Consider the following 60,281-nt stretch of genomic DNA (forward strand, 5'->3'; position numbering starts at 1 on the left):
TCTCTCTCTTTCTATCTCTCTCTGTACATCTCTCTCGCTCTCTCTCTCTCTCTCTCTCCTTCCTGGGCTAGTTGACAGGCGACGTCTGGGGGTGTCGGAGGCTCACAGTTAGCTAGGGCGTTAGCCACATGCACACGGCAGCTCTGCTGCCCATCAATTCTACTGTATCTCTCTGGTAACCGGGGGCTTCTTGTCTTCACCCCCTCCTCACGCCTCCTGCTTTCATTTCAGGCTCTTTGGAGGTAGAGGAATGCAAATCTGCAACCATGATGGAAGGTAAGATGATTTGATTTTTTAGATTTTATTCTTATGCTGTCCCCTTTTCTGTTGTTATTCAGGGTAATCCCCCTTCATGTCCTTGTCCAACAGCGCTTCATCCACTGGCAAGCGTGTGTGTCTTTGGGAGGTTCAAATGTCATAAGCTGCCCTGCTATTTTGAGTGCATACATTCTGGTGACTTGCATGTTATTCTTAGGAAAAGGGCACAGCCACTGAATGTCTACCACAGAGGCACAATGGCGAGGCTAATTGAACCGTGTGTACCTTTTGTGAGTGTGTGTGCGTGTGTGTATGTATGAGTACCCCCCCCCACCCCCCTTTTTCCCGCTTCCCATGGTAAAGGATTATTTGGATTTATTGTGCAGGAGGGCTTATGTGCCCAGCTGGCTCACTTGTATAAATTCTCTTTGTATGGTGTTCCCTGAAACACATGCACTGACACACGCATACACACTCACGGCACCGTATGACTCTGACTGCTGTGTATCTGCTCACACTACATTGCCATTTTTACCCGGCACTCGCATGTGGATTGTACATCTGTACCGGTGGGTGCGTACGTACATTCCCACCCACCCATAGCTGGACTGATCCACCTCTGTTGGGTTGAGCGTAGTGAGGAAGAAGAGAACTGATGATTGTTTTAGTTTCATGTCCCTTTAATTGATGACATCATCCGGGGGGAAGGCCAGTGATTGAGGGATGAATCCCTACAGCTCTGCAGCTGGCACACGGAAGCCTCCCTCCATCCGACTGTTTCATATGATGTATCTTATTTCTTATCTTTAAAGTGGTTCAGTGGTCCTCTGTGAACGACCACTTGCCATTTGTTTGACCAGAACAACCTAAATATGTTGACTCTTACTAAATCAACCTTGGATTATGTAAGCTCCCATAGCCCGCGATGATACACAGGCAACGCTTTGAGGCAGTGAACATAGGGAAATATGTGTAGGTCATTATTGCTTACAATATTTACCCTCTGCAGTTTCGTACGTTTCCTTGAAGTGGATAGTTTTTGTCCATGCTCCAAAACAGCTTCACGATGTCACTCAAGCATTTTTTTTATTCCGGTGCATTTAGCAAATTAACTCCATGCCAGTGTGTCTGCTGCTGAGGAAGAATCACATTAGCTCAATCTCATTTGGTTGTGTGTGTGTGTGTGTGTGTGTGTGTGTGTGTATGTGTGTGTCTTTCTATTGGTGTTTTTTGGAAAGGAATGATGTTACTGCTGCCCAGTCATGTGTTGTGGGCTGTTAGCGATCTCACACCAGAGGATGTTGTATCATGTCATAGTAACATAGTATCATGTCATCAAGGTAGGAGTGGATTTGAAGGGCAGGCTGGAACCTATATATTAATTATGAGGTGACAGTTCTCAGATTGTACGTTTCTAACGGAGTACAATGTATAATTCAGATTACTAATCCATTTTTGTTTATTTCAAATGCTGAGCCTATACTGGCCTGAAGCAATGTGCATGTTTCTGTAAAGATGTCATGGAGGGTGATGTGATGTTGTGTTTTCTGGACAACATCTCCAAGTTTTACAGTATTTGCTGTAATGATGTCATTACTACCATGCCAGCTAGTGGAGGAGTGTATAGACCATCTCACAAGTCTCATTATTATTTTCTTGTTGGTTGGAGACAATGACTTGAAGCATTCTTCATGTCTGTTCCCATTGTTAACTGCCCAAGCATGCTAAATAAAGGTCTGTGATCACTGACCTGCTATGTGAAGTCAGAGATCTGTATTTAAATTGAATGAATTACATTTTGATCAGCTAAAGGGGCTGATGTTTTTATAACAGTGTATTACTCCTATGCTACTATATGATGAAGAAGGCAACAGTCTGCCTCACAGTCTGTAACAAGTTGTAGTGATCGCAACCATAACAGCCTCACTGTTCGTCACAAACACGTCATTGTACAAACTATAAACTGCTCAGTAGGTTATAATTTAGATGATCACTGACACATGAGGCTACACCCTTTCTGCCAAGCTGTATTTGTAGTAAGGAGCCACCATATGCACAATAATGTCTAATATGCTCATGCTGACTCTGCAGGTACAGATGCACCATAGATAAATATGAATAAAGGATCTCACAGGGTGATCATAAAAGATAACACTATAGTCAGTATTTAATGATTAACCCCAAGTGATTCAGTGTTTTCCCTTTGGTATTTGGTTTATGACTCAGTATTTGTCTTGATGGCAAAGTTTAGCTGTACAGAGATGATCAGTAATACTGATAGTGATCTGGTCTCACAATTGTGTTGATTGGTAATCTAGATACAGTGTGGTTTTATTATTATATAACAAAAACAGTACTGTCACAGAACATATTGAACAATAAGTAACTTTTTCAGTGTCAAGAATTCTCCAACTTCACTTCAACAGTAAGAAGCTGATCGGCTGCTCCCCCCTCCCCTCCACTGCAAGTGTGCTGTCCTGTCATTCACTGCGTTTGTCACGAGCCAAGTTGTTGGGTAACAGTTCAGAAGAAAAAAATAGACCTTCTGCAAACCGCTTGCCGTCCATTAGCATGGCTAGCACAGGCTTAGCATGGACTGTGTGAGGGCAGGATTACAGTCAGGTGTTAAAATTGGATGCTAATCCTGGTCAGCTCTGCTTTTTAAAGCCCCATTTCATGGCCAGCATGGCTGTCCCTGGGTAACGCACAGGGAAGTAGACATGGGGTCATTTCCTAATTTTAGTTCAAATGGAGAGAGGCAGTATGAATACTAGTGATGACAACCCCCTTCCCTCTAGACACACTATAGTGAATACAAACGGGGATGTTGTGCTGAACTGTGACCTCCAGATAATGATCACAATAAGGCAAATTCCATACAGTAAATCTGAAAATAAAACATCAGAATTTTTTGTTTTCTGTGCTGTGTTTTTCTTTTTCTTTGAAAGCCCCCCCCCCCCCCCATCATTTACTTAATGATCAACCAGCACTTACCATGATCATTTGCTATGAATGCAGGGTTTACTGCAAGTGGGACTACTGCATCTGGGGTTGTGCACAGTGTGTACATCATTACTAGAAATATGTCCTTTTATGTAACAAATCTCCAGTATGGATTTCTCTACTCATGAGATCCTGCTCTTGTGTGGTGGTTGTTTCACCAGTAATTTACTCTCCTCATGGTAATCACACTGGTGCAGGATGGGATTTCTGATGCCATTTGACTTTGAGTGTAGGAGCTACATGGAGGAGGCACAGATATTATCAAGACAACAGTGAAGTTTTAATAGATTACATTTCTAAATGTATAAGAGTGTCTTATAAACTGAAATAAGGTGACAGTGACCACGCTTTCTTAATGTCCAGTAATGCTTTAGTGACCCTCTGGCATTTGATCTAGCACTGAAGCAACAAGCTTAAACTTCCCTTTGCACACAAATACAAGATCTAACTGTAACAGGGGGACTGCCTGCCATGACATTATCTCGTGCTCCCTATAAGCCTAAACATTTTGCATTTTGGACATTACCTCTTGTTATACCTTCAGGCCAAATTAAACACTATGTGCACAAAAAAACCCTCATTAATATAATTAGCTGTGCACACTGATGCTCCCAATGGGGAAAACTCTTTTGATTTTAATGATCCCATGGTATTTCTTGTAGCACCATCATGAGGAGGAAGTTAACATCGTAGTCCCGGCAGTGACAAAGCTCTAAATTAGTATTTATTTAGTATGTTGTTGCAGAGTTTTGTTGACTCCATCCAAAAGTTTCGTTGGCTGTAATGAGCACTGCAGCCTCTCGCAGGCCACTCGCAGGGTTTCAGATTTGTAGTCTTGTTAATCCTAGTTAGTAGCAGTAGGAATCAGACTGTCACAGGGAGGCCCAGTACTTAGAGCTTGCGTGGCTGAAACTTGGATAAACCCTTGACTGGAATGCTGAGAGGACACAAGGCCATATGGTGAACTTCACTTCTTTTCTTTAACGGTCTATTACCTGACTTGATATGAAACGTGATGATTATTTGCTTATTTGATACAATTTAATTGTATTGGTATGATTATAAGTTCTTACTAAAAATCAATTGGGTTCTAAATTCCCTGTCTATCTGGGTCAGCTCATGGCATACACGCATGCAGGGTCATATCCACTGACTCACCTTGTCAACATAAAAGATCATCTCATTTAAACGAGGTGTGTGTGTGTGTGTGTGCGTGTGTGTGTGTGTGTGTGTGCGTGTGTGCGTGTGTGCGTGCGTGCGTGCGTGCGTGCGTGCGCGCGCGTGCGTTATAGGTCCAGTGTCAGCACTTGGACTACAGTTTAACATTAACCCATCACCATTATCAACTTCTTTTGCTTAAGGCCTGCTGGCTTTAGCAAAAAAGAAAATAGGGTTGGGGTTCATAGTCATATCTTCCAATGTATCTGTTACAAAGTCATGATTTGCATCAGGGGGATGTTCTTGTCTGCAACACAAACTCACTCAAATATTTCAAACATCTGAAATGTTGTCAAAGTCATTCTACTTTGTTGGAATGTGGAGGTAATCTTTAGTTCAGGCAGATCATACAAAAACATGCAACTGTTCTAGCCTTCCATTGTCTTTGTGTTCCCTCAAAAACATTACCCTATGACTTGGAGAAGCCTTGGAGAAAGATCAGTGATGTCAAATAGTCACATCTCTGCTCTGACTCAGGACCCTGCTGCCATATGGTTTCCTGGGTAACAACTACGAGGCTGACTCATGTCTGTTTTGGTAATGAGCTGGTCAGAGGCTCCCAAGTGCACATTTTCATTGATTTGTGAATAAATAGGTTTTTGGTGGGTTGATGTGGGCACAAAAGCCTGAAGAATGTTGCACCAGGTCTGTACATGTTTGTGAAGACATTGTTGATGGTATTTGTTTCCTCGTGAAGACCTCTGTGCAAGGATAGTACGCTGCTCCCGTTGCAGACCCAAATGAGTAATTTAATGTCTTGCCATTGGCCCAAACACATAACTCATGTGGGCTGATGCGTTGCACAAAGCCCTTAGTGGCCTAGCAGAAATCTCAGGCTGGAATGAAACAGAGCAGAGCGCCGTCTGTGAATATGAAAGGCTTCTCCTGGTATTGGTTTTAATCTGGTTCTCCATAGACACAGCCATGCACAGTCTACCAGTCAGACCACAAATTTGTATCATAAAACATTTTAATATACTGGTGGTTTCACGGTATATCATTATATTTATTTAGTTTTGCCTGACTTGGCCTTTGTATGGGTTTATATTGGCTTACTCTACCATCAGGAGTACATATATAAAACATTTTAATGCCATCATGTATTGAAGGCTTTGATTACTATAGAGAGGCGAAGTTCCCTTTCCTTTTTCGTTGGACCACCATGGGACCTAATTTTGGAAAAAAATATGAACCTCAAGTCAACTTCAGCGAATAACTTCTTGATCCCGTTTGAATTGTGCCACGGAGTACACATTTAATGTTAGTCAATTTAAACAATGCTCGTTCTTTCACATCGCGGCTGATGAAAAGAGTAACGTTACATTTATGGATGGAATATAGCTAAGCTACCTAGCAAGCTAAACTACCTAGCAAGCCAAGGTAACGGCAGTGTTGGGGACACACATTGTGTGAGACAAGTTCACGGAGTAATGATACAAGGACAAATCTATGACAAACTGCGAGTTTCTTGACTTGCAAAATTATCTTTTAATTTGACAAACATATGTGTAATTCATGACACAATTCAAACGGGGTCCAAAAAATATTTGTCTATCGCCATTGCCTAGTTTTTCTGAAATTGGGTCACAAGGGGGGCACCGGAAGGGGTGGGACTTTGCCTCCTGCTAGGGTTTACTTAGCTTCACAATATTATACAATATATAAAGAAATAAGAATGCAAAAGCTTCCAAACAGACACAGCTCTCTGTCTTGGGCACAATTTCTGGCGCATCTCTCGTCTCTTTTTCTTCATCCTCCATTTCTCTTTTCTGTTTTGTATAAGCGGTAGCAATGGAGGCTCTCCCAGCTGTAAACAGACTCTTATGCTACTAGTTGGCAGCTTTAACATTACCCAGTATGCTGTTGGGCAGTTTAAATTTGTAAATGCACAATTATTAGTGTTACAAATTGTTTACTTGTCACAAATTGTGTGCCATGGTGTTTTTGAAGAGAGCTAGTTGTGGGTTATCAATTGTTGTGTTATGAAGTTATAACCAAGGGTGAGAAGGGTGCAAAGGGTTCGCGGTCCTCTCTCGATACACTCATTCTGTATATTTGTGGAAATTCCTTCAATGGAACACAGTCAAAGTGGCATGTTGCTGCTTTAATAACATGTGATTGTAGTACATGTGTGTGTCAGGTTGTAATAAACGTTAATGGCCCTGAGGCAATTCTTTACAGACAGTAGTCCAAACAAATACACACAATACATCAAACACAACACAGCGCAAGATCCATATCGCCGACCCTGTCACCATAAAACATGGAAAAACAAGATGCAATGAGTGACATGATATCCAGAGTTCTAGCTTGTTTAAAAAACAAATAACAGATGGAACAAAGGACAGTGTGTATTAGCGCTACCTTTGGGGAGATTAAACCTTCGCCTGGTGGATCATCTAGAATTCCCACATGTAAAAGACGTTTGGGGTTCTAAACAGTAGTCTTTGCCTTTTGAGGTGACCCTCAATACTAGCAGGTGCTGATGGTTGGTACGGATAGCACCAGTTGGTGAAAACAGAGCTTCAACAGAGTTTGTTCCTATTTTGAAGACTAAGACTGCCAAACCATTGACATATAATATAAAATATAATAATGAAATGCCTTCATGATTTTCAGCTGTGTACAAACTAATGTGAGATGTGTTGATTGAAATCTGAATAAAGAATAGAGCGGTGATAGACGAGCCTACTTCTGATGTTAGTTCGTATTACGGAGTGAAGTGAGAAGGCTGAGTCGCTGGCGTTTCCTACTAACATAAGTCTGTGCACAGATGTTAACGCCAACATCAGACAATGCTCCTATGAAAAACGTGTGCAAACAGACATGTTCAGTCATCAAAGTGCATGTTTTTGTGTGTCTTCTATGTTGAATATGTCACAATAGAATGCGTCCGTTGTGACTCTGCTTGACAATAAGTTTTAAGAGACCCAAATGAACTTTCGCACAACAAAGACATGCAGGGACAGACAGGAGAGGAGAAGACAAAGGGAAAGCCATCAAAATCCATCTGCTCGGTCTTGTTAACGGTCCTCCTAACACCATATTCATTCATGGACACAGAAGCACAACAACATCCTCACAACAGCCCTCCAAATCCCATCTTTTGCTTTTTGTGGACACACACACGCACACACACAGATAAGCTTATGTAATGATGCCCAAGATTCAAAGCCAGATAAACAGACATGTTTGTGTAATCTAGTGGCAGCTGGGGGAAGATGAGGTAAAAAAAGGACTGTTTGAACTGTATTTGTGCGTTTGGAAGGATCATACTGTAATGGTGTAGAGGAATTAAAAATGAAAAGCACTGTATAGTAAATCTGTACACCGCACGTTGTTCGGCAGATCATATTCCTTGATTAAATAATGTTTACATAAAATATTTTTCCATGCGGCAGTTGCTTCATATCATCCCATTGGCGCCTACTGGTTTATTTAAATTGAAATGTTACACATAGCACAATAACAACAAACTGAAGGTAGCACAGAGTGTTAACTAACAGACTAGGGATGCTTTTCTCATCCTGACAGGGCCTACGCAGAGATTAGAGGAGCCTGCTGTCAAAACAGTTGGTGATTTGCTGTCAAAGATGTGTGGTCTAATTTAATCTGTGGCTCTAGTTTTAACGTTAAAGACGGACTTGTCTTGCGGCTGTTTGACTGATTCATCATCTGTGTGCCCTTTCACACACACCACAAGAATGAATTCAGGTCATAGCCTAGATCCTCTGTGAGCCTAACTTTGGGTATTACAAGGTCTCCCTGTCTTTCTCCCCAAGTCCTGAGGCACACGCACATTAAAAGAATACTGCTTTCATAAAAGTGTCTTGAACAGAGTTCATAGCAGTGCAACAAGGAGAGCAATGTACAGTACCCAATTAGAGGAGCCAGACAAAGAGAGAGAGAGCGACACAGAGAAAGACGCTGACACAAGCTGGGAGAAAGAAAGGAAGAGCGAAGAATCCCCTAGAAAGCCATTGGCAGGAAGAAGCAGATAAACAAAATGAGGAGGGGTGGAGATAGAAAGGGAGATGAAGTGAGTTAAAATGTCCAAGGAGGATAGCGTGAGAGAGGAAGAGATACACAGAGAGCAGCAATGTGTGTCAGAGCCCCGGAGTGAGAGGCCAGGACAGTACAATCATGTATTTTGTCGAGTCACTTCCTCGATTGTGACATTTTTGGAGTTTGATCCTCTCATGTGGTGGGAAGGGGGATTAATAAATGATTAAAGGGGGCTGCGTAGACTTGGAGTCCTACATTTATTTTAGTTTTGTTATGATTTTATTGTGTCTGGATTTGAATCTACGTTCAAAATGGCAGCCTTAGGCACATCCTCATCTCTGTTACCGGTCTTGTGTGTACAGGTAAACAAAATCAACTGCTTGGGGATGGTTTACTAAATGCACTGTTTTGCTGAAACCAAGTTGTGTCGTGCTGTTCAGGTACATGTATGATGCCACATAGATCCATTTTACCATCACACAGCGTCTCTTGTCTACGTCTGCTGTTCCCACCATCTTCTGCCTCATGTCACCCTTTTCCACCTGAGTACCTTTATTTCCTAAAAGTTCCTTCGCTGTATTCATCCCCTGAGTTTTTCTTATGTCCCGTCCTTTTGTCCTTTCCTGCACCTTGTCCTGCAGCACTTTCTTTTACATTATGGAAGGAGGCGTGGATAGACGCGGTGGCAGGGAAACCCCCGAGGGATGTTGAATTTATTTGGCCATATAATATTAATGTGCTTCACTGCCTAATGTATTCAGCTCCCAAGATGATTGTTAGTGCTTGGCTCAATCTCATTCAACTCTACTTGATGAATGAAGTAACATGAATATCTTATTAATATGGATTACATTTGTGTGGTCATTTTCTTCTTTATTTGTGTGATTAAAAATCAGAACACATGATCATCTTTGCACTGATGAGATGCCTTGTTGTGCCTTTTTAGAGTACCCACTTACACACAAACAATGTTTTGTTGTATTTAATTAATTTTATTTAGGTAAGTGATTGCACGAAATTAAATGATCTGAATCTAGATTTTTTAAGTTAATTCAGTTGATTTATATTCCTAATTTTGACTATTTTGAGTAAAGTTTACTCATGTTCAATATACTAAAATTCATTATTACTATTAACCTTTTTTTGTTCATCAAATCAATTTAATGGTTTAATTTCTACAAACCAAAATTAGGTTTTATTTAATTAAACCTTTTTAGCTATTACTAGTATCTTAGCTTTCAATAAATTCCATGTTTACACAAATTAAGCAAACTAATAATTTTCAAAATCACTTTTACAACTTTATCTCAATTCTTTTACGTTTTGAACTTACGTACACATAGGTTTCCACTACATCTCAGAGGTAAATATTGTACTTTTCACTCTGTTTGTCTATCTTAAGTTAATATTCAGATGACATTTTTTCATCCCTTTTCTGTCCCGCAGATGATGTTGAATGTTTGTGATGAACTGAAGGATGTTCCTTTATGTGTTGAAAAAATCCTTCTAATTCTTAAGCTAAATAAACTCTTTTGGATCAGCTGGAAAATACATCATCACAACGCTGAAAACAGGGCTGTTTATATTTTTAGAGATACGTGGTTCTCACAGGACAGCGACACTACATCCATCTGATGATCTTATAGAATAGGATGCGTTGCTGTAGATTAAAGGAGTTGAAAACATCGACAGCAGTAAGATGCAATATACGCATTAATGCAGCAGTACTATTAATCCAGACACATGTATGATAGTAAAACACTGACAGGGAACATTTTACTGCACAATCAATACTTGTACTTACTATAAGTACATTTTGATGCGAATACTTGGTGATAACATTTTACTTAAGTAAGGCTTTGAATGCAGGACATTTACTTACAGACCCATTGCTATAAAAAAAAAAACATGCACCAGTACCATAGCTGCAAGACAGCGAACATGTACATCAAAAGGATGCATTGAGTGAAAACAATACCCAGAGTCTATCAAAAACAAGCACGTATGTCCAGGGTTCACACTAGAGTTAATACTACAGCCCAACACTCTTTCTTCAGCTTGCAACATCTCCTCAAGCTGCATTTCACATCATAGTAAATGTTCTATGTCACCCCCAAACCAGAAATAATAATGCAGCTTAACAAGAAATCCACCCGTCCACCACTGACTTTGGTCTTTGCTCCAAGTACTTTGGGGAGAAAGCAAGAGTACTTTCTGAATGAATTCACGTGTATACTGCAGAGGTGATTCCTGGCCTCATTGTAACGAGCTCGGGCTACAGATCCAATGTTGTCGAGAACGATTACTCCTTCAGCATTAAATTCAATGCCACCATAATGTCCAGCCCTCGTTGTTGATGATGTGTATACGCATGGTGGATATCTTCAGTCTCTTGTCTCAGTCTTGTATACTGAAAGAGATTTTGAGGAAAAAGAAAACGTGTTCATGTAATATATTTAATTACACACAGACGACAGTCGAGTACGAGGTTAAATCAGCATTGTTTTCGTTATTTAAAACCAGACATTTTCTATATCTATTCAACAGTTGTGAACTGAGTTCTTGGTGCTGTCGCAATGACTTGTAGTAACTATTAGTGACATTAGGATCTGAAAACATTTATTGTAATACAAGACAGTACATGTGGCTGTAAAATAGTTACACTGACTTACCATATACTTCCGAATGAGATGCCCATCATCTACCTTAAGTTAGATGCTAAGAAGTCGGCAGCTTTTTTAGGGTTGACAGCACTTGTTGTCTGTGAAGCAATTAAAAACTTTTATTTTGATGTAACTTATAATGTAGGGCGGTGCATCTCGTATTAAGGAGAGTAACTAGCTGCTACCATAAGTTGAAGACATACTTACAGAAACGGTAGCTGGTTCGGCCGTAACATAAACATTATTATAGACACCCACAATTTCAACAAGGTCTGCTTACATGACCCCACTACTTATTGTTATTCTCATAAAGCACAATCTGGTTACTTTCACTTTATTGAAAGCCGCTTCTGGTGAACATTGGCAAAAGACTTACAGAAAGTAACGTTAAGTTGCCGCTGCTCTGCCTGCCACTCAGCGTCATTGTGTTGACTGAAAACATTTAGCTTTGTCTAACCCTACCATACTGACATGCTACTGCACAACTAAGCTAGCTGTTGTAACATTAGCTAAAGTAGCAAACACACAATTGATAACGTTAACTAAATAGTTGTTGGTTATAAAGTGCTTGATTACCGATAACAGACGTGTGGATAGACAGCAGTGCAGGAGCTTCTAACGGAAATCCCTCAGGGTGAGAAGAAATCCCCGTCGTGAATTGTAGCACATATGTCTGCCCATGTGCAGACAGCGCAGTGTGTGGAAATGAAATCGTACATATTTTTTGTAATTACTTCTAACTGAATGGAACCTGTTTTAAACTAGCATTTTAAACAATTTTAAAATGTATTAAAAAAGATACGTAGGATTCAATTACTCATTAAAATCTATGAAACAATAATAAACATGTACAATTTAAATGGGGGCAGAATCATTTTTGTCAGTTTACTCTCAACTTGCTTCATCGACTTCAATTAGTGATTTCCTTAGTTTCCATAATAGCTTTCACCAAGCCCCAGGGAAACCACACGACTTATTCTACAATGGGTTACGTGTGAAAATACTGTAAGGCAGAATTAGAAGAGTACAAAATACTGATATTTGATAAATTGATTATCATTTCCCCGTTTCTCAAACCATAACAAGTCTTGTCTACGTTGCATTTCTATGTGAAGAAAATAGCATCTCATCTTTTTATTTGAACTCAATTTCATCCTAGATTTTGACTAAAGAAAGAAATCTTTGGTCTTTGTTTCTGGAAACATTAAAACCTGCAGGGATATTTATAAGTATTTTCAACCTGGCCATCTGTAGGAGTAAGAAAGACGTAGTGGGTAGAACAAAACAGGCCATGAAATACAAGAGGCTTCAGTTTTCATGTCCCTTCATAACTTCCTTCCCCCTTCCATTTCATAAATATTATCTTTCAGCACTAGTTTTAATAGGGAATTTGGCGTTGTATTTTTCCATGTGTGTGAGACAAATCCCCTCTTTGCCATATCTGTGGATGTGTCTGGATCTAGCACTCTGTTCTGTGTGTGTTTGTACTGTATGGCTACTAGCCAGACCAGTGCAAACAGATGTCAGTTCAAATCAGCAGAGGATGCACTTGCACAGTGACGCAGAGACCCAGCTACAGGAAGAGATTAGCAGCGTTTGGATTGATGCTGGTTGGGTAGAGAGATGTTGTCATGAGGGAGGGATTGAAATGTTGCAGAGAGAGAGAGAGACAAAAAGAGAGATGTAGAGAGGTATTAAGGGAAAGAGAAATGTGATTCGTGAAAGAGGGATGCACTGAGTGTTTTGAGGATGTGATTAAAGAGAGGAGTGCAGCATTTGTAGAAGTCTCTCGCCAGCTGTGCGTGGCATGTTTTCGGGCTCGCGCTGTTTGCATGGACAGTTTCTGTTTGTGTTAGTGTGCGGCTTTACGTGTCTGTACTCCGTGTACATTAGGCTGCAGGCCTGGTTAACATGCAGGCTTGTGTGAAACAGCTAAAGAAAAATCCCTCTGTATTCTTGTCTGCTAGAGTATTCTAATACTTTGGAAGTCGACGTGTTAACGTGCACCAATTAGTGTGACTGTGTTAGGTTCATGTTAAGGTCATTGTTATTGACCTTTAAGACATCACTAGACGATCACTGGTCCTCTACCTACAGTATGTAACTTTTATCTTGGAGTATTAAGCAGTCATTTTGAGCATGTGTGCATATGGGTCGTGGGTGACAAGTTTGTTGTCCCTGACTCTGCTCTGTCTCAGAAACAGTAAATGAAACGCTGGTGAGTACTATGCCGTTTTGATTTTATTTAGTTTTTAATTGATTGCAAAGTGAATTGATGGCTATTCTGGCGGTTAGATTCTGGCCAATAAATTGGCTCAGCTAAGATATTGATCAATATTATACAGATATGTCGGTGTATGTTGTGTAAGTTTAATTTGAATGTGACCACAATTATCAGGGTTTACTTCTGCACACAACACATTTATGTTTACAGAAATGCATTGTGTCCATAAAGGTGTGCATGTTTGTGTTTGTGTGTGTGTGTGTGAGAGATCATACATTAAGCTATCAGATGGTTGACTCAAAGCAGATAGGATTTCATGAGCAGACATCAGACCTTCCACCGAATAGAGGAGCCATTGATTTTCACCATATCAGCAGGGAGAGAGGCTGAGGGGGAGAGAAAAGGGAGGCAGGGAGACATGGGAGTTAGAGGTACAGAGGGAAAACTGCACATCAGTGAAACTAAACCACACGGCACAAAGCACCTGTCATCTGTGGTCCCACTGTAAGACACTGCTGAGAACTGAACTGTGTCTATAGTGGAAGATGGCCACAAAGGATTTTTCATATTCCCAACAGGGGAGGATAGAGAGGAAGTCTTCTTTTCTGGACTTTTGTCCTGAAAACTTTGCTCTTATGGGGGGTGCACTTTGTAATCCCTGCTGCACCTCAGCTGTGGTGTTTTTGGTCTTTGACATACAGTGTTAGTTTGTCTGAGCAGTAATTGTTTTCACAGCTTGCATCCTCAGAGGAGTTCCTCCACTTTCACCCCCAGACTGTTCGTCTAACCTGTCATGATTCCAATTACTTGCATTTTGTGTGTGGTTGTATAATAATTAAGCACTGTCATAAACAAAAGGCTCAAACTGATTAATTTCTACTACGTGATAAGTGGAAGAATTAATTCCGTCTGCCTGGAAGTATTGATAGGAGTAAAAAGAAAAATGCTAAACGTCAGCTGTAAGTGCAGCCTTCAAGTGACTCAATAATGTCAGTGTTTTTAAGTGTCCCCCCCCCAGTTGAGGGTAAACCACCTCATAGCCATGCTGTGACATGTGACGTCAACAGACAGAGTGGATCGTGTAGTGTGATATGAAATTAGGGATGCCTTCTAATTTGTTGTCTTTGTACACAGTGAGTGCTGCAGGAATGCAGGTTTTTGGTTAGATGACTGAAAAAAGGAGCGCTGTTAACAGAAGCTTAAGAGATTTTTTGCTTGAAAAATGATATAAGTGGTGTTAATTTGTTTACGTTTAAGTATCATAAACATGTGTTTGCCAGAGAGCTTATGTTCTTCAATACCCCCAAATCCAATAGAAAAATCCCATTGGCTTGTTGTTGGGGGAACCAATGGGATGCTAACTTCTGGGGTCGATTTCCCAAAAATAACTCATCCCTGCAACGCTCCATTGATGATCTTTATTCTGTTTCATCAGATAGTTGCATTGTTTTAAAAGAGCAAAGCAGCTTACTGTTCAAACGGCACGAACGGATGAACGACAACCGTATATTCTCTCTATATCTTTACATAGCATATTTGCTTAGTTGTTTGCAGCTATATTAATGTTCTGAATGTCATATATATATATATATATATGTAGGACCTTTGTAGACAGATTGGAGAGGTGACAGACTGATGAAGGAACAAACAACAATAGACTAAAGACGAGACAGATTGACATCAATGTGCATTTCAAAATACATCAGTTTACACAGCACTGTTTACTCAGGTTGGACAATTACCAAAATAACCTGGAACCAACCTATAAACCAAAATTATTTGACACTGTGGTGCCTTGCCAGACAGTACAGGAGAAAATAACAGTAAGAGAGGAGGGAGAAATAAATAAAAATGGATGTGAACCGTAATGAAGATTGTTTGCAGTGTTTCTCATTACACCACAGACTGTTCACTCCTGCCAACTGTAAACCATGTTCTCAGAGATTCAGTACTTCATTGACCTTATTGTTCAGGGACTGAGTTGGATTCATATTTGGTCATTGGGTATAATTTCTACAACAAATGGGCTAGCACCATGTGAGTAGAGTGCAATTCATCCAAATTAAAAAGGGAGATTGGAAGGAAAGGAAGTTACTCTCCTCTCTTTACCACAGTGTTGACCACTCTCCACAGGGGGTGAGGGCAATGCAGGAATAAGAATCCCTTCCTGTGTCATTTCTCATGAATTGAGCTTGGGCTTTCTAAAGACAGACCTTTAGACATCAGAAGAACGTGTCGTCTTTAAAGTTGTTTGACGTTGATTTGCATTTAACACAAATACATGATGTTTGACAAGCTTTTCGCAACCCATGCTGAAGGCTCCCCCCCCCTTGAATAACAAGGTCATAAGGCTGTTCTGCAAATAGTCTTATTTGCTGACGAAAATGAAGATTGTTGTCAGCACAAGTTTTGTGTTTGTATAAAGTATCCTCCTAATGTCTTAAAGCAACATCAGCATCTCTTTAGCTCCTTTTGCTGTATTACATCCCTGGATGATTACAATATGTATTTGTATCCTGATCTTATTTTAGTAAACTAATCCATGTTGCTCTCTATATAACATCCTGTCTAAACTGATTTGTGTGAGATGTTTACTTTACTGGCTGAAGTTTCTTATAGTGCCTCAAAGCTATCATCTATTTCGTTCCTCAATAAAATATTTAGAAAGCATGCGTTCTGCCTCATTTCTTTGACCTAAAATTCAAACTCTTCCAAAACATCAGCAATACGACAGGGTGTTGCAGATTCTTTTTAATCACAGTGTGAGCCAGAGAGGGAGTGGGCAGCAGTGTGTAATCCAGCTGTTCTAATCCCTTATACTGTCCCATTGGAGCACGTCAATGGAGTTCTGCAGCTTCTGTGCCATTATTGTGTGTGTGTGTGTGTGTGTGTGTGTGTGTGTGTGTGTGTGTGTGTGTGTGTGTGTGTGTGTGTGTGTGTGTGTGTGTGTGTGTGTGTGTGTGTGTGTGTGTGTGTGTGTGTGTGCATGCGACTGCTTCAGTACAGCTGCTTGAAATACAGTAGAGTCACAAGAGCCTCCATTTTGCACTACTTTGGTGCAGCAGTTGTAGCAGGATTCTCCTGCAATGGCCCCCTTTTGTTGTATTAGAAGTACCAGCGTGTTACATAACATGCAGTCACGAGGAACAATGTCTTTTTTTCAGTACCTTTTGCACCGTGCGACACGTGTACACAAGGTTAGCAGCACATACTGGCAAAGATATGTTGTCCCAATTGAGACGTATAGAAATGTGCAGAGCAGGTGCTGCACAATCTGTAAGCTTCACTAAATGAAGGGAAATATGTGTTTAAACGTTTGTATTCTTTTACCATTTGTCGTTGTCTTGAACCTATTTCTGTGGCTTTTTGCATGTTCCTATACTGTCGAAAATGGCAGGATAAGGATGAGAGAAAAACAGTTCATGAGTCATAATTTAAAGTTATGCCTTTGCAAATGCTGCACGTGGTGTGTTGACACAGCCAGACATAACATATTGAGATTATATCTTCAGGAGCTGACTGTATCTGCCTACACCATGAGGGTAGATACAGCCTGTAGCTTTTGTCAACCTGCAGGTTATGTAAGATTTTCCATAACACCAGATCGCTGGCTATAATAGTGACCCTGGAATTGATGGTGTGTTCTCTCAAAGTGGTTCCAGATCTTGTGGTTCATCGTGTTTCTCCACATCCCCGCTCTCTTTCTGCCTCTCATCCTCTGAGTGTCTCTCCCACTTTCGCTACCCCTCCTCTCCTTTTAGAGACAAACAGCGCTCCACCTTTTGATGATGTCAGTGATTCTTTATTTGAGGGCTGTGACTGTGAGAAGATGGAGTCAGAGGTTTTTAATAAGCCCATAGATAGAACCATACACAACCATTGACAGCCGGGACATTCCTTTGGCAACCAAAAGCTGACCAAACCTATAATCTGGGTGTGAAAAGGGAAGGGGTGGAGCCAGTGGCCTGCCTTAACCAAAATGAACTGAGATTAGATTTTTGGGAGGGAATAAGGCTGATGTAATCCACAGGAATTTGGGCCAGGGTTAGTTTTTTTTTTTGGGATCCTACCTCAATGAGAGAAACACGAGATGGAGGCGAAGATAGAACATTTGTTGCTGATCTCATCCATTTTTACGTAAGGCTGGTCACTTCCTTGCAGCGTTGACACTGTTTTATGTTTCCTTCTCTCATTCCCTCCTTTTTCTCTCCTCATTTTCATAATTGTTTTTTTCTTCAAACAAAGTAATTTCCTGTGCTCCCCCGAGGCACATGGAAGCAGGACGTGACCAAGCTGCATCTGAGCTTCTGATACATATCAATTTTCTGTCAAGCCTCATCTGGACAAGACCACACACACAAACAAATGTGGAAACTTTTCATTTTCATAATCTGACTGCCAATCTATCTGTCTCCTCTGTGCCTGTGTTTTGTTATTCAAATGTCTTTCTCACTAGCAAACAGAGCATAGTTGTAGCAGAATGGTATAGCTGGTATGTTCAATGAAAGATGTCTGAGAAAGCAGTGCCCAGAGGAAAGTGTTGCCGGAGTCTGTCCACATCCCTCTGCTATGTCTCTCTCAGTTACAGCCTCATTCATCTTTTTTTAGTTGTAATCCTGCTGTTCTCTCGCCCCTTTTTCTCTCGAAGTACAAGGACTTTGTGTTGAACTAACCCACACAAAGCATCCAGGGAGCCGGAAAATGAATAAACCTGTGAAGCAATTGGAAAGTTGCTGGAAAGATCCCCGGTAGTAGCAGCACCAGTTGTTGAGGATCCCTTGAACATATTGTATCTCCTAATATAAACACCTAAAGGTGCTACATTTGGAATTCAGAGCATATTTATGATTGAGGGATTGTCTCCTCGTGGCTCTCAACATGGCTACTGCTGAGCTGGTGGCTTACAGCTAACAGTGCTAAAAAAAGTGTGTCTCTAGAGACTCGGAAGTGCTCAGTCTATCTGCTCTTTGCAGAGTATTGCAGCAGTGCTGACCTATGAGGAACTTTAGTGAATGGGCTTGTCTCATAACGGGACTTGTGGGAGGAGAGGCAGTTAATTAAATAAACTCTGCCTTCCCATCACTTTCATGTGCATACATATAGACAGGTAAACACATCGAGTAGAAGAATAAAGGGAACAGGAAAGCAGGAATCAAAAAGGGCAGGTTGGAGAGACTTAAGTGAAAAGGTTGCTAAACTCCTTTGCAACATGTGTGATTTGATAGCAGTATTAATGAATGATTAGTTCATCCCTCTGTTATAAATCAATTCTCAGCTCCAGTTTTTGCAAGAGTTTATCAGGTGTACTCAGAGCCATTTACTGGATTGGTTACTTGGTACATTGGCTGACAGAAAAGGCATTTGGCATTGAGAAGGCTGCCCGTACAGTACACTGGCAAGACTTATTCCCAGGACTATATCTACCAAGTCACACACGCATACACCTACTTTATGGAACTTTAATATAAAGCTGTGCTGGGGGTCATTCAGGAAATGTTCAATGGGTGTAATTTAGAGTGGAAGCAGAGTTGTGTAGCAGAACCTACTGCTTCACTATTGTAAAATCTGTCAAGTCGCACCATGACGGACAAGTTTTACAATCAGAGCAGTGAAGGTGGGCAAATAATACACAAACTGCAGTATTTACTGGTTGATCCATTCGTAGAGTGGATGGAGACTGATGCATAATACTGATGTAATTGATTCAACAAGTTGCAGCTTTTCTCTACTTGATAACATTTATCGATGTTGGTAAGTAATTTCGGTGTTTGATATTTGATGCTAATTATGCTCCGTAAATGGCACAATATCTCCATAGGATTGCTTGGTGTCTCTTGTTCTCCCCAATGTGTGTTTTAATCTGTATGCTGTTGTTAATGTGGCCAGCGACGTACTTCACTGGGGCTTCATAGTGTTTTGTGACAAAACTCACCAATAAGCTTGTATGAACACACACAAGCTCTTTGCGTTTACCTTATTCTACTCTTTTTACTACAGTAGTGGTGACGCCTCAGAAAAGTCGTTGGTTCAGGTAGTTTCTGCATTCAGCACATTCCCCAAAGGATGAGTTCAGTGTCCCTCTGACGTTTCATCTTGCCAAACTACCCAGGCCCGATACACATATTGCCATTGCCCCAGGTCAGTGTGGGTTTTCGCCGGATTCCTCCCACAGTCCATAAACATGCAGCTTAGGATAATTGATGACTCTAAATTGCCTTAGGTGTGAATGTGAATGGTTGTCAATCTCTATGTGTCGGCCCTGTGATAGTCTGGCGACCTGTCGAAGGTGCCTTCGCCCAATGTCAGCTGGGATCCCCCCTCCCGCGACCCTGAATAGGATGAGCGGTTATGGATAATGGATGGATAGATACTGCCATTGCACATTCATGTTAAGTCTTCTTCGTCATGACAACATGCCCAAATATGTCACCAGGACAAAGATGCTCTCAAGGAGATACAGGAGAACACATTATGGCCTATCCTTCTGAACCTATAGACCATCCACCCTCAGGACAAACTTGAAATTTTGCCCAACACTTTCAGACTGCAAGATGTAAGAAACATCCTTGTATTATTTATTGAAAGTGTGTGAACAGCCACTCGGGGCTCTGTTTAGTAGCTGTTTATTCTTAATCATTATTCGCCAGTCTGCTCTGTAAAATTGATTCATCAGTGACTCATATCAAATGTGGGCTTGTGTTTGCTTCGTGTGTAGGCGTCGGTGTGTGTGTGTGTGTGTGTGTGTGTGTGTGTGTGTGTGTGTGTGTGTGTGTTTGTGTGTGAGAGAGAGAGTGAAATGTTTTCTCACCACAGATCCTCCATCTCCTTCTCTATACAATAGAGAGTTCATTCTCAGTGCAAACACAGATCTCAGATTTGAAAAAAAGAATCCATCCTCTTATCTGTGAATCACACTTCATTGTACACCCACACTGTATTTTGGCTTTTGGCTCATTTACTTTGAATCACTGCATTTGATATTAAAATGGGGAAAAATCTCACTTGAGTAATTTTATATATTTAGCATATCTGCTTTTCCACAGTCTTGCATTGCATTCTGTGAATCAACCCGTAGTGTTTAATACTTCAGAATCCGATTTATTTGAAAAGTACATTGTGCATAATCAAGGAATTTGATTCAGTTTTTTGCATCTTGATCTACTGCACAGAAATAACAGCTATAGGGACAAGGATAACAGAGCTGGACAAATACAGGTAAATACTAGACATATCAAAGATAATCTACACAAGTAGTGGAAAAATAGGTTTTTACATCAATATTATGTAAATATATGCACCAAAGACCAAAATACGTCTATATACAGGTTAGGTGCTCTGACAGTTGCAAATTATACAAATAGTGCAAAGAAATACATGCTTAATGGGTATACATAGACTGGATGATTATGTACAGTATATACATGTAAAGATAACTACATACTGTCATAGATGATATTAAGAAAAAATCTTCTTAATAATCACATGAATTGCCAAACAATACAGAAAGAGCCTGGAAATAATGGGCAGAACAATTCCAAAACAAAAATACATATGGGTACTTTTATATTAGTCTTAACTTCTTATGTCTAAGATCCCAGCTGGAATCACCCTTTTATCTGTGGCTTGATCTGTAAAAAAAACTATCCTTCCCTTACTGAATGTTCAACTTTGTTGGCCAGTTTATTTCAGCTCTCCACCATCCTTTGATAGTTAGTTGGTAGTGTACATGTGGCTTATGTGATCCTCTGGGCTGTCAGCAGATGTGAGCAGCTTTATATGAACCAGTATTATGGTGGTATATTTTGAGGGTTGTTAATCCAAAACTTTAGTGTTATATGTTACCGAAAACACCATGGAGTTACATTCTGGGCCATTGATTGTCAGTGAGATCAGCAGTATTAGCAAATTTTGTGTGGTTTACTGTTAGCACTCAGCAGTCTGAGTTGTGCTGTAGTTGTAGTTGCATCTCCTTACTTTACCATATACTGTACTGTCCTCTATGCAGCGATCTAGTCCCTTTTAATGTAGATTATATTGTGCACTTGACCCTAGAAAACTACATCCAGGAGTCTCTTGATCGATATGTGATTATAACTAAGCCAGGCTGAATCATAGTTTATGGCGTTTTGCCAGTTACACCTACAATCTATGGGCATATCTATGGGTTACACTCATTGTCTTTTTGATTCCCCACAGTTCATTTTGTTTGTACGCCCTCTGCCGTTTTGGAGAATAATGCAGCGCATAGAGTGTAAAGGTGTTCATGCTCGGAGCTCGCGTGTCGTCTGCCGAGGCTCCTGCTAGGGAGCAAAGCTTAAGCCAGAGAACTTGAAGGGACCTACAGCATAAAAAAGACACATTTAAATTGAATTTGCTTGAAGGTCAACAGTTAACTTTTAGGTGAATTTGGAGCGACAGTCCATCTTATTTATGCAATGAATGAATTGTAGCAGTCTTGCGTTTTGTGTGATGAGAAAGGTTTGGTATGAGGCAAGAAAACTTTTCTGTCAAATTATCTTTTGAAGGCTGATCTTTAGCCAGTCTCGCACCTTACTGGTAACCATCAAAGTATTATTATGTTGGATTGTGCAAAAAAGGGTTGTGTATTTATTTAGTAAGTGCATTTCTGAATACTCAAAATCGTTGCCATTTTAGTATTGTGCATCTTTGTGGAAACTCATGAAGAATAAGGGACAGCAGGTCCGTTTAGCGAGCACACAGCATGCTGGTGATAGAGGCCAGTCTGTATTTGGGAGAAGTCACATACATGACTAATGGCCTTATTTCTCTACAGCGTCTGTGGAGAATGGCTGCTGCTCTATACAAAGTAATAAACGTTACTCCAAACCTAAGCCAATGTGCAGGTAACAGTGGCTATAAAATGCAGCATGCATGAAAAAAAAAGCCTTTCTCGCCTTGCCATTTTCATCTTCCTATGGTTATGCATCTGGCAAATGGCATTTCTGCGTACTGTCATATTAATGCAGATGAAAGAAGGGAGGATTTTTACTTTTTGTTTTCGCCCCTCAGTGGTGATCTGTTTTGATAGGAGGACATGACTGAAATAGCTGGGGACTTGTCTCCAGGGGAGAGTTGGAGGCCCAATAGGGTTTTTTGACAACTTTAGTCTGACAACATACACTTTTTTCCCGGAGACACTTGAAGGAGCTTGTATTCCAAAAAAAACTGTTGCCCACCAACAATATGCAACCATCAAATTGTGGTTCCGTTAGTGTAAAGTTTAGACGTTTCAAACTACTTTTTAGTTGATTTAGAAAACATTACACTATAAATAGCAAAACATTGATCTATGGGTGTTTTTAAAAGCGCTTGGAGCAATACTGCCTGCTGGTTCTCAAGAGCCTAAATTTGTGATTTGCTAATGCTCTGAGAAATATGCCTAAACTTTCACAGCGTGTATCTTTAATTCAATCTTGCAAACTGTCACGCATTGAACACATTGCTTCATTATGAATCACTTCATCTAGTAAGAAATAACGATTCATTTGATGTCTATATGTGACGAGTTTTAGGAAATCATAGCAGTATCAAACTGTGACATGAGGGGGAGCGCTTTGAGCACCAGCTGGAGGCGGAGAGGGCACTTGGTTCCCATATCTGCCTCTCTGATCTATGAAAATCTTGTGTCAATAAATGGACGTACTGTTTGAAAAAACGTCTTCTCCTTGTGTCTGTGTGCCAAATATCCATGTTAAAAGCCACTTTGTTGGCTTGGCAGCAGGGTCATTTGCCACACAGGCCTTGGTGGATGCTATTTGGAGCTGGGGGATGGGAACCGTGAGTGCTGGCTGTTTATAGAGCCAGAAGTGAGGGTGGGTGAGATGAAACACAATGATGGGGGGGTGGAACAAGAGAGTGCGGCATATAATCTTACGGCAAATGCTATAATATGGGGCATTACTGTGAAGCAGCAATACAATCATTTAGTGATTGTGGGACAATTCTGGTATTAAATGAATAGTTAAAGTCAGTTATCAATCGCAAAAGCCAAATATTGAGTGGTTCCTGCTAGGCTTGCAACTATAAGTTATTGTCATTATTGATTAATCTGCCAATGAATTTTTTTGATTTTAGAAGATTAATTGCGTGGTGTTAATCATAAAACTGTGAAATATACCAAACTCACTTTGCCAAAGCCCAAACTCACTTATTCAAATAGCTTTTTCCTCCAATCAACAATCAAAATAAGCAAATGGTTGCGTTCACTGTTACAGAAAATGTAGAAAACAAAGATTCTCTTTGAAAAATTGTGGTTTGTGTATTTTGCTATTATTGTTTAAAAATGACTGAATTAATCAATAATTAAAATTGTTGCAGAACAACCATTTTTAAACTGACTTATCTATTTTAGTCAGGAAAAAAAACAGGCAATTTGAAATTGTCAGATTGGGCTCTGTGCATCTGTGGTGGCAGCTTTTACTATTTCCATTTCCATTATCTAATTTCCATTAGATAATTAATCAAATATATATTAGTCCACAGTTCATTAAAAAACAAAACAAGCTTAAATAGATGAAATTGTAGGTATATAATGCACAGATTCATGCATCATCTTCATTCTGGCATTTTCAACAGTCTTTTGTTCATCTCTGCACTGCCGGCACGCTGCTATATGGTTTCTGGCCCTGACCCACTTTCCTTAGAGGATGGTGACATCACTTGATGAAACATCTCTCTCTTTTTTTCCCCCAAAGGGTGCATCTGTGCAACAAAACAGACGTGTACCATCTAATTCGTTGCGTGTGTGTTTGTGTATGCGATGGGTACGTTGTTACAGTTGATGGCTCACAGTGCAGCCACCTGGACGGTACAGTCAAGGCCTAATTTTAGCATCCACAAGCACAAACGCAAACTGACACCCTCTCTTTGTCTTTCCTCTGCCAGACTGACACAGGCTGTTTCACTGAAACACACAGTGAGGCTGAAGGTAATGGCGGTCCATGGCCTAGCTTTCTGTTTGTGCTGCCAGGTTCTGTCAAATTCATCCTCCATATTTAGCTTAGGGACAGGAAGGGTCGAGAAGTGGTGACTAGGATAGAAAATGTAGGTGGGAGAGGTTGACTAAATGACTTTCTTCCTTCCTGTGCCAGTAGAGTGTTGTGACTCCCATTGCCTTGTGTGTGTTACAATTCCATGAAACTGTGTTTGTGTTTATGAAATCAGTTGACATCTCTCTACATGAATGAAATCGTAGCTTCATATTTAAAGGCTTATTGTGAGTGTGTCTCACAGTAGCTGCTGTATAGAAGCATGTTTTTTTTGTCTGTACATCCTGAGTAAATAATAACGTTATCCGTCGTCCTCTGCTCTGCCTCTTTTTTAACGATAAACTTTAGTTTTTGAGACGCAGGTCTCCAAAAACAGTGCATAACATAAGATGGAGGCTGCATTCACATAGCTGCACATCACGTGTGTCCTCATGAAATTAGAGCATTTTTCTGTCTCAGCATCGTTGCAGCATTGGGAGGTCATTGTTAGTGTATCTGCCAGTCCTGAGCAGCTTTTCTCTGCTCACCTGCCTCCTCCTCCTCCTGCCTCTCAAGGCCAGCAGGATTGATGAGTCATTCCGACAAAAAAGCCTTTTAAACCTTGTGTTTGCAATATGCCTATCTAACTCTCTGTTTGTCGACAGGATGTCAGTATGCCTGTCTCAGTGCGTGCTGCCTCCTTGTCTACTTACTGTAATGTTTCTTACACTGTCTGCATTTTTTTTTTTTTTTTTATGTCTGCTTGTTTATGTGCCCGCCAGCCTTCGTCCTGTTCTACTAATTACTTGTCTCCCTGTCTGCATGCCTGCCAGTGGATCCACATGCTTCTCCTTGAGCTTAGTCAACAGCTTGACTCAATACCCATAACAACCCAACGCACCGTCTTCACACTTTTAATTCTCTCATGGCGTTCTCCCACCTGAGCGTGCTCTGACATGCATACTAAACGGGATAATAAACGCATTTTCATCCACTTTTAGAGTGAAATATAGATTATACAGGCACTGAATTAGATTTAGAAAGTGTGTTTAGCTCTCTTAGATTCACTTGTAGTATCGCAACAAATGAGATTTTACAATCAGAATCACAAAATGTGGAAGTTAATCTGATGCTTTCATACCTAACAGTATTTTAAAGCCATGAACATCAGAATTTTTATCAAAATGGGTGTGTGATGCACGTTTTTGTGCGTATTTGTCGAGAGCAAGGTGTCCCTTCCAGTTTAGTTCTCTGACTCTGAGGCTAATGTAGCTTATAGGCTAATGCACCGGCTACCCCTGGCAGAAGCGGACATAGGCAAGCCCACACTAAAATCACAATCACACAATAGGTGCAGTGCACAGACGCAAGCGCAGCTCTTAGTTTAAGACTTGACTGATTTAAAGCAATAGGAAAACAACATAAGTTGATTCATTCGAGAGATGCTGCAGGAAGTTTAACTTGAGACTTGAGATTTTAGATTAGTTTACCTCGAAAGTCAAATCTTTATATGGGATTGCCGTGTTCAATTTAGTTTTTGGTTTCTCAGAGATTTCCCTGAGATAACCAACTGCTGCTTTGTTCATCAATGGATCTATAAGCACAGAATTAACCACCAAACACAGATGGACATGCTACACTATAGGACATCTAAAGGTCTTATTTGAGTTTCATGGATGACAGATGACCTAGACAGGCCTAGGTTAAAGAGTTAAGTATTTCTTTAAAAGCGTTGTAATCAGAGGAGTGCAGTATACGTTATTTTTCTCTGGCTTGGAATGAGCTCTTGTGGACTTTTTAATAATAGTAGAAGGTATTCTGTAATTGCTGTGTTTCAAAGTGGACCTTTTTATTGAAGGCAGTGTTAGCGCCAACCTCTTTCTGTAGGTTGAAGGGTGGACCTCGCTGAGTTATAAAAATAACACACAGTGCTGCTTTGGGTGGTGTTCCTCCTGTTGTGAGTTTGTTTTCACTTCTTGGGACCTTTTCTAAAGTTAGCTTCCCTCTCCTCCAAGATTATCCTGAACTCTTTTAAGAGACCACATACACATTATTTTGGTTAGAAAAATAACCTTTTTTTCTTCCAGAGTCGGTGTACTGTTGCTCTTCAGTTGTCATGTATTTATTATTATTTTCTTAGGTTTGGCAGTGTCCTGTCTTGTTTTGCTTTATGTCCTTTGGCTTGTCCTAGAATCACATTACTGTGTCTTGAGAAGAGACCACTAATTATGTTAGCACTTGTGCTAGCATCCCTCTGAACGGAAGCCATTAAGTCATTACCAGTGTGTGCCACTCGCTGTGTTCTTTCCTCCTCAGTTAATTAACCCCTGCCATACACATTCGTGTAATCTTTTACATCGTCATCCACTCAGATTTGGGTGCTGCTGTACTTTAAACATGGGATTGTAATTTATTACATACATTTATTATATTATTTTGATGCATAATAAATATATATATATATATATATATATATATTATGGGAGAAAAAGAAGACAATGTAAACAAAAGATAAAAGCCAATACAAATTGTAAATAGTAAAATAAAGTGAAATAATAATGCAGGTTTTAATCTCAACTAATGCAGAACGCATACTTTCTGTAGACAGGGCACAGCTGCCATGTGAACACTGTCCCGTCTGAACAAAATACTCTTTCATTAGTACATCTATAAAGCTGTCAGCACTTGCTTGGGGGCAATGCTGGATTTACAGGAGAGGGAAACATGACCCGAAGAAGACAAAAAAAAGAAGAGAGGTTCCGTAGAGGGGCAAGAAATCTAGAAAGCTATTCATTGAAGGCTGAAGATCAAGCTAAGCCTGAAACAAAATGTCAATGGAAAAAAAAAATGTAATGCGCTGCCATTTGTGCAAGTTGCTTTAATGGATGGATGAAGAACCAGATACCAGGTAGCACTAGCAAGGAAAAGTTTGCGCTTCTGAATGGCATCAAAATAAATAACTGTAACTGAAGTGATGAAACTTCGTTTGCTTTGCAGAACAGCTGTTGAAGGAACAATTAAAGCTCCCGTCCCATAGGCCGAGAAAGTACACTGTGTCCTCATACTGCGACTTCCGACAGATGCCTCACCAAGATCAGTCAAGCCACATAATGAAAGAACAAATCTTTCGTCTGGCTTCACAGAAATGGAACCTTCAGTACATTGGGGATCTTGATCTCGGTTATCGGGAGGAGGTGTCTGTACGTGAGCACAAGTGTGCACATTTAATTTGTGTCTGTAAAATCGATCAGAATGACCAAACAACACATACTTACTCGCATACTTCACAGTTCAAGCACCCTCGCCACAAGTGTATTGTTCTTAAAAAGATACGGCGAACAAGTATTGCTCCTTGTTTTGCATCGCCTTGCTCAAGGCCACATTTGTTCTTCATTTTATTATTGATATTTCAAAGTGTCCATCTTGTGAGACATGTTGCACTGACATATCACTATAGGAAATTGTGTCAACCTAAAGATAAAACGTAGATAGTGATCTTGAATATTCTTGTTTCTCGAGGTGTTTGCATGTCTCTGCATATGCTTTAAAAATAGCTGCAGGGACATGTGAGTCTACCTTATAGGGACACTCCTTTGTATTTGTATGAATGTTTGTATGTATGCGAGTGCTTTTCCTCTGAAGTTGGACTTTTATTTGAGCTGTGACAATAACCGTCTACAGGATGCAAGATGGAATAAGTGAGCAGGTTCAATGAGACGATAGTTCCGGGTGAGACTCCTCATGGGCAGCAGGCCACTCTGGATCGACTTGCCACTTTATCTGCAGCCATGCTGATCCAAATATTAAAGTAGTAAAGAAAATGAATGAATTGATGACATTTGTCTTTAATTCATGAGTGAAGTCAGTGGTGTTGAATTTGAGAACCAGACAGATTAGGAACAGGATCATGATACCTTGTGTGCAAGACGTAGCATCAGGTTCCTGCTCTGAGGCTCAGTGTGTACCTGCATGTGGTATGAGGAAGAGATCGGTCATGAGATGATGTGGTGAGTTCACGACCAGACGAGGACGAGGAAGAATGAGAGTCGAGGAATTATCAGAAAAGAAATGGAGGGGGACAACTGGGCTTTCATATGGGGTAAGAATAACCAGGAGCATTTGGGTTGTTTGGGATAATTTTACAGTACGATTGATCAGATCAAACTAAATCTCTGTTAAAGCTGGAATTAGGTCTTTAGGAGAAATGTATCATATAAGACTGTACTATAGTGCCATCATGTAGTTCAATACAATGGCATTTGAGTTGATTTTTTGATAAACCATTTGCTGTAAACCACTGTTGTCAATGCAGTCTAGGGTACAACACTGATAGAGCTGTGAAACATGAGCTTTGGAGTTGTTGTTGAAAAAGACAATTTGGCAAGCAAGTACACACAAACCATATCTGTACATCTGTGCTGAACACTACATAGTTTGTTGACTTAAGGCTAAAGCACACTTACTTGTTGCTTTAACAACACAGTCATCATTTGTAGTGTTGGTCAGTGAGCAGCTCCATTGGAGCAGCTGTTGATCCGTTGCCTTGGTGAGCCTTGTTGAGTCTGTACATAAGGGATCTCCCACGCTTTCTGTACCATTATTGATTGAAGTTTTGTATATTATCAGCTATAACGGGTTCCTCTGTGCTCATCGGCTCGCTTCAGCTATTCTTGTTAAATTCTAGGCTCATTGATTTTCACAGTGCTAATGACTTTTTTCATTTCAAAAAGACACCTTGAGGATTGCAAGGCTGTCTGTCCATTTGCGATGACCATGAACACATTTTCAGATTGGAAAGACAGTGTGTGCCTTCACGCGATGCAGCCAGTCACTCAATAATACATAAAAACATGGTCTTTAATCTCCCGGATGATAGATGCAGCACAGCTGACCCCATCTACCCTTTAACCCACCCACAGACACTGCCTTTTAGTTATGCCTTTGGTGTCTCTTTGTGCAATAATTCACCCTTTTTCTCTTCTTTTGCTCAGGATTGAAAAAACGTACCAGGAAGGCCTTTGGGATACGGAAGAAAGAGAAAGACAATGACTCAACGTAAGTCCTCATCCCTCTTCCTGGTGTCCGGAAAAATATAAACAGAAACATCTAAATTAAAATGTATTCTCAGGAGAAAAAAAATGTATATATAGTGGAAGGTGTTGCAGGTAGAGCAGAATGCAAAAAATACAATAAGTATGAACAAATACAGGATTAGTATTAAGTACAGGTGTAGTCAAATAACAGTTGATCAGAGCTCATTCCATACATACAGTACATACACACAACGAGCATATAATATCCAGTGCTTGTGACATTGCTTGTTTGCACACAGCCAATGTTATTTCTGTTAAATCATGGCAGAAATGTTCTGAAATTATGCAAATACAGCAGGATCAAAATAAGACTTAATTGATCAGTTAGATCACTTATCAAGTATTTGGTCAGCTTGCAGAATCTCTGTGATCGTGATAGTTTTCCAGGGATGTTTAGCCAATTTGTAACTGTGCATGAGACGCTTTCTTTGTGTGCTGTGACATATGAGTGAATGAATGTGTGGGTATGGTAGCGTGCCGTGAAAAGGTTTCCCCTGAATACCCCTTTTAAATATTTTGGCTTGAATAATTAGCAAAGCACTTGATTTGAAATGAAGAGCTCACACGTTAAGTGAATTTCATGCTGTCCTTTCTTCTCTCTGCTTCTTTAAATCCTCACAGGGGGTCCCCAGACAGAGACAGCGGTGTAAGTAACCGAAAATATTTAATAACAGCCAATTATTTCATTTGTAAATTACTATTCACTCTACATGTGTGTAACTAGAGGAAATCAAGACTGGTGATTTTGAGTTCATTATTTATTTTCTGTGTTCTTTTTACTTGCCAGGAACCCCAAGAGGTTGAATCGGTACTGACCTCTAATCCCTAGTCCTTTTTGGATTAGTCTCTAGAATAGTTAGTATGTAGTCTAGAGCTTAGACTGGTTATAGACATCACACTACGTTCTTCAACTCATCAGTCAGCCTCCAGTGTTGCTGTTTCAGCTATAGTTTCATTAGCAGTCTCTCTGAGGAGGCTTTGAGGGGGAAAAAGGGGCAACAGGATATCCCCCTTAGTCCTTTGGAGAAGCTTGAAGAGATTTAAATCTTGAAATATTATCCAGCACTGTTGGACGATTAGCAGCATGTTGGGATAATAACAATAATCATCATCATTATCCAATCATTAGTGACCAAGCGGAGAAAACAGAGAACAAATAAGGGCCTGTGAGAGGACAGTAGCTAACATAGAAACACATCCAGCGGTAGAGCAGAATATACTGTACCTTCACTGTCTGATGGGATTTTAATCAAAGTGTCTCTCTCCTCTCAGTCTCAGAAGAAGACCAACGGGGCCCCTAATGGCTTCTACGGAGATATCGACTGGGACAGATATGTGAGTGATAGGATTATTATTTGATCTTGATTTTTAAACAGTGATTCAGCTTTGTCGCCACTAACTACTGCCCTGTTTTCATCTGCATTGAATGAGTGTATAGTATTGATCCATTTCATTGAAAAATGTGTGTGCTATTGACACATTTGTGATCAAAGCATTTTAAAAGTGGTTACAATGAAGTTAACTTTTATCATTTGTAACCATATATTGCTTGCATTTGAGATCCAGATTAGGACTTTGTCAATATGCATTTCGTGATATTGCGTTAAACAGAAAACCTCACATTTGAGTGGACGTTTCAGTACATTTTATCAAGATTCTACTTGAACCAACAGCTTTTTGTCTGTGAGCATTGTATTGGCATACAACAAATATCACAGTCATGTGTTACTGATAACATCAGACAAACATTTAAAGATATTCACACACAGTCACTATTTGTGTTTCAGAACTCTCCTGAGGTGGATGATGAAGGCTACAGCCTCAGACCTGAGGAGGAGTCCGAAGAGGGAGATATCCTCTGCACTGCTTGATTTGTCATTTGACAGGATTCATGTCTTATTTTTCTCTGCTAAGTTGCCTCGGCTCACCAAAAACGGATTGCTTCCAAATCCAGTAAAGGATTTGTTAAATTGGTGCACACTGAAAGGAGATCAGTTTGTATGTGATGTCATTCTCAGGGGAATGTATTTAATTCCCTCTCAAAGTCTTCCAAATCAGTGCAAAAACAATCTATATAATCAAATATCCCTGTTTCTAACAGGAACTTAATCCTGTTGCTAGGCATGCACCACATTTTGAGTTTTGCAAATCCCGGCCAACATTAATTTAAGGTTGGAAACGTTGCTTTCCTTGACGCTGCACTACCGCCTACCATCAAAAAGCCCCACTTCTTTTCCTCGGATGAGTCGGAAGGAGAGGAGGACCACAGGAAAAAATTCAAAGTCAAGATCAAGCCGCTGAAGTCCGATCGCGTAGCGTCTGTGCCCTCGGTCGACGAGCTCAAAGCCTCCATAGGCAACATAGCCCTGTCCCCGTCTCCTATGGTGAGTAGCTCTGACGTCACTGCCCTCCCATTGCTGGCTTTCATTAACGGACGGCTGTCTATTAGATGGTTATAATGTGCATGGGTGAATCACTCCTGCTTCTCATCGTCATCTTCTTCAATTGCCTTGGCTTTTAACATATAGAGAGATTTAGTGAGATATTTCTGTGCACAGATATGGCCGTGCATGTGTGTGTTGTTCACCGTTTTTATTTTTTTACCAGGAGGATGCTGCATGATGTTGTGTGTGCTGCCATCTTTCTCTACAATATTTCTCCTGCTTTATCGCACTGTTTTGTTTTAGCTTAGGACAGGAACTCTTAATGGGTCACAACTTCCATTTTATTTAGATATATTTGAAAATGAAACATTTATTGGGTTTGTTTTAATGAGCCAGTATGCAACAGCGCCTGATATCTCTGGTTTGAACCCTACACTGAACCCACAATCCACGTCTCTGTAATGAGCGAGGTCAGCTAATGTATATGATGGTTTGAATTGGTGCATTTATGAAGCTTGCGATAATTTCAGTGACCTCAGTGTTTTCCCATTTGGTCCGGTGTTGTTTAACACTAGACGGCCGCCCCGCCACGACAGAAACCACAGAAACAGCAAGCTAGGTGTGAAGTTCTTGTTTGAGGTGAAGCAGCTCATTGAGTCCAAATTCAAGCAAACATTCCCTTCACACAGCCTGTACTCAACGGAGGGACTCCAAAACAGGCCTCCCCAGCCTACCCATAATTCCTTTCTTCTTCAGCGAGGACAGTTGGCTTGAGTGTCCGTTGTGAATAATTCACATAGGAAAGTGGGCACAATGCACCTGTGTGTCGGTGTGCTGTATAGTGAGATTGCTTGTGGTCATTTGAGCTTCTGGATTTAATAATTTAATCCAGCCTCCGTGTGTTTACCCACTGGCTCTGTTAACCTGATCAGGTGTTGATAATGGTTAGATAGATAATGGTTGTGTTCATGTGTGTATGTAGTAGATGGGAGACATTGGTTGTTGTTTTTCCTCACAATAGATGGAGATAATTTGCGATCAACAGAATATGAATTGAAAATAATTTTTGCAATGGATTAATTGTTAAAATTATTTATTAGGAAAAATGAACTACCAATGGAAAGTGTTAGTTTCAGCTTCTTAAATTTGAGAATGTGCTGCTTTCCTCAGTTTTCTATCGTTGTAAATTGGATCTTTTAATTTGAGAGTGTTGGATGAACAAAACAAGCACTTTGAAAAATTACCTTGGGCTCAACGAAACTCTTATGGCCATTTTTCACCAGTTCTTCCTGGCATTTTATCGAGTTAAGGATTAGTCAGAAAAATAATCAACAGATCAATTGATAATGAAAACAAATAGTTTGTTACAGCCCTGTTAATATGTTTGGTTTTAGGGCTGATATGTACTGTAGTTACTTAATCCTGGTGTGTTTTTTTCTAAGCCCAGGACAAGCTGAAACAATCTGAAATAAGTTTCAATTAACATCCAAAAATCCTGACATTGTAATTTCTGGCCTGTACTTGTTATTACGCAACTGCCACCTTCACCTCTACCAGTTCAAATTAGCATCACGTTTGCCGAGGCAGAGCTTTTCCCTCTCAAATAAATTACATGAGTAACACAGTCGCTCCCAGTCCCTGGCAACTCTGGGTAACCTTGGCTATGGACTGACAATAACATGGTCTCATGAAAAGAGAAAGAGGGGCCAAATGTTAGCAGGCCTCCAAAAGCAAACACTGCTTCTTTCCAGTTCTTCCTTTTCCTCTTCCGACTCACACATCCATTTGAATAGTCATTGAGATTCCCTCGACTAATGCCTGAGACTCTACATGTTAATGCTCTTGCTCTTCATGTTGGTTTTCCACATATTAATACAAGCTCTTACCCCAGCTTTGTAAAAACCTGGAACACATACCAAGTTTCTCACACAGATACTTGGTTTTGAATTTAGCGGCCTGCATGAGCTTAATTTCTGTGTTCGTATTTGGCACATTCTGCATGAATTATGCATCTGTTCATCAGCTTGTGAGAGGGACACGATGATGCAGGTTCAGAGCTTATTTCACATAAAACCTCGGTGTTCACATCATGTTAGGAGGAGTAGTGGGGGAAGTGGAGGTATGAAGGGAGCCATAGCACTACTCCAGCTTTATTTGTCTGTGTTAGTGGTGACTGCCTACATTGTGCACAGATGCTTTGCTGTGCTTTGCCAGAATTAATACACCCCCCCCCCCCTCCCTCTAGTCTTCTAACTATTCCACCCCTCCCTTCTTTTTATTTTTCTCTTGTCTCTCGTTCTTTTGCTGCCTCTAATGATGCTAACCTCTGTAGAGGAGTCCGGTAAGCCTTAGCTATTCATGCTGTTGTGTTCATAGGTTTTTTTCCCCGACTCAGCTCTGTGTTGCTGAGAATAGGCTTCCTAGAAATGGCTAGTGTATAATAATTATAGGATGTATTATTAGCCCAGCATGTATCGGGCAATGTTATGTGCTTTCTCTGTTGGTGTGAGTGTATATATATTTACGCAGAATACTGTATGTGCATGTTTGCGACTGCTCAAGCATTTTTGTGGCACATGCTGATTTGTTTGCTTTGGTACTTACTTGGAGTACAACTGTGCTGTCTTTTAAGTTGTTTCCGCTGACTAAGACCTCTTAAATCTGATTTTAATTGGTTCTTGAGCTTCTAGTTCTCAGTCCAAATGAACCACTGCAAGCAGTAGAGGAGGCGAGAGAAAGGTCAGAAATGGAGTTAAGATGTTAGAGAATTAAAAAATAAGCGGCATCGCATATCATTCCTCCGTTGTGTCTCTACTGGCATTTAAACTAGGAGAGCTTAATTAAGAAGACAAACGTCTTACTTTTATAATGAGTATCTCGTGTGACATTAATGTAGCCGGTCACTGTGCAGTCAGGTCTACACCTCACTTAACAGCTCAGCTGACTCCCTGTCCAGATATCATCTGCCTCAGTAACACAACTTTTCATTTCTCTAGCACCAAAAGAAAAGGTGTCAATATTGAATTTCAAAAATGAAACAAAAATCTTGTTCTTCTGATTCTTTTACATTTTCTGATTTCAAATACATCACACAATTGTTTTGAGTGGTTCATTTTAAACGTCGGCATTATCTACAACATACACAACTATTTGTGTGTTACAGACCAGAGCTTTGTCCCTGACGGAGGCTAAAAGGTCACAGCGTGTGGCTGAACTTCCTGTTTACATACAGCAGGGAGACGACGATTGGTTCAGCTTATGACAAACAGTGTTGTGCTGTGTCCCAATGAAATGAATCCCTTCCACCAGCATGTCCCACCCCCTTGTTGCATCACGTTAATCACTCATGGCTCACTGCACAACTGGAACAAGCACAGAGTGAGGGATGGAGGGGAGATGGAGGCTTGATGCGAGACGGAGGTGACGAAGGCAGATGGAAGCAAAAATTAAAGAGGCCAGGGGGGGGGGGGGGGGGGCAGACGGGAGACTAGAGGGAAAAATGAAAGGAAACTAATAAGGATATGATGGCAAAAATGACATTGTTTTTAACAAAAATGATCAAATAAAGAGATGGTATAAAGATAACAACTAGGGGAGGAAGAGAGGGAAGTGATTTAACCAGCTTCACAAGCTTTCTGGATGTTGGATCACTGATGAAGGCATTAACACAAGCACACAGATCAGTATAAGTCCTCCTCGGCTGTATCATAATACCCACTTGCCTTACTGTCTTGGAATTATTGAACTATCTGCATTTATGTTCAAAAATCCTTAAACCACACGAGGCTGCACAAGCAATTTCCCACAAAATCTAAGACAGATGAGCACATCTCCCTGTTATCAGGAGGATAACATGTCTTTATGGACATGTTATCATCATTTGATCCCCAAATCTGACCGACCAGTCCAAAATTGTTCTTGTCCTTAGGTATAGGATTTCTGCTTTACTGATTTGTCACTCTCTGACCAGGTGTCTCTTCTCTCTTCCTTTTTGCTGGTCACAGAGACGTAGCCCGGTAAGTGTCCTTTTCTTTCCGGCTTCAGGCTAAAAAATGTGTCACATGCTTCTTGTACCCTTTTGCTCTTCACCTTGTCCTCCGGAGTCGGTTGAATAAGACAGAAAATGCGTAGGTGGGTTCATTGGCTGAGGCGACGGGTCAAAACTGTTTGCTAATTTGTTTTGGCATTAATATTTAAACATATAAATATATAATATTATTTCCCAGATTCTCCAGATCGCTAGTGTGCTTGTTTTTCATCTTGAATGGCTTCATGCTTGGTCTCTGTAGTGGGAGAACATTTGCACTTTTGACAGCTGGACCCTTTGATGTCTTACTTCAGTCACTCCCCATCGTCGTGTGTTCTCATCTCAACTGCTACCGTCTCCTCCCCTCTCGCTCTCCTTCCTTCCTTCCCTCTCTCTCTCCTTCTTTCCTTCCTTCCCTCTCTCTCTCCTTTCGTCCTTCCTTCCTTCCCTTTCTCTCTCCACATCTGTCCTCTGCCTTTCTTGGCCTCTTGTGTCCCTCATATGGTGAATTCATACAAATGCTCACATAGACACGGGTGTCAAAGCTGGAGAGGCAATATTATTTTGCTGTTGCCCCTTCAACAACAAAACTCATTCCTCTTTTAACTTTATCAAACCTTCTCTAGTACCAGGGCTAGGCTGCTCTCAAAAGCATGTTTTGAAAGCTTTCCAATATTTTTTGGGGGGCTTTGACACCTCAAACCACTGCTCAGAGCACAGTGAGGTTGATGAAGAAGCAGTTGGCATTTTCTAAAGTGACACTAACAATGTTATTGACTTTTGGAGTTATTTATTGGAGTTTCTTTAATTTAAACTGTATCCCTAACGATAGATATTTTGCTGTTCCATATGCACACAGGTCATTTGTTAGAACCAAAACTGAACGTGCAGTGTTAAGTGGCTCGCTTACAAAGAAATGCTGTTTACATGGCACTGCAAAAAGTATTTCCATTTGGGGGTTTGTGTCCAGCCTGTGACCTTTGCTGAAACTCATTCCCAATCCCTCTCCCCTCATTTCCTCTCGTGTCTCTTCTGTCTGCTGTCTAATGAAGGCAAACTTCTTCTGTAGTGTGTTAGTAATGCCTACTCCGGTGTAGCTTGTAGCTGGGCAGGCTGGTCCACGGGTCTCCTCAGATTAAGTCAACCTGAGGCTGAAGTTCATCCTCTGACCTTCACTACATCAGTGTTCTGTTTAAACCACTTTGCTGTTTGTACTCAAAGAAATGGTTGATTTTCTTGGACTGCCAATACTTTTACATCTCACGGTTTTCTGTGTATTTGCTTCTGTTTTATAGACAAATGTTAAAGGGATTGATGCAACATTTGACTTGTTAGTGACTCTTTGCTGTTTTGTGTCTTTGTGTTTTTACATTTTACTGTCATTTCTTTGTGTCACAGGGTTTGAAAAGGAACACATCCAGTGAGTATCATTCTTGGGCCAGTTTTTAATAATTGTGAATTGAATGTGATGCAAGACACACAAATGATAAACTGATTCAATCATGCTTCCAGGTGAGGAGATTGCCAGACCGAGACGTGTCGTCCCTACTTTACCCACAGTGGCCCCCACACCAGCTCCAGCACCACTGCCCCCCAGGTATGCGCCTCGCGGTTCCCTGACAAGGGACAGGCTTAATGTTAAGGTGCTATGTGTATCACTGCTGAACCCCTGTCTTATGACATTGTGCTGCTTATGCTGTATTTTAAGTCTTAAAATGCAATCATTTATTGATGTTAAAATGTTACTTGTAGCTCAATATGTAATCAGAAATTGTAAGATAGTTAGTCTAAAGTGTCGTATTTTGAGGTAATCACCTTTTACACTGTGTGAAGTTTTCAAATGTCACCATTAAGCCTCATTGGGCCTTTTTGAGGGTTTTGTCAGTCCATCAAACAAATGATACATTCTGTTATGGTCGGATAGGCCTGGCTTTTAAGTCTCATCAATCCCTCACTTAAAATGCATTCTACCTGTTGCATGATGGGATGATAGAATCTATACCTGATATATGACGTTTCCTGAAATGTCCTTCTGTAACTGTTGTGTCACTCAACGTCTTCTCTAATATTGACCTTTTTGTCTGTTGCAGCAGTCAACAAACAGTCTCTGAAGACACCACAGACTTATTTGGGCCTCCTTTGGAAACAGCCTTCGGAGAACCGAAAACGGAAGGTAATCCTCCTCCCTGTGTCTTTGTCACTCTGTGTTTCTGTCTCTTTATGCGTCTCTGTGTATGTCTTTGCGTCTGTTGTTAGAATATGTTTGTGTTCACGGTTGTTACCAGTGTGGTTGTTTTGTCAAACAATGACAGTGACGCAATGGAAAAGGCTTTCTGAACTAACACTTATTGTCTCTTTAAGGCTGCCAGCTAAGATGTGCTTGGCTGTCATTGCAGATACCCTCTCTCTCTCTCCTCCTCCCCCCTCTCACCTATTTCTCTAACATCATTGTTCTTCCCTCAGGCTCACTGTGCAGTTGTGGATTCACTCCATCTGTCTTTGCAAAGGTCAAAGTTGAAATTGATCATGTGCACTGTGCAGCTTGTTAATATGCAGACTCTGCTGTCACCCGCTCTCAGCCAATCCAGTAGGATTTAGTGGTACAGGCTGTGAGAGAGCTCCTAGCTGTTACGCAACTGCCATGTCAGGCATAACTAACATCAACTCGACACAAATTCCCCTTTATACATTCATTCAGACATATAAAATGGCTCTGTGTGTGACAACTGGTAACTTTGTTACTCATCTTGGTTTTATCTTCACAAGATCATAAAGAGATCATTTGTATTGCAATCAGTTGCCAGCTTATTAGGAACATGCAGGTAAAACTTTATTTAATTTAATACAATGGCTCTGCAATAGGATAAAGTTCAGTTTTTGTTGAAACTGTTTTAGAGAGATTTTGATTGAACTATATGGTCATTTTGAAGGATGTAGTTTGAAGGTAGCATTTACAGCAGGCCTGTTGTTTTAGACCGCTGAAGCTGTACGTCGGTGTACCAAATAGACTTACACCAAATGCTTTTCTAAGAACCAAAGGATCAGAAACCTTCAAATGTTTTGGCTCTAATGCACCTGACTTGGCGTGTTCTGTCCCCTCCTGAACTTAGTGGGTCTATCTGAGTCCGATCCTTGGGGGGCTCCTCTGTCAGAGCCTGAATCCTCTTTGACAAGATCCTTCCCCACAGGAAGTAAGTTTTGTGCATATTGTGCCGCACTTCTTCTTCTCCTTGGAATGACTGCACAGAATCCATCAGCCCACCTCATGAACCTCATCATCATCATCCGACTAACAAACAGACCTGCAAACTGACCTGATCAAACACGTGTGTGTCAATAGCACTCTGCTTCTCATTACAAACAGCCAGCTGTATCCTGTTTCATGTCATCAGCCATTTCACACCCAAATGGTTTAATGTTGGTTGTGGTTTATTTTGGGAGAGTTCAGGACCTGTCTCCCATTCTGCACCAACGCATCCTTCCTCGCATCCTCCTTGCATCTGGAATGGTGGTGACTGAATGTGCTTTGCTGCATGGTGGATGATTTGTGGGACTATCCCTTCTCCTCAAGTTGTTGTTGTTGTTGTTGTTGTTGTTGTTGTTTTTGGGTTTGGCAGGTGTGGTAAAATCTGTCATGTTTTGATCCAAACTTTCAATGCTTTTGTTGCAAGAATGTGTGTTTTAGGCTAATCTATGGAACAATACTTTTTAATCCACAAAAATCAGCACAGCAAATAATCTCCTGTTTTATAGGACTATTCATTGTTGCACTTGTAATTTTATTGCAGCTCCACCTCCACTTCCACCCAAGAATGTCCCGACCTCTCCCCTGTCGACTGGCCCTCCCTCTGAAGATGGCGCTGGTAAGAGCTCTTCTCATCTATTTCTGCCTTCTGTTATGTCCTCAGGATAAAACCTTTACTTTTGATCTCAGCAGCGCCTTTATCTCGAACTTTCTGGCTCTATCTCTGTCAGTCTTTCTGTCAGTCATGTTTTATCTCTGTGTGTAAACTCACTGAGCACCTCTTCAAACTGCCTTTGGTTGATTACTGGTTGTCTGTGTTTCAGAAGTGTCAACAGAAGCAGACAATTCCACCAGGAAGCCCTCAATAGCTGACTTGGACAACATTTTTGGACCAGAACAGCCTCCCCCTGCTGGCGAGGATACGGGTGACACATGGGTCTGCTTCAGTGCAGAATCTTCTGACCAGCCACCTCTACCAGAGGAACCAGCACCTCCCCTACCAGGCTCCCCTCCTCCACCTGAATCTCCTGCCCCACCCTTACCTATATCACCACCTCCTCCAGAAGACCCTGCACCACCTCTCCCTACATCCCCTCCCCCAAAAGAAGAACCTGTGCCCCCTCTCCCAACCTCCCCGTCTTCCTCAGAGGAGCCCACTGCACCTCCCGCCCCCTCATATCCTCCGACCCCAGAGGTCCGAAATCCTCTCACGCTCTCCACCTCACCACCCCCTGCACCTCCAAAGGAGCTTGCGTCTCCTCCCACTTCTTCTCCCCCTCCTCTTGACTCCCCCTCCAGCGTCCCACCAGCCCCTGCTCCAAAAGCAAGCACCCCTCCTGCTGATGGACCTGCAACATGCTCCATCCCACCGCCTCTTGTCCTGTCTCAAGAGGAGCAGCCCAAGAACACAGACTTCCCCCAATCCAAAGAGGACGGAAGTGAAACTGTCACCTCGCCCAACGATGCCAGCCAGGGGAGCCGGAGTACGCCTCCCCCACCTCCTCCCCCTACATATCGGGCGGTGGTGTCGTCACCGGGTCCCACATCTGGAGCTGGTGGCTCAAATAGTGGTGAGTAGTAGTCCATGTAACTAGAACATCGTCTGTAGAGGACAGGTGTATTTTAGAGCTTGGATTGATTGTCACACTAACACAAATGTAATTATGAAAGCAAATGTCCTGGTCTTCACAGCAGCCAGGTGACTATTCATATCAATAGCATTAGCACCAATGCAGTTAGGTAAGGATTGTTGTGACGGGAGTTGAGAAGGGATTGTACACCACCAATGCGCCATGTTTACATTTCCTTTCAGTGCATTGCACCCGTTTTGTTGTTAAACTTACACACCGTGAATCGCAAATCTACATTTTTATTGATCCCTGGAAAAAGAGGTCATGTTTTGGCCCAGTTAGACGTACACCACCATTCTGCTGCAGACTTGTTATGTTAGCACAGGTTGTTGTTCTGACTGACTTGTATTTAGACTTCACTCTTGTAGAACTTATTCATTTTTATTGCACATACAGTGTCTTCTGTAGGAGTTATCAACCAGTCCTGTCTGATGGATTCATTTTAAAATTATGAACATTTCAACTGTCCAATATGCAGCAGAAAAAGAAATCTTCTGGAAAAATGGTATAAACCACGGATCGAAACAGACCATCTATGTGAATAAATAGTCTAAATACAAGGGAAAACACTACTAGGCTAGTAGTTCACAAAAGAAAGTGTGTGACCAATAGCTGAGCACATACTGTAACAAGCCAATGATGTTTTGAAATAGTTTTGGTGGTTGCAGCTTTGGGAAAATCCTAAACGCTCTAGGCAAGCATATTTCCTATTTTTGTTATGTAAATATATTTTCATGCAAACAATGTGTCTGTCCATCCTGCATCTATTCTGCATTTATACTGTAGCTGTTTCCACACGATTCAGCATCTTAAAAGAAAGTTTTGTTATGTAATCTCCACCTGTAACTGCGCTGCTCTACAGGTTCCTCCTCTCCGGTGCGACCTGCCACTCCTTCGTCAGTCCAGCCCACCCCACCACCACCTCCACCCCGCCCCCCTTCACGGCCTAAACTTCCTCCAGGGAAACCAGCTGTAGGAGATCCAGTGAGTGTTACAGTTTATTAGATTTTCACTACCAATCCAGATGGTTGTGTTATGATTTACCAATATTGTTCAATATAAGTTCTGGTCAGTTAATACTTGCGGTCTTTGGCTCACAGCATCCTTGCATGGACTAGCAGTGAACCTCCATTGCAAAGCCAACAGAGCCAAACACAACTGTACAACTTGTTTATGGTAAAATTAACTTTGACAAAGGTTTTTCAGGTATAACAAAGTTCCAACAGTCGGAGCTTAATCTGATTACTTTAAATAACTTTTGATGGTTAAATATCTTTACCAGAAACAAAAGCAATGGTGTAACATGTAAAAACCTTGAATCTAAGAATGTCTTTTTCCTTTTTTCACTCTTATCCAATTTTCCTAATCCTAAAAAAATCGTATCTGTTCAGAATCGTCCGTTCAGCCCGCCGGTCCACTCTGCTAGCCCGCCTCCCATCGCCCCGTTGGCGCGGGCCGAGAGCACCTCCTCCATCTCCTCCACCAACTCCCTGAGTGCCGCCACCACCCCCACCGTCAATAAGGAGCTCTCCGTGTCCGTGTCAGGTGTGTGATTCCCTCAACCGTCACTGAGCTGTGCGGCCTGTCCTCTGACGGCTGTGCTCACAGAGGCTAGTAGTGTTAGCTGAATTTAACTTTTCTATGTCTCTTATTAAAAGTTCGTTATTGATTTTATGCACTGGCCCTGTCCTTCCTTGCGCTCAGAGTTTTTTTTGAATGAGTCATGCAGTTTTGTATTTATTTATTCATTTTTAAACTTTACATACATTTTATGTCTGGTGTAGGTTGACGCACACAGACAAATTTATATTTACACTCTCACACACGTCAGAATGAGTGGGGGATGAAGCAGGTTGTTAATTTTAAATCACAACCAAACCTTCCTTTCATGAATGAATACACAACAACAGTTTATAATCCTTGATCTAAGTTTTGAGTCAGTGTTGAAGGACATACAGTGCAGAGTCGTGAGTGGTTAATAGAGAACCTCAGTAGACCGTAACATGGCTGAGTCATAATAGATTTGAGAAACAAACACTCTTGAGGCAGCAGCAGTTACATAAAAACAGAATATGATCCCTGGTGTTGAGGTTTCTTTTTTTTAAACTGATTACAGGGACAGACGACTAGTTAACAGTCTCTAGATTGAGACTGTAATATATAGACCTACATTTATACATTATTTATTCATTATGGTTTTTATTGGTAGACCAAAAAGCTGATGGTCTTGACAGTATTATAAAGGTCACTGAGACTGTAATTATAAACTGACACTATTTCAGTTTCAGTGCTTTTTCATTTTGATATTTTCATCTTGTTTTTGTTTTAAAATGCTTTTGTTTTTTTTTACATAATTTAATTTAATGACACTTCCTTTCAGATTTTTACTTTCTATAATTTTTTCCTTGGTTTAATTTGCTTTCTGCTTTTCTGTTTTGCCATTTGTTTGTCTCTTTATTCGTACTTTGGCTTGTCAGAAGACGATGCTTATGTAGACAAACTGCCCACCTTTGAGAGACACTTTGATTCGTTTGCAGGTATAGTAAAGATCCCCTCAGAGAGAGGAGAGGGGACGGGTTGGGGGGACGGGTTGGGGGGGGGGGGTGATCCTGTGTCAGATCTCTATCTGTTTGATGCTCTTTACGCGGAGTGCAATTAACATAGACGGGATCCACCACTGAGTGTTTCTGTGCTTTCTCAATAATGTCAGTCAAGGTGTGCAGGTATTTTTACATTTGTGTCCCACATTCTGGCACAGTTTCATCAATCTTTTCACATCTCAAACTATGAGACATGTTAAAAGACCATCTCTTTGTCATTATCCTAATACCTATTTATTTGACTAGTCTGCTTCAGGTTTTGCTTGCAGAGTAGGGACACATTCATTTTATTCTTTTCAAATGTGGCAGCATTATTCACTAAAATAGTTATTTTTCATCACTGTTTTTGTGACTCATACCTTTCCACACATACGTATTTAATAGATTTAATAGCCTCTCTCTCTCTTCTATCTGCATTTATTCCTCTCTTTTAGTCGCTCTGTTGTATCTCTCTTGTTACCTGCAGACAAAATCTGCCAGGAAAAAAAAAGTGAAAGCAGCGGTGACACAAAAAGCTGCATCTATTGCATAACAATATTTTTGTTTTTCTACAAAAAAAAGTTTGAGTGTCTTCCCCTTTGCCCATCAGACTTTTCTCTCTGTTTTTATGACTGTGCACCAGTGGCTGTCTCGACATGTCACCATGGCAACCTTGTGTCTCTTCTCATGGCAATATATTGTGTGTGTGTGTGTGTGTGTGTGTGTGTGTGTGTGTGTGTGTGTGTGTGTGTGTGTGTGTGTGTGTGTGTGTGTGTGTGTGTGTGTGTGTGTGTGTGTGTGTGTGTGTGTGTGTGTGTGTGTGTGTGCGTGTGCAGAGTGCAGTGCAGTCCCTCCCAGATACCTTTACTCTCAGTCTGCACCACCACAGTGTGTTTGCGTGTTCAATGAGCGTGTCTGAAGAGCTCCTTATCTGTGGACCCTTGGGATCCATATTGTCATTCTCTCTCTCTCTCTCTCTCTCACTCTCTGTCTCACACACACACACACACACTCAAACGCACACTTTCACACATACTGTCAGATCGGAGCTGCTGCTCCCAGAGTGTGTTTGAAGTCTGGCATGAGAATTAGGCTGAATTAGACAAGCAGCAGCTGTTTGGTATTCATGCCGTCCTCTCTCTACCGCTGGAGTAGCACGACACAGCCTCAAGTTCAGCCAATCTCCACCTGGCCCTAAAGCCTCGGTCTTCTCCCACACTTGACCCCTGACGCCCACCTGTCACACCTGCCACTCATGCACCCTCAAGCCATAGACAATTGCAACCCCTAAACCCCGCCCTCTCCATCTGAACACCTGCCCTTTTGTTCTCTTCATGAAGCGCCGCACTGCTCTCATCGCTCCATCACCCAACAACTCTGTTAGTCCACTCACTCAACAACACACCTTCACTGCATCAAAAAAAAAAGAATACGGACAAGAACAAGCCTGCTCTGCTCTGTGTCAAACTTCAAGGCACAAATTTGACATTGGAAAAAGTGTTTTTGCTTAATTTTTTTTGTCATTTAGGAAATACCGCCATATGTAAACACGATCCCAGGTAGTGCTTGTTCTAGTCAAACTGCACCTGCATCCCTGTTCAGGGGCTGGATCCTCCAAAGTCTGATTTCATATCCTAAATACATCATGACCGGTGACAAACGCTTTGAAAGGCTCTTCCAAATGCAGCAGAGAAATGAGGCAGCCTACAATATCCTGTAATCCACTTTTTTCACTTGGGTCCTTTTAAACGAAGCAGCTTCTCCACGTGACCTCTCATCACAGCTTTAATATGTCTGTGACCTGCGGCAAGTGCAATCATTTCTCCTTCTCAAATGTTTTTGTTTAGATGTTTATTATATTCCTGAGAGGCTTAAACAATCTAGTGTTTTACAATTTAAAGAAAAGGAATCATTAGAGATTAGTAGGAAAAAAATATCATTATGTGAAGAGGAAATATGTTTTTTTATTTTCTCCTATTAAGTTATTATTATTATTAGTAAATGTATGTCTAGCTCTAGTTAGAGGGAAATGTCTTTGTAATAAACTTGCAATGAAAGTTAACCCGGACTTTCTGAAAGCACTTAGGCGAGACTGTCTTCACCTTCATAGTCTGTGTTTCGTGGGGGATCCAGCCCCTGAAATTGGGACGTAGCATCTCTCTCCCTGTGCACCACAGTCCCTCCCTCTCCCGGCTCACTGTTCTCAGTCTCATGGCTGCCCCCTGCAGGGTGTCTTTATACACGACAGTCTGCTTCCATTTGTTTTATATTTAAGTAGTGGAGGCCTGGAGGAAAATGCGAGCACAGTAAGACACTGGGAGAAAAGGACTGAAATAGATAAACGCAATATAAACAAGCTGCCACTGATGAAGAAAGTAGTGCCAGTTAAAATTGACACATTGGTGTAGAATTACCATTTTATTACGTTGCATAATAGAGAAAACACTGGCAACTACAGAACTGTCTCTTCTGCCCCCCTCAGGCTGGACTTCCTCTCTCCTTTATTGTAAATGTAGTTGCCAACATCCAGCAGTACACACCTGGCCCTCACTCCACCGGTCTTTCCTCATGCATGCAAGCAACCACAAAAAAAAACATCCACCGTGTTGTCACATGCTCTGTCTCAGCTTGTCCCTCTTTGGCCCCCGGCCTCCACCTCCACGTTTCACCCCACTGTGACGTGTGATAGACCTGCCATGTGAGACTCACGCTACTGTCCTTCTCTCCTCCCCCCCCCCCCCCCCCTCTCACCCCTCCTCACCCACTCTCCTCCCTTTCATCCCTCTTTCTCCGGACCCCACCTCCCTTCCTTCCTCCACCCCTCAACCCCACACAGAGAATGACCAGCCATCCCTTGTATGGTTTGACAGAGGGAAGTTTTATTTAACATTTGAAGGTAAGTCGTCTCTGCACCAGGGTAGCGTGCACACACTCTCTTCTGAGGCTCATTTGTGCAAGCTTTGCCCCCTTCCCCTGACCTGGCCCTTCTCTCCTTCCTCCCTTCCCTCTCCTTCCTTTTCCTCCTTTTCAATCCCTCCATCACCCTAACCCACGCCATGCTAACCCCTGGCTGAGCCCCCCCCCCCCCCATTAGCAGTCAACTATGCAGTCTCATCATATCTTCCTCTGCCTTCTCTTCCTGACATTGTTCATTCTCATTTCGTCTGCGCCGACCGCCTTCCATTCCCTGAAGATTCATCGTTCCTCCTGTACTTTACTAATCTCTTTGTCGTCACTTTTGGGCGTTTGGTTTTTGGTTTGATCTTCGGGCTCTCTGATCTTCTTCGATCTTGTCAGAATAATTCAGCTTTTACAGCATGTCTGGAATAAGCATGCACATCTCTCTCTGTCTCTCTCTACATCTACCTTACCTCTGTCTTTCCTTTCTCACCTGTGCTTATTCAATTCAAATTAAGAGTGTAACATACTATATAAATAATCATAAAAGACGGTGTTATTTGAAGTAATGTTTATATATTGGGTTTAATTATTTCACAGTCAAAGAACAGAGAGAAATGGCTATCCTCTTCACATATAACCTGCTGTTTTCATGCCACCTTACTAACACAAATATTGTTCTCATTTCAAATACCTTTAAAGTTTAATTTCATCCCACTGTGTGTAGTTCTTATATCATCCACACTTTACTGGTTAGGAAGAGTAGAGAGAAGCTGGTAGAGTCCTGGTTTGGGAGTTGAAATATGTATCTAATCCTTATCTATTGTATTGTATACTGGGTTTAAGCTAATATACGTTTATGTTTCATGTAGCCCTGCCTTTGGTAATAACAACCAGAAAAGATAGCAAATGGCAGCGAATTCAGCACATCGGATGTTTAGTTATTGACATTGGTTGAGTGTGTGTCTTGCCATGTTCAGACTATTTCAACGTGCGTTTGTATGTGTGTGTGTGTGTTGCCTCCAGGCTGCTCCAGAGGGCCCAGTCCTCTCACCATGGGGGCTCAGGACACTCTTCCTGTGGCAGCCGCGTTCACAGAGACGGTCAACGCCTTCTTTAAAGGAGCTGATCCCAGCAAGTAGGTCAACAAATAGCTTCAAATGTTCACGACATGCCCTGACATGACGTATGACAGTAAGATTCCCTCAGCTGGACCGCAATTTCCATGACTTCTTTCATGTGTGGCTGATGTGAACTCAGCTTGTACCGCATAATGCTGGAGTTAGTCATACTTTACTTCATCAACTTCCTAATTAACATTGCTAAGAAGTATTTAAACTGTTTTTTTATAAACAATTTATTTATGTATTCAATATTGAACACTTTGGAGCTCCTTATACAGTATTTCATGGCCTTGATCAACAGATGGAATTTGCTCAGTTCTCATGGAGAGTGAAGAAGAAGTATTAGTACACATTGTTATTGTATTGTCAGACATCTCTTTGTATGTAGTCACAGACGCTTCACAGGAGAAGTTATACTGTAGTTGACAAATGCATTATTGAGCACTTAAAATGCCCTTATATCTGTTTACAGCTGCATTATAGTGTGTTTTAAATGTTAGCAGCACTATTAAAAAACAATGCGGTTGCACTGGGTGTATATTTGACATATAAATGTATATTCCTTCATTATAATAAAAAGGGCCAGTATAATTTGACTGTATTTTGCATCTCTGCACTGTCGCGTCGTGTCAATCAGACTTAACTGAGCTCAGTTTTAGTGTTTACTGCCGCTTAGAGGACTGAACTAATGAGTTTATTGATTTATTTTTTAATAGTGACTAGAGTTGTTAGAATCATGATCTGCAAAGCATTGAATATATAAAGCCTGTGATGTGAACAAAATGTCAGTATGTGAAACTAATGTGGGCGTAAAGCTGTCCCATTGCGAAGTTTTCTTTTTAAGAGAGAAAATACAAAGAAGAAAAACGAGAAATTGACAAAATAAGTGTGCACTGTAGAGTTTCTGTCTCTCTAACTCACTTGTTTTCTTCCTCTTCCTCTCAGGTGTGTTGTGAAGGTCATAGGTGAGATGGTTTTGTCGTTTCCGGCGGGCATCACGCGGCACTTTGCCAATAACCCGTCCCCCGCCGTGCTAACCTTCAGCATAACCAACTACAGCCGACTGGAGCATGTGCTGCCTAACCCCCAGCTCCTCTGCTGGTAATGACACCACCGTGAACTCACCACCTCACTCTCAAAACAAATAACAAATGTACTGTTTATTCACCGCAGGCAGTGAAGAGGTGAAAAGATGTTCTCACTGGCTCCACCTTACATGCCTAGTTCAACTCTGAACGCTTTATTGTCTTGTTTGTTATGAATGTTTATAATTTAACTAAATTTCATTCAAACCAAATCAAACACTCACTGTGCATATATTTGTATCGATAACAATTTCACCTAAACAGCATATTGCATCATGCAATCAAAATGAGTCACCTTCTTGTGTAAAGATGAGTTAATGCGAACTCCTAATCAACTTTGTTTGTTTTCAATTCATCGTTTGTTTTTCCTTATAATAACATTTGTTTACACACAACAAATGCTACTTATCACACTTTCTGTATTTTAAAGTAACAGAGCAAACGTGATTTCTATATCACAGTTCACACATAAGGAAAATGTAATGTGTTTTATAAAGATAATGTAATATATATATACAACAGAATGACCTGATTAACATCACGATTAACATGATCTGAAAGAAACATTAAAAGGTAAAATGTTTAAAATGCACAAAGTGGCATGAAAACAAAGTGAAACTTTAAACGTATAGTTCATTTCTCACTAAAAACTAACAAAGTCAAGATGCACATATTTGGGATTGTGACTTAAACTGGTTAAACTATCTGAGATATGGCTCGTAAAACATTCATGATCTCATATGGAAAAGTTTGGTTGATGGTGAGGATGAGCAAACTTCAGATCATCTCAGACAATGCTGACAGCCTATTGAGTCATCATGAGGTCATCTGAGTGTTCGGGCCAACTGCTCTGAACAGAGGTCTGCCTTTTTTGTTGTTTATTGTCTTTTGTTTTAATATTTTGATTAATGTTTGCAAAATACTCCAAAAACACTTACTTCCCAGACAGACCCATACGAACGTATTTAAATGTTAATAAGCAAATCAGAAATCACTCAATAGCACTAAACGTGCATTGCCTCACGGCTGTTACATATGATTCATTACTAAATTAAATTCATAGAATATCTTCCTTTTAAAATAACAGATGATAACTTCTGCAAGAAGTCTTTTATTCAATCATTTTCTTAAACCCAGCATAGTTCACATCTGTAAAATCAGTGTAAAGCCCGACCTCTTGTGGCTCACTGTGAAATGAAAATGCTGTTTGTTTTCCTGGTCAAACATTTCTTTAAAGCTGAGACGCTGGATGCAGCACTCTAATTTTACAAAATAAGAAACATCAGATTCCTCAGGTAATCATGTATTCGCCAGATATCACATATAAAATGTCATATTTCGATCATGCTTTTCTACCAGCGACACCACCACACAGGCCAAGGCAGATGCCAAGGACTTCTGGGTGAACATGCCAAACCTGATATCCCATTTAAAGAAGGTGGCAGAGCAGAAGCCTCAGGCGACTTACTACAACGTGGACATGCTCAAGTACCAGGTGAGCTCGACCCCCCCTGGGGAGTTATAACCTGACATCACTAAGCAAAGAGATACACAGCCGCTTTGACACACATGTTTGTTTGGGGAGGTGCTTATATAGATTGCAGGAGTAACGTTTTCCTGTGCGTGTGTAGGTATCGACGGAGGGGCTTCAGTCGATTCCGTTGAATCTAGCGGTGAGCTGGAGATGTGAGCCCACCAGCACTGACCTGAGGATAGACTACAAATACAACGGGGAGGCCATGACGACGCCGATGGCCCTCAACAACGTCCAGTTCCTCGTCCCGGTCGATGGAGGGGTTTCAAAACTACAGGCTGTCTTACCTCCTGCTGCATGGTACAGCCTAAACTTTGTTATAGTGCTAAGTACCATTTAGATTACTAGGCAGTATACACTATGTCATGTATACTACTATACAACATATGTTAAATATATATATTAAGAATTACAGAAAGAATTATTCCAGGTCGGGACTCCACTTACCTTAATGTTGGTTTTGCTGACTACACGATGGCAACGCTTTTGTACATTATCACAACCGTACCAATGATTAGTGTAAAGTACACTTTGTTCCGTAACAAAGGATTTACTGTATATATTTGTATATAGTATCTGCACAAAGGTTTTGACTTTAGGATGGTTTGACTTTGTCTTTCAATTGGTCACTTAGTCTTAAGAAGCTCCCTTAATGCACGTGTCTGTCCTCTTGTAATCAACAGGAATGCGGAGCACCAACGAATCCTTTGGAAGATTCCTGATATCTCACAGAAATCTGAAAACGGAGGTACGTACAGAATGATAAAGGTAACGTATGCTGTTTAGTGGTATTGATATTCTTTAGAGAGCAGCCTGTGGCTAATCATTAGTTCTTTAAGATCTTTTAGTTTTATATTCAGATACTCGTATTCTATCAGCCTGGAAGAGTTTTAATTAGTTTTCAGAGTTTGTGTTTAAAATGTATGCGTAGCCCCGGTAAAAAGAAAAACACCCACAGCCTACAAACATTGCTCTGATCTTACTTGAGTTGTGACAGAGTTTCTGAAGGCATGTGGTTTTAAACACTGAACCTGCACCAGGAGTACAGGTCCTCAGGAAAATGTGGGGTCCTAAGTGGTTGTCAGCTTTGTCTGAAGTAAACAATGCCCACTATAATGCTGTTTTCAGTGTGATGTCACGCTGCAGTTTGGCTGTTTCCAGAGCTTCTCTTATTCTCTAATGATAAAAGAAATCAGTGTCAGACGTCATCTGATGTACTCTAAATCGTCTGTTGCTTGTTTTATATGTTACAAAGTAGAAAGCCCCAAGGGCTCACCTGCTCTCCAGAAGAAAGACACTAAACTAGATTATGTATTTACGTACAAAATGGAAAATGTAGCCAGGCTAAAACATGATCAGTTTAGCTTGGCTCCTTTTAGACATGTCTTTAAATGTAACTCTGTATCTGTCTACTGGCCTCTGACCAAAGAAATCTCATATGATTAGTAATTTCCTGTCAAATGAGTCTCATTCCGTGCTTTCTTGAAATCTGTATCCAGAAAACATTTTTGGAATTGGCATTAAAAGGTTGGACACAGCAACATCTGTCGTCATCTACAGCTGCTTACTGCATTTTTCATTTTGTTAAATCAGAACCAACACATCAATCTTTTCAAAAGCTGTTTACACTTGAATCATTGAACCCGATACCCTCGTGCACTTCACTGTATGAAATGTTGGGAATTAGACCATTTTTCCTTCACCCTGAAATCATTCCTAGTGGCCAGCAGACATCTTTCTAAAGTCACCGTCTTCCCTCAGGTGTGGGGTCGTTGTTAGCACGCTTTCAGCTAACAGAAGGCCCAAGTAAACCGGCGGCACTTGCGGTGCAGTTCACCAGCGAGGGCAGCACCCTGTCGGGCTGTGACATTGAGCTGGCCGGGCCAGGATACCGCTTCTCTCTCGTCAAGAAGAGGTTTGCCGCAGGTCAGTTTAGTGTTTTAGTAACAACATATGGAAACCAAATGTTATCAATGTCACTAGTGTCAAATGATAACTCGACTCATCCAGTACATCAAACCTTTCTAAAGCTACACTGATGTTTGATTTTTTTGTTTTTGTTTCCCTTATTCAAGTAAAGTCATTTATTTACCACATAAAAAAGTCATGATCATCATCATTGTTTGATTAGATCAGTTAGTCAGTTTCCTTTGTTTAACATTTTATTGATTTGTATTCATACTTTAAGATATGTGTATTATTGTGGATCAAGATATAATATACTTTCTGTCAGGGTGGACAATACAAACTTTTTTGATGGTAATATTTGCTAATAAATCTTGTTTTTTTCTAAGTGGTCATTTAATTGGAAGTCTGTCAACCGCTGTATGAAATTTAAGATTCCTTTTGTATTAAACTCTAATTGCTGCAGATTGATAATGAAAATAAATATCACGTATCAGCGTTTTAAATAAAATAATAATGTATAAATAATAATCTTTTAAGTGACAGTCTTATGGTCAGTGCAGCCAAAAAGGATGTTTCTGATTTCAGTCTTCTGCACTTCTTAGTTTAATGTATTATGTTCATTTTCATGACCTCCATTACGATGTAATCATGCAGTGTGTACTGAAGTCAACAATAGATCTATTAAATGATTGAAACATGACACATAAACATTTGGTGATGCTTTTCAGGAAAATACCTGGCCGACAACTAACCCATGCTACTGAGAACATGTTGAACAAAACAATCGCAGTGGACTGAGGTTGACACAGAGGACAGAGGACATACCGACGCCAGACAGCCGACTTTCCATTAACCTTTTCTGAACCCTCACGACGGGTCCGCAGCCTACCCAGCAGTATTGTATAACTTGCATATAGCATCGTGGAAACTGTTTTAGGTCATGTAATTATGGTATTTGTATTCATTTCATAACATCTGTATTGCTGCAGTTAGACACCTGGGTTATTCCACCCTCTGAAGTCTGTGCCTCTGTCTCCATCCCCCCCTCTGGTCAATGTGTGGTGGTGTTGTTTAAAAGTTTCACTGCAGCTGCCTGACATAAGACATGGACAGAAAGAGTTTATCGGACAGATTTTTAACTCTGGATAACGGGCTGTTTGAGATTTAGCTGTAAAAATACCCATGAATAAAATCTTTGCGGTCAGACGCGCACCGTAGCCTCTGACACAAAGTGTTTAGGTTGAAGCAGGGCCTAGGATAATACATCGTAAGTTGTACACCTTTATTAGCAGATGGAACAATCAGCTCTTAGAATAATTCTTCTGTCAGAGTCTGAGCTCAAAGCCTGAGACAGCAGTCCCAACGGTCTCGCACTGACGGTGGCCGATTGCGTGTCTTTTGCCATAAAATAAATGCATTTACTGATGCATTTCGACCCGTGTTGTCACAAGCAGTTAAAAGGAAGATGATGTTTCTTGTTGGTGCTTAAAAACACAAGACGAAGAAGAAAAAAAACCTATATAATCATGCGTCGCCTACTGGTACTACAGGGTCACATGACTTTGGATCGCATCCTTTTTAATGTAAATGCACTGATCAGTCAATCAAACTGTTCATTTTGTTTTCAGACATGGAGAGGGTTTTTAGCTAGTTAGGCAGCTGCAATGATAAATCAATTTACTGGTTGCAAAATACGAACATCTGTTTTCCTGTCAGAACAAAAGAAGTGTACAAAGTGTCATTTTAAATCAATGATATATATCTTAAAGGGCGTTTGGTGTTTTCCTCGTATTGTCAGATAGCCTTTCTGTTGTCCCCTGGACAGCAGTAATAGACTCCAGAGTACATGACAGCATTCTATTTTTATTTATTGAGGACGATGATTTGTTGTATAAAACGTGATTCTGTATATGAATAGAGTTTGAATGGTATCACACAACTCAGAACCCCTAAAGGTATAAATATTTGAAATCTCTCTCTTTTTTGTTATTTGTGTAGTTGGGTCACCTGTGTACAGTATAAGGTATAATTTTTGAATTTATTTCAGATATAATTTTTTAACTAACTTTAAGATTTCAGATGTATATGGGTGAGGGGGGGGGGGGGGTAATTTAAAGAAAAAGATAAATATCTTCCTGGATGCTGTGTTATGCTTTGTGAAAGCAGTGTTAATGTAGAGTTAGTTATACCATGGGCGAGGTTCACACTTTTAAGAGTCAGTTTGACATTTTCTTTTCTTTTTTCAAGAGTTAATTCCACTCATATATGTCTGTTCGACATGAGGTGGGAGCCAGAAGTCGGTTATCTTGGCATAAACACTGGAAACAGCTAGCCTGGTTTTATTGTGGGTTATCAAGATGCAACATGATTCATTTCTGACTTTGGCGATTCCTGCACATTTCCTGTAGCGCCGCCATCAGATCACATATTTAGAGTATTTGGGATAATGGACTACCTGCAAAACTAATGGCATTTCCATCAGCCTCAGCTGTACTTTATTTTTTGTTACTAGTTTGCAAATGTCAGCTTGCTAACATGCTAAACTAAGATGATGAACATTGTACATGTTATACCTGCTAAACATCAGCATGTTAGCATTATAATTGAGAGAAGGAGAAAGTTAGCATTAAGCTCAAAGCACTGCTGTGCCCAAGAGCTGCTAGCGTGCCTGAAGACTTGTCTTGTTCACCTTTGGACAGAGCCAGGCAAACAGTGTCCAGTCTTAATGCTAAGCTAAGCTAACCATCTTGTGACTCCAGCTTATCATTTAACATACTCGGCAAGATAGTGCATCAGCGTATTTCCCAAATTGTTTAACCTTTCCTTTTAATAAGGTCAAGACAATGACTACAAAAGCAATCAGTTTTCCTCAACAGCAGACATGACGTTTGTGGTACCAGTACTGGAACAGGATTCGTTTACTGGGACCAGCTTGTTTATTTTTTTATTATTCAAACCTCATCAAAAAACACTTGTATTAATACAACATTCTCATTTCCCACATCTACCTGCCCAGTTATTCCTCAACTTGGACCACATGTCTGACCTGTTTCCCTTCACCTCAGTGGTACCTAAACTATTACATCATGAGCACACCCCTGATCATCCAACCAACGCTTGAATCCATGGCTTTATTTTGCATAATTGTAATGGTCTCTGTGAGATGACATGAGTTGAATGAGGTTGTGGAGCGAGGTTAAGTTGACCAAAATGCTTTTCTTTTTCTTTTTGTATTTTATGTGTGTGTACCCCGGACAGTCAGTCCTCTGTTAATTAAGGAGAATAAGCTGAATATTTTTTAAACTGATAAAAAATGAAAAAATATATTGTTTAATGTGTAATAAACACTGTGCTGATGATGTTGAACTTCCTAAATGCTCTGACACTCAACACGAAGAACAAAAAAGTGTGTGTGAAGTGTAGCCGAAGATCTCCGTACTGTACTGTACTGTATGTCGGCATTCTGCTAAATGCAGCCAATCATGGTCCTTTCAGAGCCGTCGTAGAAGCATTTGAGGCTGAATTTGGGACGAGAGGACTATTAGCAACATGTCAATACTATTTTAAATGATAGAGTACTTTTAATCGGGCGTAGTTCTAAACATCAGATATGTCTTGTTTTAGTTCAGATTTATTCCTGTGCAGACTTAAGTCTAAAAGAGCACTGTGGATTTCTCTGAGGTTGCATTTAATTTATCAATGCAAGGTGATAATGATTGGTGCCATTTAGCTCCCACATTACTTTGGTAACAGTTTTCTCTCAGTCATTTCAGTCCATATGGCTGAGTGGATGGATCAACATGCCTGACAGGAAGCTGTAACTTGGGTGGAACTTGAAGCTATCAGTGCAACAGTCACTACAGCATTATCTACAGAGGCCCACCACACCCACCCACCGTCATGCATCTGTTTTAAATTACTACACTACAAGTAACACGACTTTCAGCTTGAAAGTCATGTTAGTTGCCAGATAGTTCTTTGCGTCATCTAGTTAAAAAATGGATAATGGAAACAAAGCTTTTACAGACCTTCATCTCTGTGGTGAATTTGTCCTGCAGTAATTCATTATTGCATGCAGAGCATGAAGTAAAAGGTGGGGCATCCATGATGATAGATAGTACTGAATTGACGTGTTGTGCTGAGTGTCAGTAACCTGTATTAATGTTGAGAAGAGAGCAGGGAGTGTGTTTATGTGTGCTATAAGCCAGAATGCTTTTTGGTTCTGTCCCGTTAACCTCAAAACACATGTGCAAGCTGTTTGTACAGTACATAACAATGTTAAGATGAACTGAGAAACTTAGTTTGCTTCTTTCCAAAACCAATAAAAGTTATAACTGGAACTATGTTTGCAGTCTTCCTTGTATTATTTCGTCTTTCTCATGAATACATACAGAAATGTAGTTCTGTATATATACATATATACATATATGTGTATATGTACTGTATGCCTATTTTAAGACCAGGCCCATCCCTTTGTTCCAGACTGAAATATTTTCACAGCTACCTGTTTGATTGACTTACATTTGTCATCACGACGCTGGTGATCTAGATCTTCACATTTGTTATTTTGTCTCAACAAATACTGGATGCATGCCAACAAAATTTGGTACACATATCATTCAATGTTTTACTCCGGTTACATTGTAATTTGTCCAAACGTTAGTTTATGAACAAATACCTGCTGAACTAATGACATACGTATCAGCCTTTGTGTCTCGTGCTAATTTCCATCGATAGAATAGAGCGTCTAAGACACCAGGATGTTAATGTTTGAGGCTTTTCTCTTACATATTGATGTTTTGATAACCTTATTGACTAAAGGTTTGCTGAAGTATTGTTCGGTATTCAGTGTCCAGGAGTGCAATTTTAAAAAGATGTCACACCTCAAAGAATGTAAGACCTGTGCAAGAACATTTATTTGACAAAAATAGCAAAACAATAAGTTAAAAACTCAAGTTTTCTATACTGCAAACACATGAAGGTAGAGAAGAACATTTTAGAAACCTGCGGATGTGGATTCTGGCTACATACAGGACACAAACCCAGGCTGAGACACAGATGTCTGAGTGGGAAATGATATAGTCCTACACCCCTCAGTAGGTTTATTTATATTATAATAGAATATATTCTTATGGTTGATCATATCGTCAGCTGGGGTTCAGAAACAGGTTTACAGATGTGGTCCACACATTCACATCTACAAACCATACAAGTTAATTAAAGTAATAATTCACAAAAATATCAACGTCGAAAGCAATTACAGACATTGTGGGTTTGAGCACACAATACAGTGATAATATGGTTTTAAGACATCAGCATTTTGATTCAGATGTTGTCTCTAAGTCGAGATGGGAGAGAGCAGAGTCATTTTGGAGAGAGAAGAAGAGAGAGGGGGGTTGGCCTCAGCAGAGGAAGGTGAGGTCGCTCTTCCTGCAGCCCACCTGGCAGCACACGGTGGTCAGTATGTTGTTAATATCTCGTTTGGTCAACTCGGAGCCCGGGGCTTTACTCTCCAAACTGCTCTGATCCCCTGTGGGCAAACCTGGAACAACAAAATGCAACAAATGTTAAAGAAACACTTGATCTAATTCAGTCCAATAACCAGGTTCACACACACTGTCCCTCTCCAAATGTGTATTTCAAGTAATTCTTTTCACAATGGTTTTTAATAGAATGAAGAAGGACCAACTGCTTTCACATCAGTCTTGGATAATTGAGGTCTATGGTCCCATTAAATAGGGAAACTCTAAATGAGTGCACAGATTAACTCAGTGCTATTTGTCTTCTCCAGTGTCACTTTCCTCTTTGTAATCAGCATGACTGACAGGCTAACTGGGTTTGTTTGTGTGTGACAGACAGAGAGAGAGAGGCTGCTGCCGGGTTAAACAGACTGCTGCAGCATTTAATCATGATATGTGGGCTCCTCAAGTCTAATAAGGTAAAACAACAGACGATGTCTCTGCGCTGGGGCACCTGTCTGCCTGTACACCCACTGCACTACAGCCGCTGAATTAATAGTATACAGCCCATGTACAAGGAATCACAGCAGTGGAAAGCTGCATGTCACTTTCAGAACTGTTGTTTGGGTGAAGTATAAGAACTCAAATTGTGAGTCAGTGACCGTAACATCAAAACACATGAATGGCATGAGAAATATGTCAAGAAGTAAAAAAGAACAGATTCAGTCAGATGAATTGGATGTGATTTTAAAGAAGTCAAAAGAAGATAAATGTTAGGGGTTTTTTATTCAGTAAGTCTCATCAAGATATCTTTTGCAAAATAAAAAAGTAGGAAAATAAAAATAGCAATGACTTATGGTTACAAATGAGTAGAAACCTACCTATGTAGCCCTGTGGGGTACAACATCATCTAGTTTAAAGGATAGGCTCACGTTTTTTCAAGTCCATCTCAAAACATTCAGGTGCCCATTTGAACATTGAAACATTTCTTGCTGTAATCATTCCTCCTGTTCATGTTGGCTATTATAAGCTCTCTTCTAACATACTTTGTTTTGTGCAAAACTGTGTTCCAAGGGACAGCCTTAGTGTGGGATTCCCTCTTTGTGTTTCCCTGTTGAGCTGGAGTGGAGGGATAGTAATAAAAAGAGGGAAGTTCCTAAAAGGGTTGTAATTTTGGGAGATATCCATTTGATTTGCCAAAACTCAGACAAGTTGAAGCCTCGTATTACCTTCTGATAAACTCTTGAATACATTTTTTTGAACAGAGAGAGAGCTACAGATTTTGGCATCTTTTATTAGCCGGTATGAACTAAAGGAATGATTACAGCCAGCCACACCTGCTTCAATGTTCATATGGTCCCCTATCGTTTTAAGAAAGACTTGAAAAATTGTGAATTTATCCTTTAAGGCTAAATCTTCATAGTCTTAAAAATGCATGTCGATGTTGTTCTGCATTATTCTTCCTTTTGTTGTCGTCCTGAACCAAGAATAAAATAAGGTAATCTAACGAAAGGTGTTCGATTAGACTCTTTTTTTCATCACTGACCACTATGTCTGCTATTTTGACAATAAAAAAGAGAATTTGTCTCACCGTCCATGTCTGACTCACTGAGGAATCTCCTCCAACGGGATCCTCCGCAGGTGTAAACGACGGCCCTGAGGAACTCTCGCCCGCATAGCTTCACCGCCTTCACCTCTGCTCTCACCTGCACCACACACACCACTGCACACAACAGCAGAGGCAAAACCACCAGAGCACGCATGCTGAATGCCTGAAGGAGGTTTATCTCTCTGTTGATCCGGTTTGTTCCTGAAACTTCTGTCCTGTTACCAGTTGGTTATCTGTTACCTTGCAGACTGTCTTTGAGTCTTCGTTCGTAATCCGATGCTTGCGTCTCCTTGTTTTATATACCATCCACCTTTCAGTTCATCAATGCTGAGTATCTCTCCACTTCCTCCCTCTAACTGGCCCTTTAGCCCATCCCTATCACACACACACACACACACACACACACACACACACACACACACACACACACAGACAGTCATCACTCTGTCATGACAGTCAAGTCATTTTATGTTTCCGGTCGTTTCCACATCACCATTTTTAGCCGTCAGTGACAACCGTCAGACTTTTACAACCTTCGTTTGACAATCGCATAAGATGAGTGCAGCCTCCTCTGTGGTTATGTGATTTAAAGCTGTGATTGCACTGACCTCCACTCTACCACATGGCTAATTAAGTGATGCAAAGTGATTCCCAAACAGATGTTTCATGTGTTTACAGCACTTTAATGACACGGTTGTCTTTGTCTTTACAGCAGTTTAGTCCATTCGAGAGGTAGAAAGTCAATATTGACAGTCCCATTATGGAGGTCATTACGGTGCTGCTGATGGTGCGATGTGATACTCAGCATGACATTTCAGTTTGATCATTAACGGCGGAGGTCCCATCCCAGGATGTCAATGAAATTATATTATGTTTAGCTGGACTGTATGGTTGTCCCTAGAAAACAACGACATAAAGATAGAATGGAGAACTTCTAAGAATCTAAGGTATTAGGAGTCTTTTGGTTGCTTTTTTTCCTTTTAACTATAAAAAAGAAAACTTGATTGACCAGTTTAGCAGATTAATGGAGCTTGACCGACCCCCAATAAGACTTCCCATTACATTACATCTGACGCTTTTATCCAAAGCGACTTACATTTCAGATGCTGTCGTACCGTAGGCACAACTACGGGAGCAATTTTCAGGGTTAAGTGTCTTGCTCAAGGACACATCGACTTGCAACTAGTGGTGCCGGAGCCAGAAACAGGGTTTGAACCATCAACCCTCTGACTGAAAGACGGCCCTGCTCTCCACTCAGCCAGTCGTCCCTTTTAAAGTAAAACATGTAAAGTGTTTAAAGTTATATCTTATTTCTTGCATACTGTTTCGTTACTTCTGCATATTAAC

The 60,281-nt window shown here is 40.7% G+C and overlaps 2 protein-coding genes across 2 annotated transcripts; one reads left to right on the forward strand and one right to left on the reverse strand.

The window, feature by feature from the left end:
* The first annotated feature begins 242 nt into the window (after positions 1 to 242).
* On the forward strand, positions 243 to 53,863 carry sgip1a (SH3GL interacting endocytic adaptor 1a). Its single transcript, XM_079158619.1, has 23 exons — positions 243 to 276; positions 29,351 to 29,414; positions 30,074 to 30,098; positions 30,725 to 30,787; positions 31,240 to 31,303; positions 31,658 to 31,836; positions 35,841 to 35,852; positions 37,262 to 37,283; positions 37,376 to 37,460; positions 37,954 to 38,036; positions 38,974 to 39,054; positions 39,652 to 39,726; positions 39,932 to 40,678; positions 41,601 to 41,722; positions 42,130 to 42,283; positions 46,154 to 46,213; positions 47,242 to 47,353; positions 48,285 to 48,440; positions 49,784 to 49,919; positions 50,056 to 50,258; positions 50,642 to 50,706; positions 51,720 to 51,884; positions 52,595 to 53,863. Exons 1-23 carry the CDS (start codon positions 267 to 269, stop codon positions 52,615 to 52,617), a joined length of 2,706 nt encoding a protein of 901 aa, XP_079014745.1. The 5' UTR covers positions 243 to 266; the 3' UTR covers positions 52,618 to 53,863.
* Positions 53,864 to 57,186: 3,323 nt separating this feature from the next.
* On the reverse strand, positions 57,187 to 59,162 carry insl5a (insulin-like 5a). The gene is made up of 2 exons (XM_079158611.1): positions 58,917 to 59,162; positions 57,187 to 57,408 (listed from the first exon to the last, which is right to left on the reverse strand). Exons 1-2 carry the CDS (start codon positions 59,086 to 59,088, stop codon positions 57,269 to 57,271), a joined length of 312 nt encoding a protein of 103 aa, XP_079014737.1. The 5' UTR covers positions 59,089 to 59,162; the 3' UTR covers positions 57,187 to 57,268.
* Positions 59,163 to 60,281: the final 1,119 nt, after the last annotated feature.

The sequence above is a fragment of the Pholis gunnellus genome (genome assembly GCF_910591455.1).
Source record: "Pholis gunnellus genome assembly, chromosome: 4".
NCBI lineage: Eukaryota > Metazoa > Chordata > Actinopteri > Perciformes > Pholidae > Pholis > Pholis gunnellus.

What these genes read in the sequence shown, in the direction of transcription:
- insl5a (XM_079158611.1), bottom strand. Translation starts at nt 59,088, where the DNA reads ATGCGTGCTCTGGTGGTTTTGCCTCTGCTGTTGTGTGCAGTGGTGTGT. An exon ending in CAGTGAGTCAGACATGGACG is followed by an intron (nt 57,409 to 58,916) that starts GTGAGACAAATT and finishes TTGTTGTTCCAG; the next exon opens with GTTTGCCCACAGGGGATCAG.
- sgip1a (XM_079158619.1), top strand. An exon ending in CCCCAGACAGAGACAGCGGT is followed by an intron (nt 30,099 to 30,724) that starts GTAAGTAACCGA and finishes CTCTCCTCTCAG; the next exon opens with TCTCAGAAGAAGACCAACGG. An exon ending in AGCTGGTGGCTCAAATAGTG is followed by an intron (nt 40,679 to 41,600) that starts GTGAGTAGTAGT and finishes GCTGCTCTACAG; the next exon opens with GTTCCTCCTCTCCGGTGCGA.